Below are 72,089 nucleotides of genomic sequence, written 5' to 3' on the forward strand. Positions count from 1 at the left end.
AATAATTAAAAGTAATTTTCTTTGTACTTTGTCAGTTAAATAAAGGTTCAAGAGAATTAACAAATCACTTAACACATTTTTACTGCATTTCACAAAGTGTAACAGTTCTTTTTCAAAAAATAGGGTTTGTATACAAGTCAATGCCTTAAAATTATAATAAATATTAGGAATTATTTATTAAAAATCAATAAGGGGCTGGGTATCATGATAATAATATAATGACATAACGTAGTATAGGGGAACATACTGTATATATAGTCACTTAAGTAACAGTTGTGAAGGAAAAATAACAACTATTGCTTTTAGATTACCAAAAGTGCTGTTAGCATTATTTTGTAGACACTTTATATGATTCCTACAATACAAATAAATAATTGGTATGACATAATCATAACCTATAAGAATTGCCCCAGACAAATAATGGTATATGTAATTTTATATCATTTTAAATGCCTTTTAAATACCTTTTATTTTAAATGACTTTTTTTTGGCGTATCTCAGAAATACATTCAAATATATAAAATTTAAATACTCGGACAGTAGTAGCCTAGTTGAGCAAGGCCCTTAACCCTCTCTGCTCCAGGGGCGCTGTACGATGGCTGACACTGAGCTCTGCCCCCAGCTTCCAAAAACAAGCTGGGATATGTGAAGAAAAAACTTTGTTCTACTGTACGTCTGTATATGTTTATACAGTATGACAAATAAAGGCATTCTTCTTCTTCAACACCCGTGTTTTGATTTAGAAGTACTTTAAGTCCACTTGTTAAAAGCCAATTATTTTTTAAAAGATTAATAAATCCTGTATTCAAGAAGCCGGTGACAAAATGTGCATAAACTTAAATTGCTGTTAATGGTATAAGAAACTTTAAATGCGATGCATCTCATGATGTGCCAACAAGTTTGACACTATCATTATAATTTCAACATCACTCAAAGCTCTGGCTTTTAAGAATGCATTAGCAAGTTCTCTTACAAGACTAGATTTCCATAACCTTGACATGAAAATGCATTAAACTTAGAATATGATGCATCCTGACTTGAAGGTAATGGAGGTGGAAGGCAGTCGAGGCAATTAGGGAGACGTTGCGTCTGGGATTGTGAGTCCCTTCTTTGTCATCCACACCATCTTACACAAGCTGCCATTTGTGAAAGGTCATGACCAAGCATGTACGAAAGAGACTTATTAAGTGTTGGATAATTAATCCCTTGTTTCAGCAAACATCACACAAGCGCCCAGTGTCATATAGATTCTGACATTTAAATGTCTAATAAAGCAGTACTGTTACAGAGGTACAGAGTAACTCTTACTTATGATTCAATGTTGGTGTTTTTTTTAAGAAACAATGTCCAGCCGGCCAATCAGAATCATCTCAACTAACACAGGCCAGGAGGGAAACTGCAATGGTAAGCTAAAAATTTTAACCCTTGTATGCTAAGTACAATTATTATCCACGTACACCTACCACATACAGCTGCCAGAAAACTAATTTAAACTAGAGAGGTGCATTTCCTGAATAAAATGGGTGTGTGATTGCAGCTCAGCAGTGGTAGGTGTCCAAATACTTTTGGTCATGCAGTGGGGATGTCTAAATACTTTTGGTTATGCGTTCAGAAGTTTAGTAGATCAACCAGCCTTTCAAAAAATGAATGGAAGTGAATGGGACAAAAAAAAACGGGCGTGGTGGGTGTGCGTCTCCAAAAGCTGTATACAATCCGTGGTGTCATCAACGAGCTTGACGATTTAGAGTTGAAACTGCGTTGATATCTCAAAAATGTAAAAAATGAATGGAAGTGAATGAGGCAAAAAAATGGGCGTGGTGGGTGTGTGTATCCAAAAGCTGTATACAAGCAGCGATGTCATCAACGGGCCTGAAGATTTAGAGTTGGAACGACGTTGATATATCGTACTTTTAAAAAATGAATGGAAGTGAATAGGGCAAAAAAAACGGGCGTGGTGGGTGAGCAGGTGTGCATATCCAAAAGCTGTATACAAGCAGCGATGTCATCAACAAGGCTGAAGATTTAGAGTTGGAACGGCGTTGATATCCCAAAATTAAAAAAAATAAATGGAAGTGAATGGGGCAAAAAAAATGGGCATGGCGGGTAAGTGGGTTAGCGTATCCAAAAGCTGTATACAAGTCGCAGTGTCATCAATGAGCCTGAAGATTTAGAGTTGGAACTGTGTCAATATCTCGACAATTTAAAAAATGAATGGAAGTGAATGGGGGAAAAAAAACGGCCATGGCGGGTGAGTGGGTGTGCATATCCAAAAGCTTTATATAAGCTGCAATGTCATCAACAGGCCGGATGATTTAGAGTTGGAACGACGTTGATATCTAGAAAATTTTAAAAATGAATGAAAGTGAATGGGGCAAAAAAAACGGGCGTGGTGGGTGAGCGGGTGTGTGTATCCAAATGCTGTATACAAGCAGCAATGTCATCAATGAGTCTGAAGATTTAAAGTTGGAATGACGTTGATTTAGGCTGAAGATTTAGAGTTGGAACAGCGTCGATATCTTGAAAATTCAAAAAATGAATGGAAGTGAATAGGGCAAAAAATGGGTACAAAAATGGGTACAAAAATGGGTGTGGTGGGTGAGCGTATACAAAATTGTTGATATCTTGAAAATTGCAGACGAAAAAGCCGGACAAAAACAGGTGGAATAATAATAATAATAAAATGAAGAAGAATAAGACTAACGGATAACAATAGTGGGATTGCAGTATGCCTTCATTTATTACTCACTAATACACCGATCAGGCATAACATTAAAACCACCTCCATGTTTCTACACTCACTGTCCATTTTATCAGCTCCACTTACCATATAGAAGCACTTTGTAGCTCTACAAGTACTGACTGTAGTCCATCTGTTTCTCTGCATGCTTTGTTAGCCCCCTTTCATGCTGTTCTTCAATGGTCAGGACTCTCTCAGGACCACTACAGAGTAGGTATTACTTGTTACTTACAGTGACAATGACATGGTGGTGGTGTGTTAGTGTGTGTTGTGCTGGTATGAGTGGATCAGACACAGCAGCGCTGCTGGAGTTTTTAAACACACCACTGGCACTGCTGGACTGAGAATAGTCCACCAATCAAAAATATTCAGCCAACAGCCCTGTGGGCAGCGTTCTGTGACCACTGATGAAGGTCTAGAAGATGACCAACTCAAACAGCAGCAATAGATGAGCGATCGTCTCTGACTTTACATCTACAAGGTGGACCAACTAGGTAGAAGAAGAAGAAAGAAGAAGAATGCCTTTATTTGTCATATATACATACACACATGTACAGTACAATGAAATTCTTTCTTTGCGTATCCCAGCTTATTTGGAAGCTGGGGTCAGAGCGCAGGGTCAACCATCGTACAGCGCCCATGGAGCTGTGAGGGTTAAGGGCCTTGCTCAAGGGCCCAAAAGTGGCTGCATGGCAGAGCTGGGATTCGAACTCTCAACCTTTCAGTTGATAGCCCAAAGCCCTACCCACTAGGCTACCACTGTCCCACTAGGTAGGAGTGTCTAATAGAGTGGACAGTGAGTGGACACAGTATTTAAAAACTCCAGCAGGGCTGCTGTGTCTGATCCGCTCATACCAGCACAACACACACTAACACACCACCACCATGTCAGTGTCACTGCAGTGCTGAGAATGATCCACCACCTAAATAATACCTGCTCTGTGGTGGTCCTGTGGGGGTCCTGACAGCAGGCAAAAAAGTATGCAGAGAAATAAATGGACTACACTCAGTAATTGTAGAACTACAAAGTGCTCCCATATGGTAAGTGGAGATGATAAAATGGACAGTAAGTGTAAAAAAAAGCAGGTGGTTTTAATGTTATGGCTGATCAGTGTAGATAAACATCTTGAATATGATAAAGTTGTTACTTCACAAAAGTAGATGGTAGAGACTGTCCATCAAACTAAAAAAAATAAAAGAAGCATGTTTTTAAAGACATGTATAAGACAATATCAAAGGTACCAAACATGAGTTGGATTGTTTATCATGAGAGAGTAATACTGGACCAGAAGATAAATTCTGGACTCATGTCGATATTTAATATTTCCTATGTTTATCTGTATTTTCCAGTACAGTAGACTAGCAGACGGACTAGATTTTCACAGCATCTGATCACTTAGCTCATTTAGTACCAATGTTTGCTCTGCAGCTGCATTAAATGTCAGATTGAAAGCGGCAAACACATACACAAACAGCTCTGTTTCAGCCAAATCCAAAAATAGTAAAAGTGAAGAAAAGATAATTAAGTACCACGCTTTAGGGGTAAATGCTTTTTTTATTTAATAAAATTGGGCTTGTTTGAGCTGCATACTGTTTGTGTTTGTTTCTGAAGCATGGAATCTCAGGCAAAATAAATAAAAATAAATATGAACCTTGTTGGCTGTTTAATTATATGACTGCATTAATGTCTAGTTGCTTACATTCATTTCCATGACACTGTTTTTTCATATAAATTTAGATTTATTTTTTATTATTATCTCATTTTCCCCACTTTTTTCCCCCAATTTTTCTCCCCCAGTCTAGTCGTGTCCAATTACCCTGATTGCGTCCTCTATACTGGTTCGACCCTTCACCGCTGACTGAGGACGCCTCTCAACTGACTTGCGCCCTCTCCGGTACGCAATCAGTACAGACTGCATTTTTCACCTGCACGAGTCGAGTTTATACACTAATGGACGCTGTGTACGGAGGGTCACCCCCCCATCAGCATTATTCCTCAGCCCTGTGCAGGCACCATCAGTCAGCCAGCAGGGGCCGCAGTTGTACCAGTTATGAGGACCTATGATCCGACTCTCTACCCTCTAACCCTGAACAACAGCCAATCGTTGTTCATGATGCCGCCCAACCCAGTCGGAGAGGTAGAGTCGAGATTCGCTGCGATGCATTCAGAACCCCAACTCTGGTGCACTAGCGTACTTTACCGCTGCGCCACCTGAGCGGCATATATTTAGATATTTAGCTATTTTAATAAGCATTTGCTTATTAGATATTTTAGTAAGCTTTTGTTCTTCTATAGTAAGGTGTTACTGTCAGGTTCTACCAATAAAATAAAGAATAAAATAAAACAAATAAGTGTGGAGCCAACTACAGGATTTTGTCTCAGCTACTAAGGCAATTTCTACCTGGCTGATTTGTGTCTGTTTTGATGTTTTAAAGTGGTTTTGATAGCTGGTCAGGCTGTTTTTCATGAATTTATGCATATAGTATGTGAAAGTAAGTTTATGTATACTCTCACATGCTCTAACCAGGCATAACATTATGACCACTGACAGGTGAAGTGAATAACACTGACTATCTCTTCATCACGGCACCTGTGCACGTGTTAGTGGGTGGGATATATCAGGCAGCAAGTGAACATTTCATCCTCAAAGTTGATGTGTTAGAAGCAGGAAAAATGGGCAAGCGTGAGGATTCGAGCGAGTTTGACATGGACCAAATTGTGATGGCTAGATAACCGGGTCAGAGCATCTCCAAAACTGCAGCTCTTGTGGGGTGTTCCTGGTCTGCAGTAGTCAGTATCTGTCAAAAGTGGTCCAAGGAGGGAACAGTGGTAAATCGGCAACAGGGTCATGGACCAAGGCTCACTGATGCACGTGAGGAGTGAAGGCTGGCCCGTGTGGTCCGATCCAACAGATGAGCTACTGTAGCTCAAATTGCTGAAGAAGTTAATGCTGGTTCTGATAGAAAGGTGTCAGAATACACAGTGCATCACAGTTTGTTGTGTATGGGGCTGCATAGCCGCAGACCAGTCAGGGTGCCCATGCTGACCCCTGTCCACCATCGTCAGGGCTGTTTAGGCAGCAAAAGGTGGACCAACACAATATTAGGAAGGTGGTCATGAGCGTTTACATTAATTCAATACCAGATGTTATTTTTAATGTTTACTGGCTGACAATACTATGACTTTATTATTATTGTTAGGGACCTACTAAATTCACAGGATAATGTGCTTAATTTCACAGACCTAGTTTATCAAAAATCACAGATTTCACGTAGCATTTCATGGAAAGTGGCTCACTACATGGTTCGTGACGCAATTTTCACGGCCGTAAATTAGGTAGGGCTTTAATTATTGTGCATCCATATAAAGAAGTAGGTAAAATATGAAACTACAACCATTCTTCCTAAATCAAAACTAAACCACCCAGCTAAACTTAGTCAATGAACTTAAATGACACTTATTAGTAGGGATGTAATGATGCACCACAAGACAGTTAATAACCAATTCAAAAATTCCACAAGTCAAATGTAAAATGAATTGATATTCACTTTAAACAGCAGAGGGCACTGGCGCTATAAACCTTGCATGGTTGACGTCACTGGCGCTATATGCCTGGTTGCCAGATTCTGGGTTTTTCAGCCAAATTGGGCTTAATTCAAAATAGTTTGTACCTACTTCAGAAATAAAAGGAAATTCATTATTAAGATAAATAAAAGATAATCACAAATACAGTATTTTATTTACTAAAAATCGCACATGGACTTATTTTATGGACAATTTTTTTTACTTCAAGTCTGGCAGTGTACTGTACTATACATCCGTATTGCACACTTCATCGGATGCTATACTGTTGTTGTTGCTGTTATATATATTTTTTATTCTATGTTTATATATAGTACAACTTTCTATTATTTAATTAGATGTTGACACCAGCACCAAAAGATATTCCCCTAGTACTTGGCAAAAATAAAGATTCTAATTCAGATTTTTTAAGAGAAATAATAAAAGGAAACTTTGTCATAATTTGTCTTCAATTTCAGTTTTAAAAATTGCATCGTGGCCGCTCAGGTGGCGCAGCAATAAAGTACGCTAGTGCACCAGAGTTGGGGTTTCGAAGACATCGTATCGAATCTCAGCTCTGCCTTTCCGACTGGGCTGGGTGGCAGTATGAACAACGATTGGCTGTTGTTCAGGGTTAGAGGGTAAGAGCCAATAAAAAGTCGGCTCATAGGTCCTCATAACTGGTGCAACTGCGGCCCCTGCTGGCTGACTGATGGCGCCTGCACAGGGCTGAGGGATAATGCTGATGGGGGTGTGGCCCTCCATACACAGTGCCCGTCAAGTGTAAGAATTGACTCGTGCAGGTAAAAAAATGCAGTCTGTACTGACTGTACGTGCCAAACCTTCACTACCCTCTTACAGTATCTGCTGTAAATGAGAAAATGATCAGCAACATTTTTGCCACTCATTAGTATCCAAGCATTTGTGTTGATTTTAATAACCCATGATTTGTTTTCAGGGATGAACCTCCAAAGCTCAAATGCTTGTGATTGCATGGACTCTGACTCAGGTCTGTGCATGGATGCTGGCCTTGGCTCCACCGTGGATCTCATTAACAGCTGTAATCATGCACATTGCAGCAAAAAGCACTTCCCACCTTACAAATCCTGGCCTTCAAACATCCAAGGTGTCTGTTTCTAATTGTTTTTAATTTAATGTTTAAAATGTGTCTGTACATGATATGTTAACAAATGAATGCATGCTAATGATTTGCCAGAGTGTAAAAAGCAGGCAAGAGTTCTAATAGCTCTTATGAAAATATGAGTCTGAATTATATGTACATTTTGATTTTGTCATGAATTACAACTTGGCCTTACATAATGCAGGTACCGTTGAAGTTCCTGGAGCACAGTGGAAAAGAACCAAATCACTTTTTATGAATGTAATGAAGATTCCTTTCCTTTTCTTTCTCCTCTACTGCTTCGTCTGCTCCCTGGACACCTTAAGCTCTGCATTTCAACTGGCAGGAGGTGAGTATGACATTTTATTGGCCTTTAAAAAGAAAGTTTAAGATTTAAATCTACAAACCCAATGTTAACAGTTGAAACGTTAGGTAAAATTTAATTAAAACAGAAAACAGTGATTTGTAAACTGTCGTTTTAATTTGATGTTTGCCAAGCCTGCAGCAATTTTAAATGAAGTTGGGACAGGCACAGTGTAAGACTAGGTAGCTGATAATTATGAACATCACAACACAATGACTCAGTGGGTAGCACTATTGCCTCACAGCAAGAAGGTCCTGGGTTCGATCCCCAGGCGCCCCGCCAGGTCTGGGTCCTTTCTGTGTGGAGTTTGCATGTTCTCCCCGTGTCTGTGTGGGTTTCCTCCAGGAGCTCCGGTTTCCTGCCACAGTCCAAAAACATGCAGTCAAGTTAATTGGAGACACTGAATTGCCCTATAGGTGAATTGGTGTGTGTATGTCAAGTCAAGTCAAATTTATTTATATAGCACTATTTACAATGGACATTGTCTCAAAGCAACTTTACAGAATCCAGGACCAACAGACAAAAAACCCCTACTGAGCAAGCCGAAGGTGACAGGGGCAAGGAAAAACTCCCTTAAAATTACAGGAAGAAACCTTGAGAGGAACCAGACTCAGCAGGGACCTCCATCCTCTTTGGGTGGCCTGGAGGATACTTTAAATAAATAGGATTTACACAAATCATACAAACACAAAATTAAATTGAACTGAAAGTTGTAACTAGCAAAAAAATAATTGGAGTTCTTCAGTCCAGTCTGTGATAATAAGTCCGCTGTAAGTTCTGGACATTTTGGTGCAAACACACCAGGTTTCCATCCCATCTAGCAGGAGCAGCATTGTGTGTGTGTGTGTGTGTGTATGTGTGTCTGCCCTGTGATGGACTAGCACAGCGTCCAGGGTGTTACTGTGTGCCTTACACCCATTGAAAAGCTGGGATAGGCTCCAGCAACCCCCTGCAACCCTAATTAGATAAGCAGCTAATTGAGTGAGTGAGTGTTTCTAAACTTTCCCCAGGTGAACAGCAAAATAAATGATTGGTTGTTGATATTTCAACTTTTTGATATTTAGCTTAAACTGTTTTTTTGTACATGGACAGGTAAGGTGGCTGGAGACATTTTCAAAGATAACGCAATCCTGTCGAACCCTGTGGCTGGACTGGTGGTTGGTATTCTGGTTACAGTGCTAGTGCAAAGCTCCAGCACGTCTACGTCTATCATCGTCAGCCTCGTCTCATCTGGCCGTGAGTATTAGATGCTCATGATGTTTAAAAAAAACAATTAATAAAAGCTCTGTGTTTAATTAATTAGTTTGTTTTGAACTGTTATCCTGTTGCATTAGCCATCTTTTATTAAGCATCAGGTTATAGATGCTGTCTTGAATTCCTCTATATACAACTTATAGTCAAAAAATGGAGTTGTTGGAAAACTTAATCTACATCCAAGTACTTACAACTTCCCTTTTACCTCTGTAGTCTTTGCCAACTCCTCCACTTATGTTTCTCTGTGTAGCAGTATTCTATGGTTTACAGTTACACAATCCCATATTTATAATGACAACAGCAATCAACGTGTAAACACCTTTTTAAGTGATTTTATAATGGATGCATAAACAGAGATGTTATGAAGATCTTTTGCTTTTAGCCCTAATCATTTTCACACACAGTCGCAGTTTAACTTTTGTGTCATCAAACCAGAGATTTTTTTTACATGATGCAAACTTCAAGTGGACTGTTCTATGACTTTTACTCAGGTAGCTTTCATTTTGCAAAGGCTATAAAGGCCTGATTTATTGAGTGCTGCAGATTTGGTTGTGCATATTACTGAATCTTCCATCTCTGCAGCAGACTTTTGGAGCTTTTTCAGAGTGACTGTTTGGATCTTTTTAACCTTCCCTAAGAAGGCCCTTCTTACCTGGAAGCCAACTCTAGGAATGTTGTGCAAGCTTATGCTATTTCAAAATTATTAAGACAAATGTGGTATTGGGGACATTTCAAGCCTCAGATATTGTTTCATATCTTTGCCCAGACTAAGCCCTGTCACAGCTTTTTTATTTACAGACACTTTCCAGAACCTCATAGCTTGTTTTTTTTTCTGTTCTGACAAATCAGTGTAAACTGTGGGTATTTTTTAAACCCACATGTGTACCATTCCAAACAATGCACATTCATATCAAATTGAAACTGGTGGACTTTGATGAAGTTCTTCACACATCTTAAGAAAAGTTTAATCAAATAGGATGCATCTGATCACAATTTTCAAAAGAATATTATTGTTTCATTAATTTATTTCATTTTATACTGGTCACTGTCGGGTGGATCTGGGGATACACTGGACAGGGTGTCAATCTTTTGAAGGCCCAACCCCCCCCCCCCCAGACATAGCCAATCGTGTCTGTGCAGACGCCTAGTCAGCCAATAGCACAGTAAAGATCCATGCCTGGATATCAGCGGTGGTGGGTCAGCCTAATAGACCAATGTGCCACCACAGCACTGGATAGTTTTGTGAATAACAGATTTTAGTTTAATTTTTTTTAGTTTTTAAGAGATTAAACGGTTAATTGGTGACTATTGGTAAAATCCACAACCCAGTAAATGTGTGCGCTGTTAAATTAAAACATGTAAATTTTTTAAATGCTTATTGCATAAATAGCATTCATGCTTTATGAAAGGTAAAAGCTCATAAAACCTTGTTAACCTTCTGACAAACTTAAAAAACACACATTTTAATCTTAACTGTATTTGTGCTTTAGTAGTCATACATGATTGAAGTGCACTTATCTTTCATAATACTGTAAGATTGCTATTTACTCAAGAACATCATTTTATGTTTCTTAGTAAAGAAAATTGTTGTTAGTTTGTGTAGCTCTATTCATTAAAAAGAACAAGAAATAAAAGGAAAATAACTTCCTTTGACGTTGTTTGACATTTCTGCATTATCTAAAAATCATTAAATCTGTATTAAGCCTACATTTAAACTCTTGGGTGAGCTTGTTTTTTAAAGCAGATGGCTTTCTAGCATGAAAGTGGTTGTTATACAACAGGGGATAGAAGTTTAATACAATTTTGTAAGTCAGGCTTGACAGAAAGTTTCGTTTTAATGCACTAATTGTCAGAAAAACATTTAAGTCTACAAGCTGTCAGAGTTAAATATCACAATCAAAATTCATCGTTTAAGTAGAGTTACAGTTGAAGTGGCATGGGATTAGATTCTCAGAGTGTAATAATTTTTTCCTAAGTAAAGCCATAATTAGTTCAATTAAAAAGTATGTAATTTCCTCAACTTTTCTCCCTCTAGAGTCTAGTCATTGATTGTTTTCTAAGTACAACCCCAAATCAGAAAAAGTTGGGACACCATGGGAAATGCAAATAATAAAAACAAAGAGTTTCTTACATTTACTTTGACTTTTATTTCATTGCAGAAAGTATAAACCATGTTTTGTCTGCTCAACTTAATTTCATTTATTAATAAACATCCATTCCTGCAGTACAGGGTGGTCGTTGTCACATTTTTCGTTTCAAAATTCTCAACACATTCTCTATTGGGGACAGGTCAGTACTGCAGGCAGGCCAGTCCAGTACCCGTACCCTCTTCTTCCACAGCCATGCCTTTGTAATGTGTGCAGCATGTGGTTTTGCATTGTCTTGTTGAAAAATGCACGGACGTCCCTGGAAAAGATGACGTCTTGAAGGCAGCATATGTTGCTCTAAGATCTCAATGTACTTTTCTGCATTAATGCTGCCATCACAGAAGTGTAAATGACCTTTGCCAAGGGCACTGACACACCCCCATACCATGACAGACCCTGGCTTTTGGACTTGTTGCTGATACCATTCTGGATGGTCCTTTTTGTCTTTGGTCATTTTTTCCAAAAAAGACCTGGAATGCTGATTCATCTGACCACAATACATGTTTCCACTGTGTGATGGTCCATCCTAGATGCCTCCGAGCCCAGAGAAGTCGACGCCGCTTCTGGACATGGTTAACATAAGGCTTCTTTTTTGCACAGTAAAGTTTTAAGTGCAGTTTGTGCATGTAACTCTGTATTGTAGTGCTTGACAAAGGTTTGCCAAAGTAATTCCTCACCCATGTGGTTATATCAGCTATTGTTGAGTGGCGGTTCTTGATGCAGTGCCGTCGGAGGGAATGAAGATCACGGGTGTTCAGCTTAAGCTTGTGCCCTTGGCCTTTACGCACTAAAATTCCTCCAGATTCCTTGAATCGTTTAATGATATTATGCACTGTAGAGGGAGAAATATGAAAATCCCTTCCGATCTTTCATTGAGGTACATTGTTTTTAAACATTTCAATCATTTTCTCACACATTTGTTGACTAACTGGAGATACTCTGATCACCTTTGCTCATCAGAGACTCAGCCTTTCCTGGATGCTGCTTTTGTACCAAACCATGATTACAATAACCTGTTGACATCACCTGTTTGGAATCACATCAATATTTAGTTTTTTCACCTCATTACTAGCCCTAAATTGCCCCCGTCCCAACTTTTTTTGGAATGTGTTACAGGCCTGAAATGTAGGAATGGAGGTATATTAACAAATGAAATTAAGTTGAGCAGACAAAACATGAAATATCTTGCGTTCAAACTGCCTGCAGTGGCCCTGACCATTGAAGAACAGGGTGAAAGCAGGCTAAAAAAGTATGTAGAGAAATAGATGGACTTCAGTCATTAATTATGGAACTTCAAAATGCTTCTATATGGTAAGTAGAGCTGATAAAATGGACAGTGAGTGTAGAAACAAGGAGCTGGTTTTAATGTTATGGTTGATCAGTGTAGATTTTATAAGCCTGATGTAATTGGCCTTGTGAAATCTCCAGGTACATGCCACATGTTGTTTTACTCCAACAAATTACCAATATACAAATAATTTTATTTGTTGAATGTATATATTTTAACCAGCAGAAAAAACCCAACAAAACAAGCATTTAGTCACAGAAAAAATACATAAATTCAAAACCCAACACAAATAAAAGACACGCATGTCCTTTTACTCTTTACTGTAAAGTGATGCTAATGGTTGGCATGGTTAAGTCGCCAGCATATTCACACCACGTTAGATTTAAATACTAATGCTGTCAAATTACAGGCAATTACAGATGCTAAAGCTGTTATTGGCGGGTTTAGGGCAGGTAAGGCCTTGGAGGTGTAACAGCTCCAGGTCAGTTGTACAAAGCATCTGTCTAGGATGAAAATCATCAGCTTCCAATTTAATATCTAAGCCTCCCTTTGGATATAACAAAATAAGATTTACACTCTTTATGAATATTGTGAATTGCAGGGTTGCTGTTCAGTTCAGTAAGTAGGGTGTAATCACTCTGTCTGTCACATTCAATTATGTCTATTTTTTCAATTGGGTAAATGCACCCAGCTCATGAATACATTTATGTTTATATGTGTGTAACTGTGTGTGAATGTACATTTCTGTGTAAATGTGTGTGTGTGTGTGTGTGTGTGTGTGTGTGTGTGTGTTTTAGTACTGGAGGTGAAGTCTGCCGTCCCTGTAATCATGGGCTCAAACATTGGCACATCCGTCACCAACACCATTGTTGCTCTGATGCAGGCTGGGGAGAGGAACGAATTTAAACGGTACAAACATGAGACAGACAGCTAAGTATATCAAGTCATGAATCATAGTTGTCTATCTTCATCATCATAGTCATCATCATTATCTCCTACATCATCATCCTAACTGCTCTTGGGTGTTTACACTAGTAGAAAAATAAGCAGACCTAATCAAAAGTGTACTTTCTGAACATGACTCAGTTGTTAGCTGTTCCTGACTTTGTTTTTTTTTATTAGCAAAAAACTTACACACTTGTACTTTCAGACATTAACTCAATTCAATTTTATTGTGTTTATACAATACAGGGTTGTACAGTATAACAAAACACTGTCAGGTTACATCTCCAGTGCAGACAACGAAACACAATAGTGCAAGACAAAAAAAAGGTGCATAGATAAAGGTGCACAGACAAGGACAATGTGCATAGACAATGTGCATAAACAATGTGCATAAACAAGGCAAGGTGCATAGACAGGTCTGAGGTAGTGGATTTACAGCTTAGGTTTAAGTAAACCAAGTTCCAATAAAGTGCAGGTGCAATAAGAGGTATGCTTATGTTCTGGCTGGAATTGTAGGAGTTACCAGTTTAACCAGTTTATTTGGCTCCTGCCAAATCTCTCAGGGGGGGCTATTGTTGCGATGATGGCCAAGGTGACGCGTATAATGGGTAAATTAAAGCTTAAATAATTAACATTAAGTAAATCCTTCACCCTAACAATTTAATTCAGTCTTCATCAGATAGCATTTTATTTTAGGTGCAGCAGATCCAGAATAAAGATCGGGGGCATCGGGGCTGATGTGCAATGAATAAAGTCACAATTCACTATTTAAAAATTACATTACTTACTTGTAATTTACTTGTAACTTATATGATTTCCCCCCCTTCGTAGATACTTGCTTGATGTTTAAATTTGGTCTGGGTGGCCCTAATTCTTTAGCTGCTAATTTATCCTGATTACTACGACGACTGAATGGCATTTCCCTTAATGACACGATGGAGTTGCTCCGAACTGAGGTAAAGGTAGTCATGGTGACGAGATCGCGACACCAGGTTACTTGTGACGCAAGCACGTAAGTGCGAGCCCTCCTGGAACCCATTCAGATTGTATTGCAATGCCTGCAGTTTAAAAAAAAAGTGCCTTAACATGAGAGTCTATGAGAGCAATCCCCAAAAGGGGCGGTACTGTACGGAACACAACTTGATGCTGATTGGACGGTATTCAGAGGCAAGACAGACTGTCCAGAACAGTCACAGCTGTGATAGAAAAATTTCTTCCCTTTCACCCTTTGGTGGTGCGTCGCCTGATCGTTCTAAGGAACGAGCCGCCCCTGAGTTTAACTGCCCGTGAATAAAAACTGTTCTTAAATTCTGTTCTTAAAAACTGTTCTTCTTCTTCTTCTAAATCTGGTGGTTCTGGCTCGGATGGTCCGGTACCTCTTCCCAGATGGCAGTGGCTGGAACAGGAAGTGGCTGGGGTGTGTGGGGTCAGAGGAAATGTTCCTGGCTTTCCTCAGACATCTTTTACTGTAGATGTCCAGTATGGGTGGGAGTGCGGTTGCTGTGATGTGCTGGGCAGTTTTTACCACCCTCTGAAGGGCCTTGTGTTCAGCAGCAGTGGCACTGCTGTAGCAGACCGTGATGCAGCTTGTCAGGATGCTCTCTACAGTGGATCTGTAGAAGTTACAGAGGAGCTGCTGTGGCAGGTCGACTCTCCTCAGCCTTCTGAGAAAGTGGAGACCGCCGTTGTGCCTTTTTGACAATGTGTGATGTGTTGGTGAGATCCTCAGCTATGTGGACGCTCAGGAACTTGAAGTTGCTCACCCTTTTCACCGTTGTCCCCTCGATGCTCAGTGGTGTGTGTACTCTACTCCCCCGTCTGAAGTCAATGACCATCTCCTTGGTCTTGCTAACATTGAAGGAGAGGTTGTTAGCAGTGCTCCACTCTGTGAGCATCCTCACTTCCTCCCTGTAAGGCTTCTCATCATCGTTGGTAAAAACTCCAGCAGCGCTGCTGTGTCTGATCCACTCATACCAGTACAACACACACTAACACGCCACCACCATGTCATTGTCACTGCAGTGCTGAGAATGATCCACCACCTAAATATTACCTGCTCTGTGGTGGTCTTGTGGGGGTCCTGACCATTAAAGAACAGGGTGAAAGCAGGCTAAAACAGTATGTAGAGAAATAGATGGACTACAGTCAGTAATTGTAGAACTACAAAGTGCTTCTATATGGTAAGGAGCTGATAAAATGGACAGTGAGTGTAGAAACAAGGAGGTGGTTTTAATGTTATGGCTGATCAGTGTATGTGTAACCCTTTTTTTTCCAAACATGACAAGCTGAACTATGGTGAATTTTTGTTTTAACCAAACAGTGTTCTGGGTCCGTGTACGTTTGGTCATTCGTTTTTCACTTCAAATCTCAAAGTTGAAAAACAAGAAAACGGGTTGTTTATCGTTTCAAAAAACAATATTGAAAAAGAGGAAAACGAGGCGTTGTTTGGTTTTTGGTTCAAGATTAAAAATCGAATAACAAACAAGCAGAAATTGAAAAACGGCTTGTATTTTAATTTTCCAAAATCAATCTATCAGTTCAACTGGAAATAAACACAAGCTCGTGCACGCACTGACATGCACGTATTTACTTAATATATAGAGAGTGTAAATCAGGCAAGTGTTGAAAAAATAATAATAACGTAACAACGCGTCCCCTGTTGTTCTGACTTTTGTGTTTGTGTATTTGACGTGCATGTATTTGCTCTATCTGAAAAAAAAAAAACATTATGGGAAAGCGATTTCCGTACTGGACGTTGTACACCGCCGTGGTTAAGTTAGTTTTATACTGGATGATCGTCTGACATCCGAGAAATTATTTATTTATTTATCTTGTATTATAGAATTTCTTGTTCTCGGCCAATAAACATCCAAAAATTTATAAAATTGCACGAACTAACTCTGCAGTAAACAAGGAGCAACAACAATTAAATATATTTCAAAAAGTTATTTGGTTAGTTTTTAGTTAAAGCTATTTCTTATAAGTGCATGAAGCAGAACGCTGGTTAAAATGCACTAAATGTTGTAATAGTTACACAGTGACGTGTACGATTAGTTATGCCTGTATTACAGTATTAAAATTAATGTAAATGTTATTGTTGTGACGACGGTGATGTAAAATAATGTAAAATAATTCAAAGTCCAAACATTTGAGTGGGGAGTTTAACGAGTTTAACGAGAACGCTACTTTTAATGTCACACAAGCTCAGTGCAAAACAACGTAAGCACAGCCGGAGACAGTCATTTCCGATATCTTCCCTACACACTATCCCTATGCCCTAGCATAGTACACAACATTTTTAAAGGGCCAGACAATATATTTGTAATTCACATCACATGACAGGTGAGACGTTAGAAAACAACATTCCTTTTTCTTAGAATAGCGTGAAAAATAGTTCTTGTGTGAATTACAAGGGCTGGAAAAACTACAGCAGACACAAAAGTCAGAACAGGGGACGCTGCGTCACGTTATTATTACTTTTTGCTCCGTCTTCTCAACACTTGTGCTTGATTTACACTGTTACACGCATGCATGCGCTTGTGTTTATTTCCGGTTGAACTGATAAAAAATGTTGATTTCGGAAAATTAAAATACGAGCCGTTTTTCAATTTCTGCCTGTGTGTTATTTGATTTTTGATCTTGAAAGGAAAAACGAATAACGCCCCGTTTTCCTGTTTTTTAATATTGTTTTTTGAAACGAAAAACGACCCGTTTTCTTGTTTTTCAACTTTGGGATTTGAAGTGAAAAACGAATTACCAAATGTACATGGACCGTTCTGGTTTATTTAAAATGTTTGTGCACAAATGTTAGATGCACATCTCAGCTCTGAGCTTCTTGTTCGCTGTATGACTATCGTTCTTACTGTTTTTGGCTGCTGGCTTGTCTTATATCCTTCTATTTCTTATTATTAGTCCACACCTGTGAAGAGATATGACCTTGCAGCTTGTTTCACACAAGTGATGTTCAGTACATTTGTACCTAAGAGCCTCAATAAACTCATTATATTATTATTACTATTATTGCTTCTCATGTTATTGCATATTGCATAAACGATCATTTTAATGTAAAAATGTAAATACTTCTCTTACTGTGTTGTTTTTTTTGTTCTTTTGCTGTATGTTTAGAGCATTTGCTGGAGCTACGGTTCATGACTGTTTTAACTGGCTGTCAGTTCTGGTGTTGCTGCCACTGGAAGTAGCCACAGGTCTGCTTAGCTTTTTAGCTCAAGCCACCATCACTAGCTTTCAGCTGCATGGTGGAGAAGAAGCACCTGAGCTCCTGAAGGTCATCACTGATCCTGTCACTAAACTCATCATACAGGTATTGTTATATTTTTGTGTTTGGAAATAAAAGTGTGCTTAGAGTAAGCGTGGTGGTAAAGCAGAGATTGTAGGTTTTGTAAAACATGTATAGATGTACACCGATGAGGCATAACATTATGACCACCTTCCTAATATTGTATTGGTCCCCCTTTTGCTGCCAAAACAGCTCTGACCAGTTGAGGCATGGACTCCACTAGACCCTAATTTTGACTCTGTAGACTATTTTCAAAAGTTGTTCATATTTACAAACTACAATGACGCTGATCAGTGAAAACATTGGAAATCTGCCAGTTAAATAAAATAAAAATCTGTCAGTTAAATTAAGATTCAAGAGAATTAAACATTTTTTCTTCAGTTTTTTTTTTAGTTTCTTTATTGAATCTTACAAAATGTCCCAACTTTTCTGGAAATGGGGTTTGTACATTATTATGATACAATAGATACAATAGAGATACATAAATATTCAATCAAACCTGGATTTTGCAGTATGAATGTAGACATCAAAGAAAACTCAAGGGTTTCTATTTATCTGTCTGTCTGTCCATCCCTCAGGATAAATACAGTATCTATCTATCTATCTGTCTGTCTGTCTGTCTGTCTGTCTGTCTGCCTGCCTTCCTGTCCCTCAGGATAAATACAGTACCTATCTATCTATCTATCTATCTATCTATCTATCTATCTATCTATCTATCTATCTATCTATCTATCTATCTATCTATCTATCTATCTATCTATCTATCTATCTATCTATCTATCTATCTATCTATCTATCTGTCCCTAAAGCTAAATATAGTATCTATTTATCTGTCTGTCTGTCTGTCTGTCTGTCTGTCTGTCTGTCTGTCTGTCTGTCTGTCTGCCTTCCTGTCCCTTAGGCTAAATACAGTACCTATCTATCTGTCTGTCTGTCCCTAAAGCTAAATACAGTATCTATCTGTCTGTCTGTCCCTAAAGCTAAATACTGTATCTATCTATCTGTCTGTCTGTCTGTCTGTCTGTCCGTCCGTCCCTCAGGCTAAATACAGTACCTATCTATCTATCTGTCTGTCCCTCAGGCTAAATACAGTATCTATCTATATATCTGTCTGTCTGTCTGTCTGTCTGTCTGTCTGTCTGTCTGTCAGTCCCTCAGGCTAAATACAGTATCTATCTGTCTGTCTGTCTGTCCGTCCGTCCATCTGTCTTAATCTACCTACCTAAATATCTATCTAACTTAAATACAATAATGGTTACAGTGTTATAGCTGTATTTTATTTGAATGTATTTAAAAGTATTGCATGTCTTAAATACTGCTTGTTTAATTCTATTTTTACAACTACATTTAGCATCTAAAAGTTCATACAGGAAATAATATTACAGGTTTGTGTGTATGCATAAAGTAAAATGACTAAATTAGAAAGTAGAAAATAAAAGAAAAAAAACTAATAAAACATCTCTAAAAATAATAATACAAACAACACAAAAGTAATAGATCAAATTAAACTTGAATTATACTTAGTTACTAATTACTAGTTTTATTCAATGGTTGAGAACAAAACTCACCAGGCTGTATTAAATTAGGGCATTTCCTCTCATAACTTTTTTAAAGATACTTCTTTGCACAGTGAATGAGGAGATTTATCCACATAACCTTTAAATATTTATTCAAGTCACTGTGAAAGATTCCCCAGGTATGGGATGCTGATTTATGTGAACAACTGACTCATGAATCTATGAGAGTAAAAAATAGAGATTTACAGACACTATTTGGATTAGAAATTACGTTTTTGTCTGAATTCTTGCCTCAGTAATCATTTTCAGTAAAGGTTCTCAGTTTTCCTACACTTGGCTGAACTTAAAATATATTTAAAGCTGCAGTATGTTGCTACTTGGAGATTTTGGGGCCTTTCTGATAGAAATGTTTCATTGTAAGTGACTTGCAAAAGATCAATTGTTAGTCAGTCATGCTTTAAATTCAATTAATGACGTCACAACACATTAAATATACACTATATTGCCAAAAAGTATTAGCTCGTCTGCCTTCACACGCATATGAACTTGAGTGACTCCCATTCTTAATCCAAAGGGTTTAATATGATGTAGGCCCACCCTTTGCAGCTATAACAGCCTCAACTCCTCTGGAATGGCTTTCCACAAGGTTTAGGAGTGTGTTTATGGGAATTCTTGACCATTCTTCCAGAAGCGCATTTGTGAGGTCAGACACTGATGTTGGACAAGAAGGCCTGTCTCGCAGTCTCTGCTCTAATTCATCCCAAAGATGTTCTGTCGGGTTGAGGTCAGGACTCTGTGCAGGCCAGTCAAATTCTTCCACACTAAACTCGCTCATCCATGTCTTTATGGACCTTGCTTTGTGCACTGGTGAGCAGTCATGTTGGAACAGGCAAACTGTTCCCACAAAGTTGGGAGCATGAAATTGTCCAAAATATTTTGGTATGCTGAAGCATCAAGAGTTCCTTTCACTGGAACTAAGGGGCCGAGCCCAACTCCTGAAAAACACCCCCACACCATAATCCCCCCTCCACCAAACTTTACACTTGGCACAATGCAGTCAGACAAGTACCGTTCTCTTGGCAACCGCCAAACCCAGACTCGTCTATCAGATTGCCAGATGGAGAAGTGTGATTCGTCACAACAAAGAACACATCTCCACTGCTCTAGAGTAAAAAACGTACAAACTTACGTTAAGTTACTTACGTACTTAAGTTAAATTCTATTAAAAACTTTTAACAAATGAAAATTAAGAGAAAAAAAAAGTTGAATCTGTGATTTGTTAATTTTTTTTCTATTTTATTTATGCATTTTCTCCCAATTTAGCATAGTCAATTTGTCTTCCACTGCTGGGGAATCCCTGATTGCATTCAAGGAGGGTATATTGCTGCTCATGCCTCCTCCGACACGTGCGCAGTCCAAGCAGACCTCTTCTTTTTGCCCATGCATTCTGCACAGGAGCCTCTATCTGCTAACCAGGGTGCTTACACAGCGTTGGAAGACCCCACCCACATAGTCCGGTCATCCCCCCCAGCAGACACAGTGGCCGATTAGTGTCTGCCGCAGGCACTGCCAATTATGCCCACTAGATGGCGCCCAGCTGACCGGTGGCAACACCGAGTTTCGAACCGAGGGGTTCAGAATCTCAACGCTGGTGTGCTAGCGGAATATCCCGCTGTGCCACCTGGACGCTTTTGTTCATTCTTTTGAACCTTAACTGACAAAAGTATTTCCGGTGTTTTTAGTAACAAACTAGATTGTATTTTTAAATATAAACAAATTTAGAATGTGATGCCCACAATACCCTAACCATTTATTGCAGTTTTCCAGGTGGAATTCTTGTCCACTCCTGCTTGATATAAGACTTTAGCTGCTCATCAGTCACCATTGTCTGATTCTCCTCCATGTGATGTGCCATACATTTCAGTAGGAGACAGATCAGGGCTGCAGGCAAACAAGTCAAGCACACACTCTGGGCCTATGAAGCCATGCTGTTGTAGCACTTATAGAATTAGGCCTGGCTAGTGCTGGACAATAATTCGATATCAATGTATATCGCGATAGAAAATGTTTCAATAACGGTGATATGATTTAAAAAAAAATTCGATCGATATGCTTACGTCAGTGCGTGATGTACGCCACAGGCACGAAGCCAGTGCTCAGCGTTACCGCTCTGATTACACTACCTACAACACGGTGGATATTAGCGGCAAAATGAGTTCAACAGCTGTGAGTGAACGAGCATCCACAGTTTAAAAAGAAGCAGTAGAAATAGTTGATAAGAGAGGAAAGACTAGACTTTTTTTTCTGTAGTCTTCAAGCACAATACCTGATATAGCAAATTCTGCAGCAACTCTAAGCACTTTTGTTCGAAAATGTTTACATACAAATAATAATCAGTCCATGTTGTGGATTAAAGTTGGGACCAGAGGTGGAAAGTAACATTTACAGAGGTGGAATTACATTTACCCGCGTTACTGTAACGGAGTAGTTTTTTTGTGTACTTGTACTTTTTAAAGTAGATTTCACAGCCTGCAATTTTACTTTTACTTAGGTATGTTTTGTATTAGGAATTGTAATTCGCTACATTTTAAATAAGATCCGTTACTGAGTAAAATAAAAACGCTAAAGAAATCGCGTCTGGGAAACTGCTGCAGTGAATTCTGCGACGGGGAGTCGGATCTTTTGTCTCGGTTCCTTTAAAGAGCCGTATATATACATAACGACTCCCAGAAGCGGTTCCTTTATTTAAGTAGGGCCGTTCAATAGATTCGAATCATTCTACGACACATCACTAGTGGTTATACAGTTTGAAAAAGTTTTATGGGACTAAAATGACACATTACACATCCCTAAATGTTTTAAATGTTGTATCAACATGTTATATTGAATTAAAAACAACTATTGTGAGATTTATATCCACTTGTCATGTTTGTATTACACAGAAGAGACACGCCCTCCTGTTAAAAAAGTAACAAAGTGAAGTTTACTCTGAGTACATTTTAAATGAGTTACTTTTTACTTGAGTAGATTTTTAGACTAGTAATTTTACTTGTCCTTAAGTAAAAATTCATTAAAGTAAGAGTACTTTTACTTGAGTACAATATTTTAGTACTCTTTCCACCTCTGGTTAAGACATATGTTAATATATTATATTATATATTGTCAAAGCTTATGTTCATTTGAGAATGATGTCGTGTTTTTGTCTGTATACAAATGCTGAATAAAAGTAAAAGGTAACAGCTAATTTATTTGTATTATTATTAGGGTGAGATTTCATAGACTTTTGCAGGGTTCAGAGGTTCGCAGGTACAGCCTTTCAATGTTGGTGTTCCTGGCAGTTTTTCTGACATTTGTATTATTCATATCGATATCGGAATTATATCGTATCGACCGAAATTAGGAGTTATATCGAGATATAAATTTTAGCCATATCGTCCAGCCCTAGGCCTGGCATTGTTTTGCTGAAATAACTATAGACTTCCAGGGAAAAGACACCTCCCTAATGGCAGCTTATGTCTTCATAAATCCTAGTATATACAGTGTATCACAAAAGTGAGTACACCGCTCACATTTCTGCAGATATTTAAGTATATCTTTTCATGGGACAACACTGACAAAATGACACTTTGACACAATGAAAAGTAGTCTGTGTGCAGCTTATATAACAGTGTAAATTTATTCTTCCCTCAAAATAACTCAATATACAGCCATTAATGTCTAAACCACCGGCAACAAAAGTGAGTACACCCCTAAGAGACTACACCCCTAAATGTCCAAATTGAGCACTGCTTGTCATTTTCCCTCCAAAATGTCATGTGATTTGTTAGTGTTACTAGGTCTCAGGTGTGCATAGGGAGCAGGTGTGTTCAATTTAGTAGTACAGCTCTCACACTCTCTCATACTGGTCATTGAAAGTTCCAACATGGCACCTCATGGCAAAGAACTCTCTGAGGATCCTAAAAGACGAATTGTCGCGCTACATGAAGATGGCCAAGGCTACAAGAAGATTGCCAACACCCTGAAACTGGGCTGCAGCACAGTGGTTAAGATCATCCAGCGTTTTAAAAGAGCAGGGTCCACTCAGAACAGACCTCGAGTTGGTCGTCCAAAGAAGCTGAGTGCACGTGCTCAGCGTCACATCCAACTGCTGTCTTTGAAAGATAGGCGCAGGAGTGCTGTCAGCATTGCTGCAGAGATTGAAAAGGTGGGGGGTCAGCCTGTCAGTGCTCAGACCATACGCCGCACACTACATCAAATTGGTTTGCATGGCTGTCACCCCAGAAGGAAGCCTCTTCTGAAGTCTCTACACAAGAAAGCCCGCAAACAGTTTGCTGAAGACATGTCAACAAAGGACATGGATTACTGGAACCATGTCCTATGGTCTGATGAGACCAAGATTAATTTGTTTGGTTCAGATGGTCTCAAGCATGTGTGGCGGCAATCAGGTGAGGAGTACAAAGATAAGTGTGTCATGCCTACAGTCAAGCATGGTGGTGGGAATGCCATGGTCTGGGGCTGCATGAGTGCAGCAGGTGTTGGGGAGTTACATTTTATTGAGGGACACATGAACTCCAATATGTACTGTGAAATACTGAAGCAGAGCATGATCCCCTCCCTCCGGAAACTGGGTCGCAGGGCAGTGTTCCAGCATGATAATGACCCCAAACACACCTCTAAGACGACCACTGCTTTATTGAAGAGGCTGAGGGTAAAGGTGATGGACTGGCCAAGCATGTCTCCAAACCTAAACCCAATAGAACATCTTTGGGGCATCCTCAAGCGGAAGGTGGAGGAGCACAAAGTCTCGAATATCCGCCAGCTCCGTGATGTCGTCATGGAGGAGTGGAAAAGCATTCCAGTGGCAACCTGTGAAGCTCTGGTAAACTCCATGCCCAGGAGAGTTAAGGCAGTTCTGGGAAATAATGATGGCCACACAAAATATTGACACTTCAGGAACTTTCACTAAAGGGTGTACTCACTTTTGTTGCCGGTGGTTTAGACATTAATGGCTGTATATTGAGTTATTTTGAGGGAAGAATAAATTTACACTGTTATATAAGCTGCACACAGACTACTTTTCATTGTGTCAAAGTGTCATTTTGTCAGTGTTGTCCCATGAAAAGATATACTTAAATATCTGCAGAAATGTGAGGGGTGTACTCACTTTTGTGATACACTGTATATATTGGTGTCATTGGCACCTTCACAAATATGCAGACCACCCATGCCGTGAGCATTGGTGCACACACATCCATGACAGATGTTGGATTTTGCCTTTTGTGATAACAGTATAAGTGAACCTTTTTTGTCTTTGGCATGGTGAACTTAATGTCCATATTTCCTGAAACAAGCTAAAACGTGAGCGTAGCTACCAGTCTTTTGTTCCATTTAAGATGAGCCCGGGCCTGGAGAACGCAATAGTGTTAATTCATAGAATTAATGTTTGGCTTTGTAGTATCTTTACATACAAGTCAAGTCAAATTTATTTGTATAGAGCTTTCTACAATAGACATTGTATCAAAGCAACTTTACAGAATCCAGGACGACAGACCAAAAACCCCTGTTAAGCAAGTCGAGGGCGACAGTGGCAAGGAAAAACTCTCTTAAAATTACAGGAAGAAACCTTGAGAGGAACCAGACATAGTAGAGTATCAGGTCACATTTTTTGGTGCAGCAGTGGACTGTATTAAGTGACAGCGGTTTTCCAAAGTTCTCCTGAGCACATGTGTCTATATTTGTCACAGTAGCAAGAAGGTTTCTCATGCAGTGCTGTCTGAGAACTTGGAGGTCACTCACGATCAACAGTGGTTTCTGGCCTTACCCTAAAAAGACTATGATTTCTTTAAAATCCCTGAATCTTTTCACAATATTATGTACTGTGAATAGTGAGCCACAATTCATCTTCCAAAGAATGATCCTTTATTAGGTCCTTCTTTTATATTCGATCATGATACCCTCACCTGTTACCAATTCACCTGCTATACAAAGAATGTTTCAAAAATGATAAACATTTCACACATATCTTTCCACTGTCCCAACTATTTATGAGTGTTTGCAGGTATCAAAATCGAAATTTGTTTATATTTGAAAAATACAATTAAGTTACTCAGCCGGCACGGTGGCTCGATGGGTAGCACTGTCGTCTCACAGCAAGAAGGTCCTGGGTTCGGTCCTTTCTGTGCGGAGTTTGCATGTTCTCCCAGTGTCTGTGTGGGTTTCCTCCGGGAGCTCAGGTTTCCTCTCACAGTCCAAAAACATGCAGTCAGGAGACACTGAATGGCCCTGTAGGTGAATGGGTATGTGTATGTGTGTCTGCCCTGCGATGGACTGGTGCCCCATCCAGGGTGTTACTGTGTGCCTTGCACCCATTGAAAAGCTGGGATAGGCTCCAGCACCCCTGTGCGACCCTAATTGGATAAGCGGTTAAGAAAGTGAGTGAGTGAGTTACTCAGCCAAAATATTTTTAAGTCTTTTTTATTTTTAGTCAGTTAAATAAAGGTTTAATTGAAATCACTTAATCACCCATTCTTGTTTTTAATTGCATTTTACTAAATGTCCCAACTTTTCCAGAATTGGGGTTTGTATACATGTAGTTATTGTTAAAATTTAGATTTTAAACGTATTCCTGTTTATCTGTTTTATCTAGCTGAATAAATCAGTAATAACGGCCATTGCTTTGGGAGATGAGAGCATGAGGAACCACAGTCTTGTGAAAGTCTGGTGTGGAACTGCCCCTCTTACGGTAATGTCACTTTACATATTTACTTTTCATGATTTATTCACTATTTTCTTCAGTTTAGTAATTATTCAGTTATTTACTTTACCTGCTTCTCATCTAGGCCCAGTTCTTATGACAGTTCTGATTTAAACACTTAATTTAACTTATTAGTACATAAGCAGGTATGTTCAGTGGGTTAGAAAAAGTCTAACTAAGCTATACTTCATTATGTTTTAAGACTGACTGCTGTTTTTTAAAGATACTTCATCAGGCAGTAGATCAGAAGATCTATACCCAAAATCCTTCGTATATTTACTTTTCTCTGTGAATAATTCTCCTAGTGTGGCTAACAAGGTGAAATATAGACTCATATTGATTGAGTTTATGAAAGTGTAGAATAGAGATTTATTTTAAATACAGCGAGGATTAGTAGAAAGGACAGCTTTGTCTGAATTGTTGCCGTAGCGATTATTTTTAGAGAGGCGTTTAAGAATCAGACTGTAGAAAGTAATAAGATTTCTCTCGAGGTAAAGCTCTGTCAATCATAACACCTCTTGTTATCCAATTTAAAAAAAATGTTATTACCCTTCTGTGAGTCACTCTGACTGGCACTTTATAATACACCATAAATATACTGATTTTAGCTCCAACCCAGCAATTATTTTAGTCTGCCAAACCAAAATCTTATACATATGAAAGTGTGATTTTTGCTTTTCTGCTTATTTATGGTTTTATAAGCATTTAAACTAAAAGCTTCTAGAGCAACTACCAGTTACACCCTGCAGAGAAGCAATAATAAAAAAAAGGAAAAGTTAAAACCGAGCAGTTATATAAAAAGAAACCAACAGTTACACGGAATATAATAAGTAATTGACTGCTAAAAACAAGCACTTTGTCTCTGGTCAGACAAGTACCCCAAAGTGGTGGGAGCATCATAATAGGGGGATGCTTCCTCTCTTCAAACTTTCTTTCCAAACAGTGTATCAGGTCATGGTATAAGCGACTTTAATTTTTTTTTGCCAAGAATCTAAATATTAAGGTTTTAACTTGACACTGACACCAAAATACAGCCAAAGTAATGTTAAAATTAAAAATAAATAAATAAATAAATAAAAAGCTTGCAATCATGTTGAACATTTATAAAGGATTTTAAAATTGCAAACCTTATAATTAAATATTTTTGCAAAATAAAAAAATAAAGCTTTAGATGCCAACAATGACAAATTACTCATGTTACTCAGTTGTATTTACACCGGTCAACCATAACATTTAAACCACCTCCTTGTTTCTACACTCACTGTTCATTTTATCAGCTCCACTTACCATATAGAAGCACTTAGTAGTTCTACAATTACTGACTGTTGTCTATCTGTTTTTCTGCATGCTTTGTTAGCCCCCTTTCATGCTGTTCTTCAATGGTCAGGACCACTACAGAGCAGGTAGTATTTGGGTGTTGGATCATTCTCAGCACTGCAGTGACACTGACATGGTGGTGGTGTGTTAGTGTGTGTTGTGCTGGTATGAGAGGATCAGACACAGCAGCGCTGCTGGAGTTTTTAAACACCTCGCTGTCACTGCTGGACTGAGAATAGTCCACCAATCAAAAAAATCCAGCCAACAGCGCCCCGTGGGCAGCATCTTGTGACCACTGATGAAGGTCCAGAAGCAAACAGCAGCAATAGATGAGTTATCGTCTCTGACTTTACATCTACACGGTGCACCAACTAGGTAGGAGTGTCTAATAGAGTGGACAATGAGTGGACACAGAATTTAAAAACTCCAGCAGCGCAGCTGTGTCTAATCCACTAATACCAGCACAACACACACTAACACACCACCACCATGTTAGTGTCACTGTAGTGCTGAGAATCATCCACCACCACCTAGAGCAAGCTGTAACCTAGTGGTTAAGGTACTGGACTAGTAATCAGAAGGTCACTGGTTCAAGCCCCACAGCTGCCAGATTGCTGCTGTTGGGCCCTTGAGCAAGGCCCTTAACCCTCAATTGCTCAGACTGTATAATGTAACTGTAATGTAAGTCGCTTTGGATAAAGGCGTCTGCTAAATGCCGAAAATGTAAATGTAAATAATATTTGCTCTGTGGGGGTCGTGCCCATTAAATAACAGGGTGAAAGCAGGCTAAAATGGTATGCAGAGAAACAGATGGACTACAGTCAGTAATTGTAGACCTTCAAAGTGCTTCTATATGGTAAGTGGAGCTGATAAAATGGACAGTGAGTGTATAAACAAGGAGGTGGTTTTAATGTTATGGCTGATTAGTGTATTTCTTGCATAAAAAAAATATTTTAGTTCTATCAGGGTTTCAGCAGGTATATATTCTTGAACTGGTGTGTACTTAAACTAGAGTAATGTAATGTTTACTATGGAAGCACTTCTCTAAGTCGCTCTGGATAAGAGTGTCTGCTTAATGCTGAAAATGTAAATGTAAACATTTTTGCTGTTTTTCTTTTTTTTCTATCTGGTAGTTTCCATTCCCTAATAAGATTAAAGATCAGTATTGTTACTTTATCTTTATTTAGCAGTAAAAGAATCAGCTCACATTAATTAGTATGGCTGCAACAAGGGGTGATTTATCACTTCAAAAGTGGTCACATAACTAAAGTTGCTTTTTTATCCTGCATGATATAAACATTGTGCCATCATTTTTCTTTTTTCTGATATTCTTAAATGTGACGTTCCCCTTTGTGTGTGAATTTTCTGTGCTGAAGGCTACACTGCTTTGAAAAACATCTATTCATGACAGGGTAGAGTAGGAAGTCTAGTAATAGTGTTATTTGAGAATTGATGCAGTCGTTTGACGTGAAATTAGTCTATTAATGCTTCACAATCACTTCGTCTCTTTCTTGCTGTTTTTTCTACAGCCAGTAAATGTGACGGCAAATATTTCCGAGAACTGCTCATCTCTGCTGCATTGTGAGACTGGAGACTTAAAAACTCAGGTTAATCCAGAGAGATGTACGTGCACTGTGTGAGCTGAATAGATACTGTGCATTTACAGCTTCATTTATTTCATTCAATTTCATATTCGGTTCTGTGATTAGAGTATCAATTAACAAATGGACATGTTATTAATTCTGTATGATGGGATGATAAGCTTGTCTTTTTATAAATACATATTTGCCATTAGTTGTACTCTTCTAATGGCTAGGTTTCATTTTTGGAAGCATTTATCAATATTACCCTACATCTCATCATCTGAATCCATAATAGATTTAATAATCCGTAATAGATCTTTCTTTAATTTGATTATTCCAGTGCTGCTGCTGCAGTGTTAGCTATGCATTTGTATTTATTGACAGTAATTCAGTTTGCTAAGCTGTGTGTCTGACTTTTTTCTTTGTTAGGTTGGCATTTGTTTGCCAATACGGACTTGTCTGATTTATCTGTGGGTCTGATTCTGCTGGCAACCTCTCTAGTGGTGCTGTGCTCATGTCTGATTCTAATCGTCAAGGTCCTCAACTCAGTGCTCAAAGGTCAAGTGGCAAGGATCATTCAGATGGTCATTAACACAGGTAAGACTCTTAGGGCTTGATATAAAAAGAATCATTTGCTTTCTGAACCTATAAAAACACTTATTTAAATAATAGTCATTTGTTGGTTAACAACATTTAGAACATTGTTGAACAAAAAAGAACATTTGAACTTTTGCCCACAACTTTGGCAAATGTTAATCAATTTTCAAAAATCTTTCACTGCTGCAGTGAAACTTGACTTCCTAGTGTTGACTAATAGCTCTGAGGATTTTCCTCTTGGCTGAGCACCAGTTCTTGAACTTCTGCTATGCTGTCAAAGATATGTCAGCAAAAACTTTGTCCTTAGGGGTAAAAACTATTTTATCTTGTTTTACAAAATTTTTGTTTTTTTGTCATCCAATTGTGAATGACTGTGAAAGACATAGTATACATATACTGTATATATACGTATATATAGATAGATAGATAGATAGATAGATAGATAGATAGATAGATAGATAGATATAGATATAGATATATATCAGTTTTTATTTTATATATATATCGAGTTTACATATGTATATCAGTTTACATATGTATATCAGTTGGAATGAAAACATATATATATAATAAAACTCGATATTTATTTTATATGGAATGAAACCAGGGCCGGCACTAGGCAAAGGGGTTTGTGTACCTTTGGTCATTAGTTTTTTACTTCAAATCCCTAAATTGAAAAGATTTCAGTTTTCAGTTTAGTTTCAAATAACAAACACAAATTGAAAAACGGCTTGTATATTGCTCAAGTTTCATTTTATATATATATATTACTTTTCATTTTATATATATCAAGTTCCTTTTTATATATATCAGTTTTCATTCCATATATATCTAGTTTCATTTTATATATATATTGAGTTTCATTTTATATATATCAGTTTTCATTTCATATATATCAAGTTTCATATATATACAGTGTATCACAAAAGTGAGTACACCCCTCACATTTCTGCAGATATTTAAGTATATCTTTTCATGGGACAACACTGACAAAATGACACTTTGACACAATGAAAAGTAGTCTGTGTGCAGCTTATATAACAGTGTAAATTTATTCTTCCCTCAAAATAACTCAATATACAGCCATTAATGTCTAAACCACCGGCAACAAAAGTGAGTACACCCCTAAGAGACTACACCCCAAGGCTACAAGAAGATTGCCAACACCCTGAAACTGAGAATAAATTTACACTGTTATATAAGCTGCACACAGACTACTTTTCATTGTGTCAAAGTGTCATTTTGTCAGTGTTGTCCCATGAAAAGATATACTTAAATATCTGCAGAAATGTGAGGGGTGTACTCACTTTTGTGATACACTGTATATATATATATATATATATATATATATATATATATATATATATATATATATATATATATATATATACTGGTGCTGGTCCTAAAATTATGGAATCAAAAAAGGGTCATAAAGATTTTGAGTTTGTAAAACAAAAGTCACAAATGTACTGAAACTTGTAAATGCATTTAAACAACTACATGCACGAAAAATCCAAATCCACAAATGAACTGGAATGTGCAAACATGAAACAGAAATTAATATTAATAATAATTCAAATGTACAAATGTGAAAAAATATTTTAAATATATATAAATATATATTTTTCAATTTGTAAAAAATATTAGCATTTGTAAATCCGATCTTGTGAATGTGTGGAGTTAAAATCCTCTCATTCACCTTCTCTGCTGCAGTTGCGAAACTCTTGCTGCAGTTGCGAATTTTGACCCTGTTTTGACGCCTAATTGATGGACCAATAGGAAAGCTTTAAGCTGGACCAATCAGATTGCGAGGTTTGTTTAACTAATCAGAACACTGATTTGTTGCTGTCACTCAATTTCGGCACGCTGTTGGAACACGCCTCCCAATCTCAGTCATCTACCCAAAGCTAGCACAGGAGTCAAACTGACAATATAAATAAAAGCACTACACAGAGCCTGCCTGTTATATTTTTAAAACGAACTTTCTGCAAAAGAAACATGAGCTAGCATTGTTCCTTACCTGACTCTCCATTGTACCTCTGGCTGGAAGCTCCATGACTGAGATTGGGAGGCGTGTTCCAACAGCGTGCCGAAATTGAGTGACAGCAACAAATCAGTGTTCTGATTAGTTAAACAAACCTCGCAATCTGATTGGTCCAGCTTAAAGCTTTCCTATTGGTCCATCAATTAGGCGTCAAAACAGGGTCAAAATTCGCAACTGCAGCAAGAGTTTCGCAACTGCAGCAGAGAAGGTGAATGAGAGGATTTTAACTCCACACATTCACAAGATCGGATTTACAAATGCTAATATTTTTTACAAATTGAAAAATATATATTTATATATATTTAAAATATTTTTTCACATTTGTACATTTGAATTATTATTAATATTAATTTCTGTTTCATGTTTGCACATTCCAGTTCATTTGTGGATTTGGATTTTTCGTGCATGTAGTTGTTTAAATGCATTTACAAGTTTCAGTACATTTGTGACTTTTGTTTTACAAACTCAAAATCTTTATGACCCTTTTTTGATTCCATATAAGATTAGAATATCATGAAAAAGTTGATTTATTTCAGTAATTCCATTCAAAAAGTGAAACTTGTATATTATATTCATTCATTACACACAGACTGATATATTTCAAATGTTTATTTATTTTAATGTTGATGATTATAACTGACAACTAATGAAAACCCCAAATTCAGTATCTCAGAATCACCATTAGAATATTGTGACAAGGTACAATATTGAAGACACCTGGTGCCACACTCTAATCAGCTAATTAACTCAAAACACCTGCAAAGGCCTTTAAATGGTCTCTCAGTCTAGTTCTGTAGGCTCCACAATCATGGGGAAGACTACTGACTTGACAGTTGTCCAAAAGACGACCATTGACACCTTGCACAAGGAGGGCGAGACACAAAAGGTCATTGCTAAAGAGGCTCACAGAGCTCTGTGTCCAAGCACATTAATAGAGAGGTGAAGGGAAAGAAAAGATGTGGTAGAAAAAAGTGTACAAGTAATAGGGATAACCGCACCCTGGAGAGGATTGTGAAACAAAACCCATTCAAAAATGTGGGGGAGATTCACAAAGAGTGGACTGCAGCTGGAGTCAGTGCTTCAAGAACCACCACGCACAGACGTATGCAAGACATGGGTTTCAGCTGTCGCATTCCTTGTGTCAAGCCACTCTTGAACAAGAGACAGCATCAGAAGCGTCTCGCCTGGGCTAAAGACAAAAAGGACTGCTGAGTGGTCCAAAGTTATGTTCTCTGATGAAAGTAAATGTTGCATTACCTTTGGAAATCAAGGTCCCAGAGTCTGGAGGAAGAGAGGAGAGGCACAGAATCCACGTTGCTTGAGGTCCAGTGTAAAGTTTCCACAGTCAGTGATGGTTTGGAGTGCCATGTCATCTGCTGGTGTCGGTCCACTGTGTTTTCTGAGGTCCAAGGTCAACGCAGCCGTCTACCAGGAAGTTTTAGAGCACTTCATGCTTCCTGCTGCTGACCAACTTTATGGAGATGCAGATTTCATTTTCCAACAGGATTTGGCACCTGCACACAGTGCCAAAGCTACCAGTACCTGGTTTAAGGACCATGGTATCCCTGTTCTTAATTGGCCAGCAAACTCGCCTGACCTTAACCCCATAGAAAATCTATGAGGTATTGTGAAGATGAAGATGCGATACACCAGACCCAACAATTCAGAAGAGCTAAAGGCCACTATCAGAGCAACCTGGGCTCTCATAACACCTGAGCAGTGCCACAGACTCCATGCCACGCCGCATTGCTGCAGTAATCCAGGCAAAAGGAGCCCCAACTAAGTATTGAGTGCTGTACATGCTCATACTTTTCATGTTCATACTTTTCAGTTGGCCAACATCTCTAAAAATCCTTTTTTTGTATTGGTCTTAAGTAATATTCTAATTTTCTGAAATACTGAATTTGGGGTTTTCATTAGTTGTCAGTTATGATCATCAACATTAAAAGAAATAAACATTTGAAATATATCAGTCTGTGTGTAATGAATGAATATAATATACAAGTTTCACTGTTTGAATGGATTTACTGAAATAAATCAACTTTTTCATGATATTCTAATTTTAGGACCAGCACCAGTATACATTCATACACTGTATGTATATATATATATATGTATGTATATTTATATATATATATATATATATATATATATATATATATATATATATATATATATATATATATATATATATATATATATAATTTCCATTCCATATATATCAGTTTTTATTATATATATACAGTATATACGTATATACAGTATATATATATATATATATACAGTACAGGCCAAAAGTTTGGACACACCTTCTCATTCCTGTGGTTTTTCTTAATTTTTTTTTAATTTTCTACATTGTAGATTAATACTAAAGACATCCAAACTATGAAGGAACACATATGGAATTATGTAGTAAACAAAAAAGTGTTAAACAAACCAGAATATGTTTTATATTTTAGATTCTTCAAAGTAGCCATCTTTTGCTTTAATGACAGATTTGCACACTCTTTGAAATTTTCTCAACCAGCTTTATTAGGTTTCCACCTGGAATGCTTTTCAATGAATGTTTGTGCCTTGTCTAGAGTGAATTTTTGGAATTTGTTGCTTTTTTAATGTGTTTGAGACCATCAGTTGGGTTGTGCAGAGGTAGAGTTGGTAAAATATAAAACATATTCTGGTTTGTTCAACACTTTTTGGTTCACTACATAATTCTTCATAGTTTGGATGTCTTCAGTATTAATCTACAATGTAGAAAATAAAAATAATCAAGAAAAAACATTGAAGAGAAGGTGTGTCCAAACTTTTGACTGGTGTGTCCAAACTTTTGGCCTGTACTGTATATATATACAGTGTATCACAAAAGTAAGTACACCCCTCACATTTCGTCAAATATTTCATTATATCTTTTCATGGGACAACACTATAGAAATAAAACTTGGATATAACTTAGAGTAGTCAGTGTACAACTTGTATAGCAGTGTAGATTTACTGTCTTCTGAAAATAACTCAACACACAGCCATTAATGTCTAAATAGCTGGCAACATAAGTGAGTACACCCCACAGTGAACATGTCCAAATTGCCCAAATGTGTCGTTGTCCCTCCCTGGTGTCATGTGTCAAGGTCCCAGGTGTAAATGGGGAGCAGAGCTGTTAAATTTGGTGTTTTGGGTACAATTCTCTCATACTGGCCACTGGATATTCAACATGGCACCTCATGGCAAAGAACTCTCTGAGGATGTGAGAAATAGAATTGTTGCTCTCCACAAAGATGGCCTGGGCTATAAGAAAATTGCTATCACCCTGAAACTGAGCTACAGCATGGTGGCCAAGGTCATACAGCGGTTTTCCAGGACAGGTTCCACTCGGAACAGGCTTCGCCAGGGTCGACCAAAGAAGTCGAGTCCACGTGTTCGGCGTCATATCCAGAGGTTGGCTTTAAAAAATAGACACATGAGTGCTGCCAGCATTGCTGCAGAGGTTGAAGACGTGGGAGGTCAGCCTGTCAGTGCTCAGACCATACGCCGCACACTGCATCAACTCGGTCTGCATGGTCGTCATCCCAGAAGGAAGCTGACGCACAAGAAAGCCAGCAAACAGTTTGCTGAAGACAAGCAGTCCAAGAACATGGATTACTGGAATGCCCTGTGGTCTGACGAGACCAAGATAAACTTGTTTGGCTCAGATGGTGTCCAGCATGTGTTGCGGCGCCCTGGTGAGAAGTACCAAGACAACTGTATCTTGCCTACAGTCAAGCATGGTGGTGGTAGCATCATGGTCTTGGGCTGCATGAGTGTTGCTGGCACTGGGGAGCTGCAGTTCATTGAGGGAAACATGAATTCCAACATGCACTGTGACATTCTGAAACAGAGCATGATCCCCTCCCTTCAAAAACTGGGCCTCATGGCAGTTTTCCAACAGGATAACGACCCCAAACACAACCTCCAAGATGACAACTGCCTTGCTGAGGAAGCTGAAGGTAAAGGTGATGGACTAAACCCAATTGAGCACCTGTGGCGCATCCTCAAGTGGAAGGTGGAGGAGTTCAAGGTGTCTAACATCCACCAGCTCCGTGATGTCATCATGGAGGAGTGGAAGAGGATTCCAGTAGCAACCTGTGCAGCTCTGGTGAGTTCCATGCCCAGGAGGGTTAAGGCAGTGCTGGATAATAATGGTGGTCACACAAAATATTGACACTTTGGGCACAATTTGGACATGTTCACTGTGGGGTGTACTCACTTATGTTGCCAGTCATTTAGACATTAATGGCTGTGTGTTGAGTTATTTTCAGAAGACAGTAAATCTACACTGCTATACAAGCTGTACACTGACTACTCTAAGTTATATCCAAGTTTTATTTCTATAGTGTTGTCCCATGAAAAGATATAATAAAATATTTGCAGAAATGTGAGGGGTGTACTCACTTTTGTGATACACTGTATATACAGGGGTTGGACAAAATAACTGAAACACCTGTCATTTTAGTGTGGGAGGTTTCATGGCTAAATTGGACCAGTCTGGTGGCCAATCTTCATTAATTGCACATTGCACCAGTAAGAGCAGAGTGTGAAGGTTCAATTAGCAGGGTAAGAGCACAGTTTTGCTCAAAATATTGCAATGCACACAACATTATGGGTGACATACCAGAGTTCAAAAGAGGACAATTTGTTGGTGCACGTCTTGCTGGCGCATCTGTGACCAAGACAGCAAGTATTTGTGATGTATCAAGAGCCACGGTATCCAGGGTAATGTCAGCATACCACCAAGAAGGACAAACCACATCCAACAGGATTAACTGTGGACGCAAGAGGAAGCTGTCTGAAAGGGATGTTCGGGTGCTAACCCGGATTGTATCCAAAAAACATAAAACCACGGCTGCCCAAATCACGGCAGAATTAAATGTGCACCTCAACTCTCCTGTTTCCACCAGAACTGTCCGTCGGGAGCTCCACAGGGTCAATATACACGGCCGGGCTGCTATAGCCAAACCTTCGGTCACTCGTGCCAATGCCAAACGTCGGTTTCAATGGTGCAAGGAGCGCAAATCTTGGGCTGTGGACAATGTGAAACATGTATTGTTCTCTGATGAGTCCACCTTTACTGTTTTCCCCACATCCGGGAGAGTTACGGTGTGGAGAAGCCCCAAAGAAGCGTACCACCCAGACTGTTGCATGCCCAGAGTGAAGCATGGGGGTGGATCAGTGATGGTTTGGGCTGCCATATCATGGCATTCCCTTGGCCCAATACTTGTGCTAGATGGGCGCGTCACTGCCAAGGACTACCGAACCATTCTGGAGGACCATGTGCATCCAATGGCGGTGCCGTGTATCAGGATGACAATGCACCAATACACACAGCAACACTGGTGAAAGATTGGTTTGATGAACATGAAAGTGAAGTTGAACATCTCCCATGGCCTGCACAGTCACCAGATCTAAATATTATTGAGCCACTTTGGGGTGTTTTGGAGAAGCGAGTCAGGAAACGTTTTCCTCCACCAGCATCACGTAGTGACCTGGCCACTATCCTGCAAGAAGAATGGCTTAAAATCCCTCTGACCACTGTGCAGGACTTGTATATGTCATTTCCAAGACGAATTGACGCTGTATTGGCCGCAAAAGGAGGCCCTACACCATACTAATACATTATTGTGGTCTAAAACCAGGTGTTTCAGTTATTTTGTCCAACCCCTGTATATACAGTGGGGGAAATAAGTATTTGATCCCCTGCTGATTTTGTAAGTTTACCCCCTTACAAAGACTTGAATAGTCTATAATTTTTATGGAAGGTTTATTTTAACAGAGAGAGACAGAATATCAACAAAAAATCCAGAAAAAAACATTAAATAAAAGTTATAAATTAATTTGTATTTAATTAAGGGAAATAAGTATTTGATCCCCTACCAACCAGCAAGAATTCTGACCCCCACAGACCGGTTATGTGCCCATGAGGCACACAAATTAGTCCTGTCCCTGTATAAAAGACTCCTGTCACAGAATCAGTTTCTTCCGTTCAAATCTCTCGACCACCATGGGCAAGACCAAAGAGCTATCAAAGGACGTCAGGGACAAGATTGTAGACCTGCACAAGGCTGGAATGGGCTACAAGACCATCAGCAAGAAGCTTGGTGAGAAAGAGATCACTGTTGGTGCGATAATTCGAAAATGGAAGAAATACAAGATCACAGTCAATCACCCTCACTCTGGAGCTCCATGCAAGATCTCGCCTTGTGGGGTAAGAATGATTCTGAGAAAGGTGAGGTCAGTCCAGAATTACACGGGAGGAGCTTGTCAATGATCTCAAGGGAGCTGGGAGCACAGTCACCAAGAAAACCATAAGTTACACACTTCGCCGTAATGGATTGAGATCCTGCAGTGCCCGCAAAGTCCCTTTGCTCAAGAAGGCTCATGTACAGGCCCGTCTGAAGTTTGCCAATGAACACCTGAATGATTCAGAGAAAGCTTGGGAGAATGTGATATGGTCAGATGAGACCAAAATTGAGCTCTTTGGCATCAACTCCACTCGCCGTGTTTGGAGGCAAAGAAATGCCCGGTGGGGATGGTGTTCTTGGGGTCATATCCAGCATTTCTCTGCTCCCAGCTCCCTTGAGATCATTGACAAGCTCCTCCCATGTAATTCTGGACTGACCTCACCTTTCTCAGAATCATTCTTACCCCACCAGGTGAGATCTTGCATGGAGCTCCAGAGTGAGGGCGATTGACTGTGATCTTGTATTTCTTCCATTTTCGAATTATCGCACCAACAGTGGTCTCTTTCTCACCAAGCTTCTTGCTGATGGTCTTGTAGCCCATTCCAGCCTTGTGCAGGTCTACAATCTTGTCCCTGACGTCCTTTGATAGCTCTTTGGTCTTGCCCATGGTGGTCGAGAGATTTGAACGGAAGAAACTGATTCTGTGACAGGAGTCTTTTATACAGGGACAGGACTAATTTGTGTGCCTCATGGGCACATAACCGGTCTGTGGGGGTCAGAATTCTTGCTGGTTGGTAGGGGATCAAATACTTATTTCCCTTAATTAAATACAAATTAATTTATAACTTTTATTTAATGTTTTTTTTCTGGATTTTTTGTTGATATTCTGTCTCTCTGTTAAAAACCTTCCATAAAAATTATAGACTGTTCAAGTCTTTGTAAGGGGGTAAACTTACAAAATCAGCAGGGGATCAAATACTTATTTATATATATATATATCGAGTTATATTCCATATATATCAGTGTTTGCTATATATTTCCTGTTTGGCTTGCCATAATATATATATGTTATAAGTTAAGTTTGTTCTTTTCAATATATGTCATCAAAAACATCAGTTAATAAAAGTCAAATAGTGTCACCCTGCTTCAGTGGCAGTTGGGGTTTTCTTCTTGATTTTCCATGCACTTTTTTTGGATGAAGGTCACCTAGCCCTATTTACAGTCAAGTCAGAAAGTCTGCACACTCCTTTCACCTTCTCCATGTTTTATTACTGCACATTACAGACTCATTCTATAATAGATTGAGTTCTTTTTTTGCCTCAAACATCTACACACAATCACCAATAATTACAAAGTAAAAACTGAAAATATGCTATTTTATTTTACTGACAAAAATGGTTTATTTAGGGGTTACATATCTGTACACACCCTTATAGCCTAATACTTGGTTGATGCACCTTTGGCAGCAATTACAGCTTCAAGTCGTCTTGAGAAAGAAGCTACGAGCTTGGCACACTTGTTTCTGGACATATTTGCCCATTCCTCTTGGCATTTCCTTGCAAGCTTTATCAGGTTGAATGGGGAGCGTCGGTACACAGCCATTTTCAGCTCCTTTCACAGATGTTCAATTGGATTTAGGGCTGGGCTCTGGCTGGGCCATTCACCCTTTAGGCAAACTCCAAGCGGGCTGTCATGTGCCTTTTACTAAGGCGTGGCTTCCGTCTGGCCACTCTACCATAAAGGCGTGATTTGTGGAGTGCTGCCTAGATGTTTGATCTTCTCCACAAGGATAAGCTGGAGCTCTGTCATAGTGACCCTCGGGTTCCTGCTCACCTCCCTGGCCAAGGCCCGTCTTCCCCGATAGCTCAGTATGGCCGGGCGGCCAGGTCTAGGAAGATTTTTGATGGTTCCAAACTTCTTCCATTTACGAATGATGGAAAGTGGCCACTGTGCTGTTTGGGACCTGTAAAATTGCAGCAATTGACACAATTCTGTTTCTGAGGTCTGCAGATAATTCCTTTGACCCCATGGCTTGGAGTTGTCAACTGTGGGACCTTATATAGGCAGGTGTTGGCAATCCTTAATCATGTCTAATCAATTGAATTTACCACAGGTGGACTCCAATTAAATTGTAGAAACACCTGGAGCAGTATCAGTGAAAACAAAATGCACCTCAGCTCACTTTTGGGTGTCATATCAAAGGGTGTGCACACTTGTGTACATATGATATTTTACTTTTTGATTTTTAATAAATTAGCACAAATGTTTGCTTTCACTTTGTCATTGTGGGCTATTTTGTGTAGAATTTTGTGACAAAAAAAATAAACTCAATCTATTACAGAATGAGTCTGTAATGCTGTCTGTAAGGGTGTGCAGACTTTCCGGCTTGACTGTATATGCTATCAGCTATAGTCTATTGTATTTGCAAATAAAACACAGAAATAAAAACAAATAAATAAAAACATAAATAAATAAAATAATTAATCACATTACTATATTAATATTCTGATTTAATGCATATTTATTTTACCCAGCATACATTTTAGAAAATACACAAAAATCATGGAGAAATTTCAATTCGTAAAAGTTGTTTTGTTGGAAAGATTTTTGAGTTTTAACTATTTAGTTTCAGGAAAGGAACAGTTGCAATAATATTGAAATCTCTTTCTTTTACAAGTGTATTGAAACATTCAATTTTAAGTGTACATTTGCATGTCAGTATGTAGGTACTTATGTCTATATATTTATTTTTTTGGGCAGATTTCCCGTACCCATTTGGCTGGCTGGCAGGATACGTGGCCATGGTTGTTGGGGCAGGGATGACTTTCTTGGTGCAAAGTAGTTCAGTGTTCACCTCTGCCATGACCCCACTCATTGGTGAGTGTCAGAACTTTTACATAGGACTTTTAGTGTTAATATGTATAGTGTCATGTAGGGATTTCTTGATCCACTACTGAAAAGCATAGGGTGATAGTTAATTTCTTTATAATTTTTACCAATACTGTTGTATTTTTATACATATTGTTTTCATATAAACCTAATTCACTTCCAAAGCTGAGATGTTATCCAGCTATTTTTACTAATAATGTTAGCATAAACTCAAAGGGGAACAATCAAGGCCCTGTACCACCCAGAGAGCACTGAAGATATTCTAAAAATAGTATTTTAAAAATGAGCAGTTCTAATTTTATTTCATCTACTCATAATTTATTTAAACAAATACACATCTAAGCCAAAAAAACCTTTCATACCTGCCTATTAAATTAGTGTTAAAATATAAAGGGTTACATTAAAAGGGTCCCTTTGTCTTCCTATCAGAATTTTGCCACTGCTGCTGTTGCTGGAATGAATGTTGGTGATTGGTAGTCTATTACCATGCAAATGTGCAATTTCTGCTATTATGTACAATTCTGTGGAATTTATATACAATAATTAACCTTACCATATGAAGAACTCACTGCTTGATAGTCCACACAATAGGCAATTTACCAACTTTAATTAACTTTAAAGTGAAATTAACCCTGTAACCTAATCAGCATGATAAGACACCATACAGAATCACAGAACCCATTCAAACCTTAAGCAGAAATGGGCACAAATTCCACCTGCAAAACTGCAACAATTAGCAACATCAGTTTCTATGAGGAGGGATGTGAAATCATTCCTCTGTCCCATTTTTTTTTTAATGTGTTGCAGGCATCAAAGTAGGGCTGTGCGATATGACTAAAAAACTCATATCTCGATATACTTTTGAGAAGTGGCAGTATACGATATGATATAATGTAAACTTCAAGTACAATGGCAGGCCACTGCCTGTATTTTAGCTTATATTGTTATTATAAGTTAAGAAATAGAGTGAGCAAAACATATGAATCTTTTGTTTTCATTGCAAAATAAAAGTGCACGGTAAACAGCAGCACTGCGACCCAGATCAGCCACACAGCAGCATAAAATCATAACCGCAGCTTACCTGAGCCTCTCTTTTTCACACTGAGACCAAATCTACAGTATATCCGTGTGTTGTTCCATTAGGGATATAATCCATTTGTTTTTCTTCTTGGAGGCCATCTTGTATGTTTCCAGAATATATAAATCCATTTCCAACTGTGTTTGTCTACATAACTAATGAAAACCGTTTTAGATCATTTATTCTCTCGGCTTTCCTGGTAAAAAGCTCACTCACTCACTGTCTTAACCGGGTGTTGCTGGAGCCTATCCCAGCTTTTCAATGGGCACAAGGCACACAGTAACACCCTGGACGGGGTGCCAGTCCATCGCAGGCGGTAAAAAGCTGAAACTGGTAATTAGTTCACTAAACTGTCACTTATGCATCTACAACCAATAAAGAAAGAGATTGAAATTCCGCCCAAAATCTGATTGGTTTATACAGCTGTTTATCAAGGCCTGGACCATGACTGAATCTCTTTAACAAGTAAACTGATTTATGGAGTTGTTTACACATGACACCATAAAGAAATAGAGTGAGCATAACGAATAAATCTTTACCATAGATAAGAGCACAGCTCCCTGATTCGATTCCAATGAATAATTTGTTTGAAAAGAGTCGATTCTGACTTGTTTTAGTGATTCAGTTTGCATGTGTGTGCGTGCAAAGACAGCTGCTTTTGTGCTCTGTTTTAAATGTTTTCAAATGGTAACCTGTGTAACCTATAGGCATACTTGATATATCGAATATGGTCATTTTCAACATCGTGTGAAAAGTAATATCGAATATAACGATATTTGCGATATACCGCGCAGCCTTACATCAAAGTCTGATTTTGTCAGTAAACACAGTGGAAATTCAGTAGACCCTTGACATACGAATTTAATTGGTTCCGAAGGGCTGCTCTTAAGTCAAAATGTTTGTTAGTTAAACCTATTTTTCCCATAAGAAATCATGTAACTAGAATTAATCCGTGCCAGACCTCCCAAACCTCCCCCTTACCTAACCCTTCTAATGTCTTAAATGGTCTTTTTTTGTTATAAAAAAGTATTATAAAAGTATTTATAAATAAAAGTATATTTTCCCTTAAATCTTAAATTATAGAATAGACATTCCTGTAATAAACAATAATAAACAACAATACACAGTAGTACTGTACTGTACATAAAACACACATCACATTTCAGTACAGTACGTGTGCTGTACCATACACCATAATACATTTCCTTCTTTTTATATAAAATGTATCTACCAGAAACAACAATAACTCTCATATTTCTCTATTATTTCCTTCTTTATTTCAATAGTGTTGTATTTTGTAGGTGTAATTACACGAAAGAAAGAATACTTTAATCAGTCGACTTCCTTCTTCTCTCTCACTCACTGTCCCTTCTGTCTGATACACAGTGACAGCTACTGGCAGGAGTAATTATACAACAACAAATAGTAATAGATTTTTTTCATTTTCTTACCACTATGCTTTCTCTGCACATTCTTTGGGGCCATTTTGATACTGAATTTTTCAAAATATAAAGAAAACACCGTCCACTGTCCGAATGTTTGCTCACTGTATATACACTGATCAGCCATAACCTTTAAACCACCTCCTGGTTTCTACACACACTGTCCATTTTATCAGCTCCACTTACCATATAGAAGCACTTTGTAGCTCTACAATTACTGACTGTAGTCCATCTGTATATCTGCATACTTTTTAGCTTACTTTCACCCTGTTCTTCAATGGTCAGGACCTCCACAGGACCACCACAGAGCAGGTATTATGTAGGTGGTGGATGATTCTCAGCCCTGCAGCGACACTGACATGGTGGTGGTGTGTTAGTGTGTGTTGTGCTGGTATGAGTGGATCAGACACAGCAGCGCTGCTCAAGTTTTTAAAAACCGTGTCCACTTACTGTCCACTCTATTAGACACTCCTACCTAGTTGGTCCACCTTGTAGATGTAAAGTCAGAGATGATCGCTCATCTATTGCTGGTGTTTGAGTTCTAGTCATCTAGTCATCTAGTCATTAGTGGTCACGGGGCGCTGTTGGCTGGATGTTTTTGGTTGGTGGACTATTCTCAGTCCACCAGTGACAGTGAGGTGTTTAAAAACTCCATCAGCATTGCTGTGTCTTATCCACTTATACCTGCACAACACACACTAACACACCACCACCATGTGAGTGTCACTGCAGTGCTGAGAATGATCCACCACCCAAATAATACCTACTCTGTAGTGGTCCTGGGAGAGTCCTGACCATTGAAGAACAGCATGAAAGGGGACTAACAAAGCATGTAGAGAAACAGATGGACTACAGTTAGTTACATGTGTATATACAGTATATATATATATATATATATATATATATATATATATATATATATATATATATATATATAGAGAGAGAGAGAGAGAGAGAGAGAGAGACGGTCGGAGTCAACTCTTTCGTGGCGTCACATGTTTCGTTCGCGTGCGAATTTCAGTTTGTAATCCGAAATTTGTTCATACGTTAAGTTGAAAAAGATCGCTCGTAACCCAAAATGTTTGTATGGTAAACCGTTCATAACTCAAGAGTCTACTGTATTTTCTCTGCATCAAGAAAATTAACAAATCACAGATTCTTGTTATAATTACATTTTACAAAACCTCCCAACTTTACAGAAATGCAGTTTGTACGTAGAACTGAACTCTTGTAAGTACAAACATATTTAAACCTTGTCTAAGTCCAAAGAATAAAACTCTACTACAAATATTTCCCTGAAGCAGAGCAAAAGTTAAATATTTGATGACAATTTGATGAAAAAGCACAAATAAATAAACAGATCCATCACCTCAGTTAAACTTTAATTAAATGTTAACAAGATGATTTGCTGTGCTAGAACACTTGAACCCATCGACCTGCACTTCACAGCTTTGGATAAAATTATTGCAGAATGACTGGCACTGTGCCAGGCTCTGTTACAATAAGAGTAAAGAGAATGTTCTTGCCATTTGTTTTTTAATAAGGCTGCTAAATGGTTGCTGAGTGTGATTTAGATCAGTAAATTAGAAGCAATCTGAATGTTTTTAAGTGTAAGTGTTTTGCATTAAAAAAAGGACAGTTTATGAATAAGGCACTTTACATGCCAATTATTTTCTAAAACAGTTCTATGTCAAACTACATTATGTACCTTTTATTCTTTGACTATAGTTACTGAATAATGCCAACTACTAGGTAAATACGTTATATAAAGACAATAAATCATTAAAGATAATTACCAAATAAAAATCCAGTGTTATTAGAGGGTTAAAAATGCAACCATTTAAACTCCTCTTGGATGGGACAGCTGGGATATGCAAAGAAAGAATTTAATTGTACTGTATGTCTGTATATATATATATATATTTATATATATACAGTGCCTTGCAAAAGTATTCAGCCCCCTTGAACTTTTCAACCTTTTGCCACATTTCAGGCTTCAAACATAACGATATGAAATTGTAATTTTTTGTGAAGAATCAACAACAAGTGGGACACAATCGTGAAGTGGAACGAAATTTATTGGATATTTTACACTTTTTTTAGAAATAAAAAACTGAAAAGTGGGGCGTGCAATATTATTCAGCCCCCTTGCGTTAATACTTTGTAGCGCCACCTTTTGCTGCGATTACAGCTGCAAGTCGCTTGGGGTATGTCTCAGTTTTGCACATCGAGAGACAGAAATTTTTGCCCATTCTTTCTTGCAAAACAGCTCGAGCTCAGTGAGGTTGGATGGAGAGCGTTTGTGAACAGCAGTTTTCAGCTCTTTCCACAGATTCTCGATGGGATTCAGGTCTGGACTTTGACTTGGCCATTCTAACACCTGGATACGTTTATTTGTGAACCATTCCATTGTAGATTTTGCTTTATGTTTTGGATCATTGTCTTGTTGGAAGATAAATCTCCGTCCCAGTCTCAGGTCTTTTGCAGACTGCAACAGGTTTTCTTCCAGAATGGTCCTGTATTTGGCTCCATCCATCTTCCCATCAATTTTAACCATCTTCCCTGTCCCTGCTGAAGAAAAGCAGGCCCAAACCATGATGCTGCCACCACCATGTTTGACAGTGGGGATGGTGTGTTCAGGGTGATGAGCTGTGTTGCTTTTACGCCAAACATAACGTTTTGCATTGTGGCCAAAAAGTTCGATTTTGGTTTCATCTGACCAGAGCACCTTCTTCCACATGTTTGGTGTGTCTCCCAGGTGACTTTTTATAGATATCTTTGAGAAATGGCTTTCTTCTTGCCACTCTTCCATAAAGGCCAGATTTGTGCAGTGTACGACTGATTGTGTCCTATGGACAGAGTCTCCCACCTCAGCTGTAGATCTCTGCAGTTCATTCAGAGTGATCATGGGCCTCTTGGCTGCATCTCTGATCAGTCTTCTCCTTGTTTGAGCTGAAAGTTTAGAGGGACGGCCGGGTCTTGGTAGATTTGCAGTGGTCTGATACTCCTTCCATTTCAATATGATCGCTTGCACAGTGCTCCTTGAGATGTTTAAAGCTTGGGAAATCTTTTTGTATCCAAATCCGGCTTTAAACTTCTCCACAACAGTATCTCGGACCTGCCTGGTGTGTTCCTTGGTCTTCATGATGCTCTCTGCGCTTTAAACAGAACTCTGAGACTGTCACAGAGCAGGTGCATTTATACGGAGACTTGATTACACACAGGTGGATTCTATTTATCACCATCAGTCATTTAGGTCAACATTGGATCATTCAGAGATCCTCACTGAACTTCTGGAGTGAGTTTGCTGCACTGAAAGTAAAGGGGCTGAATAATATTGCACGCCCCACTTTTTAGTTTTTTATTTCTAAAAAAAGTTTAAAATATCCAATAAATTTCGTTCCACTTCACGATTGTGTCCCACTTGTTGTTGATTCTTCACAAAAAATTACAATTTCATATCGTTATGTTTGAAGCCTGAAATGTGGCAAAAGGTTGAAAAGTTCAAGGGGGCTGAATACTTTTGCAAGGCACTGTATATATATATATATATACGTATATATATATATATATATATATATATATATATATATATATATATATATATATACATACACTGGTGCTGGTCATAAAATTAGAATATCATGAAAAAGTTGATTTATTTCAGTAATTCCATTCAAAAAGTGAAACTTGTATATTATATTAATTCATTACACACAGACTGATATAGAGGCTGGCTGTTCACAGATCTCTGTGTCCAAGCACATTAATAGAGAGGCAAAGGGAAGGAAAAGATGTGGTAGAAAAAAGTGTACAAGCAATAGGGATAACCGCACCCTGGAGAGGATTGTGAAACTGCAGCTGGAGTCAGTGGACTGCAGCTGGAGTCAGTGCTTCAAGAACCACCACGCACAGACGTATGCAAGACATGGGTTTCAGCTGTCGCATTCCTTGTGTCAAGCCACTCTTGAACAAGAGACAGCATCAGAAGCGTCTCGCCTGGGCTAAAGACAAAAAGGACTGCTGAGTGGTCCAAAGTTATGTTCTCTGATGAAAGTAATTTTTGCATTACCTTTGGAAATCAAGGTCCCAGAGTCTGGAGGAAGAGAGGAGAGGCACAGAATCCACGTTGCTTGAGGTCCAGTGTAAAGTTTCCACAGTCAGTGATGGTTTGGAGTGCCATGTCATCTGCTGGTGTTTTCTGAGGTCCAAGGTCAACGCAGCCGTCTACCAGGAAGTTTAAGAGCACTTCATGCTTCCTGCTGCTGACCAACTTTATGGAGATGCAGATTTCATTTTCCAGCAGGACTTGGCACCTGCACACAGTGCCAAAGCTACCAGTACCTGGTTTAAGGACCATGGTATCCCTGTTCTTAATTGGCCAGCAAACTCGCCTGACCTTAACCCCATAGAAAATCTATGGGGTATTGTGAAGAGGAAGATGCGATACGCCAGACCCAACAATTCAGAAGAGCTGAAGGCCACTATCAGAGCAACCTGGGCTCTCATAACACCTGAGCAGTGCCACAGACTGATCGACTCCATGCCATGCCGCATTGCTGCAGTAATCCAGGCAAAAGGAGCCCCAACTAAGTATTGAGTGCTGTACATGCTCATACTTTTCATGTTCATACTTTTCAGTTGACCAACATTTCTAAAAATCCTTTTTTTGTATTGGTCTTAAGTAATATTCTAATTTTCTGAAATACTGAATTTGAGGTTTTCATTAGTTGTCAGTTATAATCATCAATATTAAAAGAAATAAACATTTGAAATATATCTGTGTGTAATGAATGAATATAATATACATATATTATATATACGTATATATATACTGTGTATATACAGTGTATCACAAAAGTGAGTACACCCCTCACATTTCTGCAGATATTTAAGTATATCTTTTCATGGGACAACACTGACAAAATGACACTTTGACACAATGAAAAGTAGTCTGTGTGCAGCTTATATAACAGTGTAAATTTATTCTTCCCTCAAAATAACTCAATATACAGCCATTAATGTCTAAACCACCGGCAACAAAAGTGAGTACACCCCTTAGTGAAAGTTCCTGAAGTGTCAATATTTTGTGTGGCCACCATTATTTCCCAGAACTGCCTTAACTCTCCTGGGCATGGAGTTTACCAGAGCTTCACAGGTTGCCACTGGAATGCTTTTCCACTCCTCCATGACGACATCACTGAGCTGGCGGATATTCGAGACTTTGCGCTCCTCCACCTTCCACTTGAGGATGCCCCAAAGATGTTCTATTGGGTTTAGGTCTGGAGACATGCTTGGCCAGTCCATCACCTTTACCCTCAGCCTCTTCAATAAAGCAGTGGTCATCTTAGAGGTGTGTTTGGGGTCATTATCATGCTGGAACACTGCCCTGCGACCCAGTTTCCGGAGGGAGGGGATCATGCTCTGCTTCAGTATTTCACAGTACATATTGGAGTTCATGTGTCCCTCAATGAAATGTAACTCCCCAACACCTGCTGCACTCATGCAGCCCCAGACGATGGCATTCCCACCACCATGCTTGACTGTAGGCATGACACACTTATCTTTGTACTCCTCACCTGATTGCCGCCACACATGCTTGAGACCATCTGAACCAAACAAATTAATCTTGGTCTCATCAGACCATAGGACATGGTTCCAGTAATCCATGTCCTTTGTTGACATGTCTTCAGCAAACTGTTTGCGGGCTTTCATGTGTAGAGACTTCAGAAGAGGCTTCCTTCTGGGGTGACAGCCATGCAGACCAATTTGATGTAGTGTGCGGCGTATGGTCTGAGCACTGACAGGCTGACCCCCCACCTTTTCAATCTCTGCAGCAATGCTGACAGCACTCCTGCGCCTATCTTTCAAAGACAGCAGTTGGATGTGACGCTGAGCACGTGCACTCAGCTTCTTTGGACGACCAACGCGAGGTCTGTTCTGAGTGGACCCTGCTCTTTTAAAACGCTGGATGATCTTGGCCACTGTGCTGCAGCTCAGTTTCAGGGTGTTGGCAATCTTCTTGTAGCCTTGGCCACCTTCATGTAGCACAACAATTCGTCTTTTAAGATCCTCAGAGAGTTCTTTGCCATGAGGTGCCATGTTGGAACTTTTAGTGACCAGTATGAGAGAGTGTGAGAGCTGTACTACTAAATTGAACACACCTGCTCCCTATGCACACCTGAGATGTAGTAACACTAATGAGTCACATGACATTTTGGAGGGAAAATGACAAGCAGTGCTCAATTTGGACATTTAGGGGTGTAGTCTCTTAGGGGTGTACTCACTTTTGTTGCCGGTGGTTTAGACATTAATGGCTGTATATTGAGTTATTTTGAGGGAAGAATAAATTTACACTGTTATATAAGCTGCACACAGACTACTTTTCATTGTGTCAAAGTGTCATTTTGTCAGTGTTGTCCCATGAAAAGATATACTTAAATATCTGCAGAAATGTGAGGGGTGTACTCACTTTTGTGATACACTGTATATATATATACTGTATATATATATATATATAATCACTGAAATATATTAAAACATTAAACCCACCACCTGGTTTCTACACACACTGTCCATTTTATCAGCTCCACTTACCATGTAGAAGCACTTTGTAGTTCTACAATTACTGACTGTAGTCCATCTGTTTCTCTGCATGCTTTGTCAGCCAGGTATTATTTAGGTGTTAGATCATTCTTAGTACTGCAGTGACACTGACATGGTGGTGGTGTGTTAGAGTGTGTTGTGCTGGTATGAGTGGATAAGACACAGCAATGCTGCTGGAGTGTTTAAACACCTCACTGTCACTGCTGGACTGAGAATAGTCCACCAATCAAAAATATCCAGCCAACAGCGCCCCGTGGGCAGCGCCCTGTGACCACTGATGAAGGTCTAGAAGATGACCAACTCAAACAGCAGCAGTAAATGAGTGATCGTCTCTGAGTGGACAGAGTGGACAGCAGCGCTGCTGTGTCTGATCCACTCATACCAGCACAACACACACTAACACACCACCACCATGTCAGTTTCACTGCAGGGCTGAGAATCATCCACCACCTAAATAATACCTGCTCTGTGGTGATCCTGTGGGGGTCCTGACCATTGAAGAACAGGGTGAAAGCAGGATAAAAAAGCATGCAGAGAAACAGATGGACTACAGTCAGCAATTGTAGAACTACAAAGTGCTTCTATATGTTAAGTGGAGCTGATAAAATTGACAGTGACTGTAGAAACAAGGAGGTGGTTTTAATGTTATGGGTATTCTACTCCAGGCATTCTATTCTATTCTATAACCTATTCCCATTTTATACAGTATTCAGAATTACAGTTTTCCATTGTTACCTACTTTAATATCTTATCTAAAATATCATGATGCAAATTAAGCCTCAACATACAAGAAATATTGTCTACCTTTGACAAATAGTTTATGCATCTTGTTAGCTACATGTTAGGAATTAATGTAAATATTCTAAAATATGTTTAAAAAAAACCTACAATGCATTTTTGTCATTTTTATCAGTTTATATATTTTGGGCCAGTATTAGCTGGTTTTTGGTTTAAATTGGTTCCTCCTTCCAAAGTGTGGTCTGCCCTGTGATTTTTGGAAGCAGTGTTAGTATTTACCTTCACCATGATTACAACATAAGGCACATACTATTGGTGTTCAAGCTAAAGAATAACCTTTTTTTTTATTATTTGTAACCCATCATGACATGTTCTCTAATTTTGTCAGGGCTTGGTATGATTAGTCTGGAGAGGGCATACCCTTTGACTTTGGGCTCCAACATCGGAACGACTACAACTGCCATACTTGCTGCACTGGCAAGCCCTGGAGATAAGCTGCCTGCTGCTTGTCAGGTATTAAAAAAACAATTGTCAATATTTATATAAGGGTTCTTCAAAAAGTTTTTATACTTTTTTAAACTCTAATTATTAAGAATTTCAAAAACAAATGACATGACTTTTGTACATAGTCACCTTCCTGTATTTTTCCCAGCGACGTACCATTTTTTAAAGCTATCAGCAGAAAATGTTTTTGGTTAAGTGTGTAGCCACTGATGCACCACTGCTTTCACATCATCATCACATGAAAATCTTCCTCCCCTTAAAGCTTCTTTGAGCGTCCAAAAAGGTTGAAATCAGATGGAGCTAAATCCGGACTATAAGCTCTCTCAGTCTCTCAGACACAACCAATTACTACTCCTCCCACCCTCACCCTCAAAATATAAAAATGGTGAAACTTTTTTTAATGCATTTTCTCCCCATTTTCCTCCCGATTTAGCACACTCAATTTTGTCTTCCGCTGCTGAGAGATACCAGATTGCATCCAAGAGTGCACGTCACTGTACACGCCTCTTCCGACACATGTACAGCCCTCCTCTTCTCGCCCCTGCATTCTGCACAGGCGTTTCATCCGCCAATCAGGGTCCTTACACAGCATATGAAGACCCACCCACTCACACATAGTCCAATTAGTATCTGCTGCAGGCACCGCCAATTATGCCCGCCAGATGGCGCTCAGCCGACTGGTGGCATTACCGAGTTTCGAACTGAGGAGTTCAGAAACTCGATGCTGGTGTGCTAGCAGAATATCCCGCTACGCCACCTGGGCACCCAAAGTGGGGAACTTTTTGAAGATCCCTCGTATTTAGTAATTTTTTTTCAGTGAAGTGTGTAGTGTACTGATACCAGAGTGTGCATAATTCTTAAAAATAAAAAAAAATCTTTTTTTAAATGTTAGGACAATAGGTGAAATGCACATTAAAACAGAAAGCACAGTAAAACATCATATACAAGTATTTAATTAAAACAACATAAAAATAGATTATGTTAGATTAGATATTAGATAGATTAGATAGATTTTTGATATAGAATGTTTTAACCTTTATTTTTTGTCAATAAATTGCCTGCAATGCATTTCAAAAAGGAAATGTGTGTTGGAATGATCATCTGTTTTTGGAACTATTCAGGGGTAATTGTGTTGAACAGGTGAAAGAAAAACTGCATCACAACGGCATAAGGTTTTTCAGTGCATGACTGCAAAGCAAAAAATTTGAAGATTTTACCATCTGCAGTCCATAATATTATTAGAGGATTTAGAAAAATCCAGAAAAAAAGCTTTGTGTAAAAGGCAAACCTGAAGAGGTTTATAAAAAGATTCAGAACAACAACAAAAAACATTCTTTAACACATCCTCAATATCATTATCTACAGTGGAATTTTTTACTTAAATTTCTAGAAATTTAAGTAAAAATAGAATAGAATAGAAAAAAAAAATAATTCACAAGGCAATTAGAAAGTTTTCATTATATCAATTAATTTTGCCGATAGTGGTGTGCGATACTGCAAAATTTGGTATCAATCCGATACCAAGTAAATTCAGGGCCAGTATCGCCGATATTGATACCGATACTTTTTAATAATTAAGGTAGATGCATCTTCAAATTGCTAAATCTGAATGAATTTTCATGAAATTTTGGTGTATTATTGTAATACATACATTTTTGTAAGTAGCTGCTCTCAGTAGGGTTGTAGATAACTTCAGTTGTTGAAAGCGGTCCGCTTTCTTGTTTCTGGTGCTTTACTTTCTCACAAATTTACCATCAGGGCATATCACCACAAAGTGGCTAACGCATAGTTGTTTTTGCTGGGTGAATACATTTGTACATTTTTAATAGTGACCGAATACATGTGTCCTTGTTAATTTAAAATAAAAAATCGATGCTATTCTGTTTACATTTATAAGCAAAAGTCAAAAGAAAAGAGCTCTCATTCACCAAAACCTACCAATGTACTGATGTGATGTCTGTTAGGATTATAACAGTGTGACGGTACCACAACAAAACCCAGCAGAGCAGGAGGGGAGGAGCAGGGTAAGCATGTAAGATGTGAGAGGAGCGGTGTCCGTACACAGACATGGTCTTTACTTTCTGGCGAAACAGGAGAAACGTACTGAATGTAGCGAAGAACAAGTAAAACTAAAGTATCGATCCCATCACACTAGTATCGATCCGATACCAATACCAACATTGGTATCGATAATATCGATATTTGGATTGATCCGCCCACCACTAATTGCCTAATTGTATTCGTTCATTGTCTGTTTTACCATTGCTTTACCCTAGTCAGGGTTGTGGTGGGGACAATTCACCCGGCAAAAGGTAGGCCACACCCTGGAGAGGTCACCAATTCATTACAGGCCACACACACACACATCTCCAATTAACCTGACCATGTCTTTGGACTGTGGGAGGAAACCAGAGCTCCCGAAAAAACCCACGCAGACACTGGGAGAACATGCAAACTCCAAACAGAAAGGACCCAGACAGCTCCACCTTAAAATCAAACCCAGGCCCGTTTTGCTGTGAGCTGATAGTGCTACCCACCAAACCAACTTGCCTCCCTATTACAAAATGTATAATAAATAAATTATTGCAGCTGCAGATCAAACAGTAAAATAGTTTTAAAAGTTCAGAAAATTGAAAAGAATAATAAAAAAAGTTGACATACAAAAAGACAAGAAGTTTTATAGTGGTACGTTGAATGGTGAACCAGAGATGCGGTTGTGTTTAGGACACTGTGGCATGGTGGATAATCTGCATACTTATTATAGCTGAAGCATGTTTATTCCAGAGATAAGGGAGAGTGGGCCAAAATACAAAGTGAGTCATCAAGTTTTGTGCCTTTCTGTTTCTCAGAAAAACAACGTGGTGTAAATTGCCTGCTTGTATCCTGAATGCTAAAATTACTACAGCTTATCAAGTATGCCGGATGTTTTCATGCATCATCCCTTTCTCAGTGGGTGGCAGAATTAAGGAAAAATATATTAAAGGCATGTGGCTTTCTTAAAATAGCCTTCTTTTTTTGTCTCTAGATTGCAATGTGCCACTTTTACTTCAACATTTTCGGGATCTTGCTGTGGTACCCGCTGCCGGTCAGCCGTTTACCCATCCGCATGGCAATGGCGTTGGGAGAGCGCACGGCTAAATACCGCTGGTTCGCCGTGCTCTACCTGATACTCTGCTTCCTCCTCCTGCCGTCGCTCGTCTTCGGCCTTTCCATGGCGGGCTGGCATGCCATGGTGGGCGTGGGTGCTCCTTTCGCTGGCATCGCCATCTTCATTCTCCTGGTGAACCTGCTGCAATCACACAGCCCTGCTCACCTGCCCCGCTGCCTCAGAAACTGGGACTTTCTTCCTGTTTGGATGCGCTCGTTGAAACCGTTAGACAAACTAATCTCCAAAGGTACAGATCTCTGCTGTCAGTCTGACAAATCCAGTGCTACCACGCTCGACCCAGAGGCCTGTACCAGCTCAGATCCAGTTCACATCAAACAGGAATCAGTGGCATCTCACAGAAGAGTTCAGCCAGCCTACGTCAATCCTGCGTTGTCCTATCAGGACGAGTCGACTCCCCAGCCACGGATGTTTAAGCTAAAGGGACTGGAACGATGCAACAGCACACCACTATAGACATTAACCAATTATAGAAAATTGACCAATCAGAGCCAGTTTGTGTGTTTTAGGGTTCAAAGTGACGAAATTAAAACATCATAGATAGGACTGATGTGTGCTGCTTTCAGCCTAAAGCCCATTATATAATACACGGGGTTGATGATATCCATGTTTATTTAATCTTGAGATGTATAAGGATGTCAAGAGTACACTATTGGCATGCTACACCACCAGATAGAGATTTGTCCTTCATAAACAATGTGGGTGAGAATTTTTTTCAAGTGTGTATTGGCATGATGGAGAGCCATAATCTATCCAGGACTTAATTCCTTGATAAACAGAGATAAATTCTTGTTTGCCTATAGGTTTAGTCTATACAACGGCGGATTAGGGCCACTGTAAAAAATGTATGTTTAAGCTTTGATTTCGAGAATAAAGGAGAAATATTATGGCTAAAGTGTGTGCAGCCCTCGTAGGCCTGTCATTTCAGAGAAGCACGGGTCTCAGTACCTGGATTGGCACGCAAGCTCTGAGGGCAGCCTCCAATACATGTTACTGTGGCTATCCAATAACCCGTGATTAATTTTGGGTCATTCTTTGTACTGTACGCTTCCATCCACATGACATGACGACTAAACCTGTTAATGCAACCATTTATAGCGATGCCATATGGCTTTAGTTTATCATACGAGTCCAAAAGGCTTGGTTGAAATACTGGTGACGACACAGACGCCGAGCGCACCGGTAGCGTACATTCTTCTAAATAAACACAGTTTATTGCAAAGCCGTTTCAGCGTCCTTACGCTAATAACAAACTGGTGCTGATGTCTTTGGGGATTTCTTTATTTGTGAAACCGATACAAAAGTATTCTCAGAATCAAAACTTTAAAAAAAACAATTTCTTTAAATTAAAGTTACCCTAATATGCCATCGTAAGTCTAAGGTTTACTCGAGATGATTTTTTACATCACAGTGCTACGCATTAATACTGTGCAAATTCAGTTCTTTGCAGTGCTACTTCAAGTGATAAGCTTACTAATGGTGTATGGATGGTGTATCCCTGTCCTACACAAGCAGCCCTTATTTATATTTTCACCTATAAACCACTATTTTACTACCACCAATTGAATTAATAAAGGCAAATAATGCAAGTAATAACCAGAACTGCTGTTTATGCCACCTACACTATATAGCCAAAGGTTTGTGGACATCTGATCATGAGGTTGTTAAACATCCCATACCAAGTGAGTCCCCTTTCCATTGCAACTACAGTATAACTTCATACCCTGCCGTAAGAGAATTTCCATAAGTTTTTGTTGGATTGGTAAGCCAGGCTTGTCTACATTCCAATTGATCCCAAAGATCTTTATTGTGGTTAAATGAAGGCCTGTAGAGTTCCTCCACATCAAATTCGACAAACTGTTCTCTTTTTTTACTGGGCAAACAAACAAAGGCATGTGACCGATTTTATTATCTTATTTATACACCTGTTTGCGATGCGAATGCGTTAACTCATTTATTCAATGTCTGTTTTACCACTGCTTTATCCAATTCAGGGTTCATCACAGGGCAAACACACTCACACACACACACATTTACACCAGGGCCCATTTTTTTAATCTCCAATTACCGTGACTGCATGTCTTTGGACTGTGGGAGGAAACTGGAACTCTCAGAGAAAACCCTTGCAGAGAACATGCAAACTCCGCACAGAAAGAACCTGGATTGCTCCACCTAGGAATGGAACCCAGGATCTTCTTGCTGTGAGGCGACAGTGCTACCCACTGAAATTCAGTTGACTTGATAATTATCATAGTATGTATGATACTAGCCTAGACATTAGAACTGACATGTCAGTTCATAGCCTAGACTGAGACAGTATCTGGATCTTAACACTTAATAAGAGCAAGTAATAACAAGTTCAACCTCCGGCTGTAGATTAGATCACTGAAAAAAGATTAGGACCTGCCCCTTTTGATCACAGCAGACTTAGGTACTGTGAGGCAAGAAGGGCTTTAAAGGTTAGTTCTTAGCTTATTGCATCAGGCAGTGTCATGCTCTCTCTGTATTAACTTGAGTTCTGCTTCCTTCTAACCTCCTCAAAACATGCAGATGGCAAACTGCTTAAAATTGTCTTAAAGTGTGTGAAGTAAACTGCACCCTGTTCAGGGTGTATTCCCACCTTGTGTTTTTGAGTAGTGCCTGACCCACCAACACTTGACAGGAAAAAATAGACCTATGATTAGGACCCTACCTAATTCACAGTCGTGAAAATCATGTCACAGACCGTGAAATGAGCCGTTTCCCGTGTAATATGCAATTTGCTGTGAGATTGTGTCTAGCGATTTATCATTTTTCATTCATGTAGCATACGAAATATGAGGTGCAATATGAGGAGGCCCTAGCAATCACACGGCAATTAAGTTAGTAACAGACTTTTCTGCTGCGTGCTGACAATGTTTGATGTATGTGTTTATGTATTGAGTGCATTTTGTCCCTTTGGGGATTCCATAATCAATGGAAAAGTGTGCTTCTCTATACACGTGATCTTCTCTCTGTAGTCTTTGCTGCAACTCAAAAGAACAAGCCAGTAAAGTATTATGCTCTCGATAGTTTGTCTATGTACAGTTTATGTCTTACTTTATAAACTCAGCAAACTCGGTTACACTAGCAATCGGTTAGACAAAATGTCCAAGACAAAATGTCGAAGTCTAAAGCAGCTAAAAACACGACTCGGGTGACTGGGTTTGAAAAACTCCCAACTGATTATGTGGACACAGAGAGGTGATGTGTCAAAATACGGACATCATTCAATTTATGAGTGTAAATTAATGACTCCCACAAAATGTGGCATTTTACTTAAAAAATCCGTGAAATGTGCGATTTTTGAAAAACGGGGCCTGTCAAATTAAGCGCATTTCCCCGTGAATTCAGTAGGGCCCTAGTTATGATAGTTACTCATCATCATCATCATCATCATCATCTGTTCTGCTTATCCATTCAGGGTCGGGTTGGCAACAGTGCAAGCAAAGAGTCCCAGGCATCTCTCTCCCCTGCCGCTTCTACCAGCTCCTTTGGTGGAATCCCCAGGCGTTCCCATACCAGCATGGAGATGTAATCCCTAAGTCGACCCCGGGGCCCCTTCCCAGTTGGCCGTGCCTGGTATACCTCCAAAGGGAGGCATCCAGAAAGCATCCTTATCAGATGCCCGAACCACCTCAACTGGCTCCTCTCCACACGAAGGAGCAGCAATTCTACTCCGAGCTCCTCCTGTATTGCTGAGCTACTCACCCAATCACGAGAGTATGCCCAGAAGCCCGCCGGAGAAAGCTCATTTCGACCGCTTTACCAAAAGTCATTACCCAAAGCTCGTGACCATAGGTGAGGATAGGGACATAGATCGACCGATAAATTGAGAGCTTTGCGGCATGATAGTTACTGATGAACGAATTAATGACTTAATAATGTGTGAAACATTGTGTTCTGTGTAAATAGGCCTTAAGTGTGCTTATAATTACTGAAGAATTCAATGCCTGGTGTTATAATCAGACATGATTAAAAATCTGGATCAGAGTCTGTGCAACTGGGAGGCCAATTTATGACAATCAAACATTAACAATGAAGTCCACCCAAGAAAGTAGGACAGAGCCAGGTGGGTGTATTCACTGTTGCTTGGCTCATGTCAGTCATTCTTTCAGGGTTTAAATTAATCAAAGTTAAACCAGTGATAGTGATAGCTCAGTGGTTAAGGTACTGGACTAGTAAACAGAAGGTTGCCGGTTCAAGCCCCGCCGCCACCAAGTTGCCACTGTTGGGTCCCTGAGCAAGGCCCTTAACCCTCAATTGCTCATTGTGTAAGTCGCTTTGGATAAAAGCGTCTGCTAAATGCTGAAAATAAAAATGAAATGAAATAAAACATCCTTGATAGAACTGATGTGTCTTATTGTCTAAACATAAAGCCTTAAAGGAACACTACAGATGGAACTGGGTTAGTGTAGGTATACAGTATTTATCACCTTCCAATCAGATCATTAAAACCTTTAATGTGTTAATTTTGTATGACATGGGAACATGTGGAAGGCCATGAGCAGTGTAGTGTGTGATCAGTGTAATAAAGTGAAATTTAGACTTTACATGGTTTTCTGTGACATTTGTAATATTGACCGTTTAGCCATCAGTTTAAATGTCAAATGTTATTATCATGACTTTATAAAGGGTGCATTTGTGAATGTGGTTCCTTTTTTTCCCTTTTTTTTCTTTTTAACCATGTTTGTTTTTCAGGAGTGCTGGAGAATTCATTTCTGTTTCTAACATTAATTAACTTATTTTGTTCAATTACATAAATGAAGGTTAAAAAACACTTCAAAACACTTGCTCTCTTTCCCCATTTATCTGTTTACACATTATACACCGATCAGCCATAACATTAAAACCACCTCCTTGTTTCTACACTCACTGTACATTTTATCAGCTCCACTTACCATATAGAAGCACTTTGTAGTTCTACAATTACTGACTGTAGTCCACCTGTTTCTCTGCATGCTTTGTCAGCCCCCTTTCATGCTGTTCTTCAATGTTCAGGACCCCCACAGGACCAACACAGACTCACATTCTCTGGATCAGACTGGATCATTCTCGGCACTGCAGTGATAATGACATGGTGGTGGTGTGTTAGTGTGTGTTGTGCTGGTATGAGTGGATAAGACACATCAGTGCTGATGGAGTTTTTAAACACCTCACTGTCACTGCTGGACTGAGAAGAGTCCACAAACCAAAAATATATCCAGCCAATAGCACCACATGGGCAGCGTCCTGTGACCACTGATGAAGGTCTAGAAGATGACCAACTCAAACAGCAGCAATAGATGAGCGATCGTCTCTGACTTTGCATCTACAAGGTGGAGCAACTAGGTAGAAGTGTCTAATAGAGTGGACAGTGAGTGGACATGGTATTTAAAAACTCCAGCAGCGCTGCTCTGTCTGATCCACTCATACCAGCACAACACACACTAACACACCACCACCATGTCAGTGTCACTGCAGTGCTGAGAATCATCCACCACCACCTAGGGCAAGCTGTAGCCTAGTGGTTAAGGTACTGGACTAGTAATCAGAAGGTCACTGGTTCAAGCCTCACAGCTGCCAGGTTGCTGCTGTTGGGCCCTTGAGCCCTCAATTGCTCAGATTGTATACTGTAACTGTAATGCAATCGCTTTGGATAAAGGCGTCTGCTAAACACACACTAACACACCTAACACACCACCACCATGTCAGTGTCACTGCAGTGCTGAGAATCATCCACCACCTAAATAATTCCTGCTCTGTAGTTGTCCTGTGGGGGTCCTGACCATTGAAAAACAGGGTGAAAGCAGGTTAAAAAAGGTTTGTAGAGAAACAGGTGGACTACAGTCAGTAATTGTAGCATTGAGTTTGAGTAAAATAACTGTCAAATCCACTCTGAAAGAATCCAAATGTATCTGTGTTTAGCTGAATGTTCTTCTGTTTCACTTTTTAAACTTGTGTTATAGCTCGGGGTTCTGAGAGGGGTTCTTTTTTTTTGAGAGTCTAAAACGCTTATTGTAAAAAAAGCTTAACGTGACTTAATGTATTAAAATTATGACATAGAAACACTAGTTCTCTCTTAATTATACAGTAACTGCTCATAAATTCTCTCGACTAATGAAATTCCTTACTCGTTTTAGTACAATAAGTCACATTAGGCTTTGTGCAACAGTTATTTATTTTGAACTGTTTTCAATTGTATTTCAGTGTTTTTATATTATAATTGTGTTATTTTCAAAAACAACCCCATTATTTTACATTAGCCATGCATATACGCAGTTCCACGGGACCAAGGAGTGCATTAACAGGTTTCCCATCCATCCTTATTGGAAAAAAATACCTTGAAACTCAATGTCTCAAGGTGTTTCAAGGTACCACTGTATTTTTTTGATTCCATGTATCAATGTACTGTTAACCTGTAAATTTCATACTGTCAAAAAAACAGCTTAAAAATACATTTGTGTTCTTTCACACGTTCACTGTGGCTTTTTTAAACTCGACTGCAGAATATTTATATGAATAAAAGTCAAAAACATGCATGCAACAACATGGAAAATGACATCCCCTATTTCAGTAAACAATTTAAAAGTCCTTATGAGATGTGCCTGACCCTAGAGAAATCAGTGGATGTTGTTTCTGGATGCTGGTTTTTTGCATCCATTTGGCATTTATCAGACACTTATTCAAAGCGACTTATAGTTGTAAATAAATACAATGCAAGTGGTTGAGGGCTCAGTTGAGGACCCAACAGTGGTAACCAGCAACCTTTTGATCACAAGTTCAGTATCTTAACCACTGAGATACCACTGCCATATACACAGATAAAGCATAACATTATGACCACTGACCGGTGAAGGGAATAACACTGATTATCTCTTCATCACTGCACCCGTTAGTGGGTGGGATACATTAGGCAGCAAGTGAACATTTTATCCTCAAAGTTGATGTGTTAGAAGCAGGAAAAATGGGCAAGCGTAAGGATTTGAGCGAGTTTGACAAGGGTCAAATTGTGATGGCTAGATGGTTCAGAGCATCTCCAAAACTGCAGCTCTTGTGGGGTGTTCCCGGTCTGCAGTGGTCAGTATCTATCAAAAGTGGTCCATGGAAGGAACAGTGGTAAACCGATGACAGGGTCATGGGCGGCTAAGGCTCATGCATGTGGGGAGCGTGCCAACAGACAGACAGATCCAACAGACGAGCTACTGTAGCTCAAATTGCTGAAGAAGTTAATGCTGGTTCTGATAGAAAGGTGTCAGAATACACAGTGCATCACAATTTGTTGTGTATGTGGCTGCACAGCCACAGACCAGTCAGGGTGCCCATGCTGACCCCTGTCCACTGCCGAAAGTGCCAACAATGGGCACGTGAGCATCAGAACTGGACCACGAAGCAATGGAAGAAGGTGGCCTGGACTAATGAGTTTTCTTTTACATCACGTGGATGGCCGTGTGAGTCATTTACCTGGGGAACACATGGCACCAGGATGCACTATGGGAAAAAGGCAAGCCGGCTGAGGCAGTGTGATGCTTTGGGAAATGTTCTGCTGGGAAACCTGCCATCCATGTGGATGTTACTCTGACACGTACCACCTAAGCATTGTTGCAGACCATGTACACCCTTTCATGGAAACGGTATTCCCTGATGGCTGTGGCCTCTTTTAGCAGGATAATGCACCCTGCCACAAAGCAAAAATGCTTCAGGAATGGTTTGAGGAGCACAACAATGAGTTAGAGGTGTTGACTTGGCCTCCAAATTCCCCAGATCTCAATCCAGTCGATCATCTGTGGGATGTGCTGGACAAACAAGTCTGATCCATGGAGGCCCACCTCACAACTTACAGGAGTTAAAGGATCTGCTGCTAACATCTTGGTGCCAGATACCACAGCACACCTTCAGGGGTCTAGTGGAGTCCATGCCACGATGGGTCAGGGCTGTTTTGGCAGCAAAAGCGGGACCAACACAATATTAGGAAGGTGCCTGATTGGTGTATTATATTGCTTTTGAATGATCTGTTAGAGTCTTGCATTTGTAGTGTTTGCTGTTCAGGGTTTTTCTGAAATATTCATGGACCATGTATTCAATAAATATGCAGTGCAGATCAAGGACATTCAATATTTGCTTTTTGGGTTTGTAAATGGATTAAAGTGTGTTGATGAAGACTATTACTACCAAAGGGCCTGTGATCCATTTACCAGACTGAATTCATTTCAAAACAGTATGAAAAGTACAGACTAGCTAGAGACCATTAGGTATTAACAAATAAATGCCAGTAGAGTGCTATGAAGTGTCAGAGGAGCAGAACAGAATTCTAAGCACTGCTACTGGGCTGATGTGCATTGGAGCTGAACGGCTTTGGTAATCAGAATTTCCCTTATCATATGGGCACCAGGCTAAAGGTATTAAATACATTTTAGCATAGATCATGGTTTCATGTACAGTTGTAGCCTAGCAGTTAAGGTACCGGAGTAGTAATTGAAAGATCATTGGTTCAAGCCCCACCACTGCCAGGTTGCCTTGGCCCTTGAGCAAGGCCCTTAACCTTCAATTGCTTAGACAATATATACTGTCAGTACTGTGTCACTTTGGATAAAAGCGTCTGCTAAATGCCAAAAATCTAAATGTAAATGTACAGTATATGGCCACAAGTATTTGGACTCCTGACCATAAGTTTGTGTTGGACATCCTGGTTCAAAAACCAATGGTATTAAATTAGAGTGACCTCCATGTGATCATTTCAGCTATTACAACAGCCGCTCTTTTGGTAAGGCTTCTCACAAGATTTCAGGTATGTCTAATAATAATAATAATAATAATAGAATAATAATAGAATTTTATTCATAAGCGCCTTTCAGGTCACCCAAGGACACTGTACAATTCAAATATGAGCAAAAACAAAACAAATGACAACCAATAAGGTACATTATAACAGATTAATACAGGGAACACAGAACAGCACAACAAGCCAGAGAATCAGTATAAAAGGAATAAAATAAAATAATAACTTTAAAAAATAAGAAAATAAAAAGATTAAGAGACCAGGAATAAAAAGAGTACAGAGGTTAAGATAAAAACTATAAACTATGGAACGCAGTCCTATAAAGATGAGTTTTTAAGTGCTTCTTAAAAACAGATAGTGATGAGCTCGTGCGGAGGGAAAGTGGCAAAGAGTTCCATAATTTAGGACCTGCCACACTAAACGCTCTTTCACCAAATGAGCGAAGTCTGGTTGATGGAACAGACAGTAAATGGGCATTAGCAGACCGGAGTGAACGTGCAGGACAGTATGGAGTGAGCAGGGCAGAAAGATAACTGGGGGCCAGACCGTGCAGAGATTCATAAACCAAGAGTAGAATTTTGTATTGTACTCGGTAATGAACAGGGAGCCAGTGAAGGTTTTGCAGTATAGGGGTTATGTGTTCCCAGGGTTTAGTGTGAGTAAGAAGTCTAGCTGCTGAATTCTGGACATACTGGAGTTTTTTTAAGCTGCTGGAAGGAAGCCCAACCAGCACAGAGTTGCAGTAATCCAGTCGAGAGGTAATAAATGCATGAATAAGGGTTTCAGCCACAGGGTCAGTGAGAGAAGGACGCAACCTGGCAATGTTCTTTAGGTGAAAAAAAGCTATTTTTGTGATGTTATTGATGTGAGCCTCCAGGGAAAGTGTAGAGTCCAGAATCACACCAAGGTTGCGAACCTGAGTCACTGAGGATGTGATAAAACCTGGGATAGATAGCGTGGGGTGAGCAATTTTCTTCAGAATGGAAGGAGAAGCAATGAGAATGGCTTCAGATTTACTGCTGTTTAGTTTAAGAAAATTTTTGGTCATCCAGCTGTTGATATCGGCCAGACAACTGACCAACGAGTCAGGGGGCAGAGAGTCAGAGGGCTTAGTGCAGATGTAAATCTGAGTGTCATCTGCATAGCAGTGAAACTGTAGTCCATGCTGTCGAATGATGTCACCAAGTGGGAGTAGATAAATGATAAAAAGAAGGGGGCCAAGAACCGAGCCCTGGGGGACACCAGAAGAGAGAGAGAGGACATCAGACCTAAAACCGCCTATCGAGACAAACTGTTGCCTACAGGTGAGATAGGATCGAAGCCATGCTATTGCCATATCAGTTATACCAGTCCAGGTCTCCAACCTATGCAGCAGAGTTTCATGGCAGACTGTGTCGAAAGCAGCAGTAAGATCAAGGAGAATGAGTAAGTTCACTAGACCAGAGTTGACTGCCAGAAGTAAGTCGTTCATGACCCTTGTCAGTGCCGTTTCCGTACTATGATTTGCCCTGAAGCCTGACTGAAATTGCTCAAAAAGGTTATTGGAAGTTAGGTGTTCTTTAAGTTGAGCAGAGACTACACGTTCAAGAATCTTACTAAGGAAAGGAAGATTAGATATGGGCCGGTAGCTGTTAAGATCGTCCGGGGCGAGACCAGGCTTCTTTAGGACTGGAGTTATAGCGGCCAGTTTTAAGCTAGGAGGCACAACACCAGAGCTGAGGGAAGAATTTATAATGTTGGTGATTAGTGGACAAAGTGATGCAAAGCATGCTTTTACCAAGGGTGTAGGCAAGGGATCAAGAATGCAAGTAGTAGATTTGGAGCCCTTAATAATTCTGCTAACTGTATCTTCATTTATAGGGTTGAATGTGGGCAAGCAGTTAATAGCCGGGGGACCGGCTAATGTAAGAGAAGTAGAACAGATAATAGCCTCGAGCTCAGAGTAAATGTTGTCAATCTTCCTTTGGAAGAATGCCAGGAACTCAGTACAGAGGGTTGATGAAGGGGTTAATGGAAAACTACTAGCAGGCTGCAGTAGTTTATTAATGGTGGCAAAAAGAGCTCTTGGGTTCCCCTGACATTTGATAATGGTAGACGAGCGAAAGTCAGCCTTTGCCTTAGTTAGAGCATTTCTATACTGCAGGATATGATCTTTGTAAGCAACTGCATGAACTGTCAAGTTAGTTTTTTTACTAAGTCGCTCCAACTGACGACCTCTTGCCTTCATGGACCTAAGCTCTTGTGTAAACCAGGGGGCAGAGTGGCGGAATGTCACAACCCGAGTTTGTAGCGGGGCATGCTGGTTGAGTGTAGCTGACAGGATATTGTTATAATGTTGAAACAAGCCTTCAGAAGAAGTTAAGGTCAGTGGAAATAAAAACTGGTCAAGGGTATTTGAAAGGTCAGTTGGACTGACTGTTCTAGTATTCCTGAAAGTGATAGTGCGAGGATTGTGTGTTATTTTACAATGAAAGGCTAACGATAGTTCAAAGTGAACAGCACTGTGGTCAGAAATATGATAATCAGTAACATGCACATTGGAGGGAGATACACAGGGAGTGGTGCACAGAAGGTCAAGGATATGACCCTTATTATGAGTGGGAGTGGCTACATGTTGGGTGAGATTATAACAATGCAGCAGGTCAAGGAAGTCCCTGGCATGTACACACTTATTAGAGTCAACATGAATATTGAAATCACCTAGCACTATTATTGAGGGAAACAGAGGAGAAAGCAAAGCGAGCAATTCGGACATTTCAGACAGAAAATCAGAAACAGAGTTAGATTTAGGTGGACGATAAACCAACAAAATCAACAGTGGTAAAGACCCTGCTATTTTTAGAGCAAGGCATTCAAATGAGTTTGTGGGATGGACAGACACTATTTTGACCCTGTACAAAGAGCGGTAAAGTACTGCTAGTCCTCCTCCTCGACCAGAGGTGCGAGGCTTATCAATGTATTTATAACCCGATGGTGTAGCATCATTCAGAGCTAGAAATTCACTTGGTTGCTGCCAAGTTTCAGTTAACAACATGAAGTCAATTTTCTTGTCCAGAATGACTTCAGATATACAAGCTAATTTATTGTTGAGAGAGCGCACATTAAGTAATGAAAATTTAGTACATAATGGCAGGTCATTCATAGGAGAGCAAATCAAGGCTTTAGGGAGTTGAAGCAGCAGTGAATGATTGATGGAGCGCTGTGGTCTTGGGTGACGACGGTACTGACTCCACATACTGGGGATGGATCCAGCTGCCCCAGAAAGAAACTTTAGTGAAGATGCTGAGCTCTATCCGCGGTGTAAATAACGCCGACGGCGAGCAATCCCCAAAGCTAGACATGTATTAAAAACTGCAGGGGGAAGCCTGCAGTTTTTGTAGTTTAGTCGGAGGAGTTCACCGGCAGTATATGAAACTAACATGGTTAAGGATACAAGCACGTCGCCATGTGCAGAATCGCAAGCAAGGAGTTGAGCAGTAAGCAGCAGGACACAAACTGCACAAACAGTGGTTAAGAGCTGCCTAGTAAAGCTCATCCCACACACAACACTGAACACAGCCAGGTTATAAATACACCACGTTAGCCTACCGATCACAACCATGTTATGTCATGATAAAGCAGTTAGATCTACTCACCAAGACACGCAAAGGAACGTAACACCACAACATTCAAGAAGGAGGAAACTTACTCGATGAAGCAGGTTCGCACCAAACAGGATAATGAACAGGGAAAGCTCGTGTTAGACCGGATCAGTGAACAGTGAACAGGCAGAGCAACACAGCAAACAGGCAGGTGGAGGAGAATCAGTGGTAGTCCATGGAGGGAAAAAGTTCCGATATTAGAGATGTACTGCCGCAGATCCAAAAACAGTTCTGATATAAGAGATGTACTGCCGCAGATCCGAAAAAAACTGAAATAATACCGGCAACACCGGTGATCCGATAGCAGAGATGTACTGCCGCTGTTCCAAAGTGAATAATATTGCAGAGTTGATCCCAGGAACAAGCTCAGCGTTTCGCGTTAGAGAAAAAAAAAAAAAAAAAAACTACTAGACTACTAAAATATAGCTAAAAAACAAACAGTCAAACTAACAAACTAACACCGGAGCAAAGCGGCAACTAACCGTGCACAGCGTACTCGCAACCGGAACCGGTTGTAGTTCTACAATTACTGACTGACTGTAGCCCATATTTTGTCAACATTTTTGTCTACACAGACCAGGCATAACATTATGACCACTATCAGGTGAAGTGAATAACACTGATTATCTCATCATGGCACCTGTTAGTGGGTGGGATATGTTAGGCCGCAAGTGAACATTTTATCCTTAAAGGATAGGTGTTAGAAGCAGGAAAAAACGGGCAACTGTTGTTTACTATGGAAGCACTTCTGTAAGTCGCTCTGGATAAGAGCGTCTGCTAAATGCAGAAAATGTAAATGTAAATGTAAGGATTTCAGTGAGTTTGACCAGGGCCAAATTGTGATGGCTAGACGACTGAGTCAGCTCTTGTGGGGTGTTCCCGGTCTGCAGTGGTCTGTATTTATCAAAAGTAGTCCAAGGAAGGAACAGTGGTAAACCGGCGACAGGATCATGGGCAGCCAAGGCTCACTGATGCACGTGGGGAGTGAAGGCTGGCCCATGTGGTCCAATCCAACAGACGAGCTACTGTAGCTCAGACTGCTGAAGAAGTTAATGCTGGTTCTGATAGAAAGGTGTCAGAATACACAGTGCATCACAGTTTGTTGCTTGTGGGACAGCAAAAGGAGGACCAACACAATATTAGGAAGGTGGTCATAATGTTATGCCTGATCAGTGTAATTTTCGAGGTCATTCCAAAGCTGTTCAGTGCGGCTGAGGTCAGGGCTCTGTGCAGATCACTGGAGTTTCTTTAAACCAAGCTTTTCTTCATGTCTTTACTGACCTTGTTTTGTACCTTTCCTAAACTGCTGCTGCTTATTTGAGATTATATGATTTCCTTTATATAATGGATTTCTCACACGTTATCAATAGTGGTGGCTGAAATACATGAATTCAAAAAAATAGGAGTGTCTTAATACTTTTGTCCATATGGTGAATTACAGCAAAACTATGGAAAAGCAAGCCTTATACGGAGGTTATACTGAGGTTATACCGAGGTTAATCGTATTGCTGAACCATAATTCATTTCTAGGAGTGCTGGGATGTATCAAACCTCTTATGACTTAAATATGCAAATGGTTTTGTGAAACTTATAACCTGTCATTCTTTGGGTCAGCAGTTGGGTCATCAGCTGGGGACCTTACTGAATTTTTTAAAACAAAGAATTATTTGTATATCACTAAGCAACACCAAATCAGAAAAAGTTGGGACATTAAGGAAAATGCAAATAATAATAAACACACAGAGTTCTTTACATTTACTTTGACTTTTATTTGATTGCAGACAGGATGAACCTGAGATATTTCATGTTTTATCTGCTCAACTTCATTTCATTTATTAATAAACATCCATTCCTGCATTTCAGGCCTGCAACACATTCTAAAAATGTTGGGACAGTAAAGCATTTACCACTTTGTAATGTTGTCATTCCTTTTCACCACACTTAAAAGACGTTTTGGCACCGAGGATACCAAGTGATTTAGTGTTTTAGCTTAAATTTTGTCCCATTCTTCCTGCAAACACGTCTTAAGATGTGCAACAGTACGGGGTCGCTGTTGTTGCACTTTTTGTTTCAAAATTCTCCACACATTCTCTATTGGGGACAGGTCAGGACTGCAGGCAGGCCAGTCCAGTACCCGTACCCTCTTCTTCCGCAACCATGCCTTTGTAATGTGTGCAGCATGTGGTTTTGCATTGTCTTGTTGAAAAATGCATGGACGTCCCTGGAAAAGATGACGTCTTGAAGGCAGCATATGTTGCTCTAATATCTCAATGTACTTTTCTGCATTAATGCTGCCATAACAGAAGTGTAAATGACCTTTGCCAAGGGCACTGACACACCCTCATACCATGACAGACCCTAGCTTTTGGACATGTTGCTGATAATAGTCTGGATGGTGCTTTTCGAAAGTCTGACCACAATACACATTTCCACTGTGTGATGGTCCATCCTAGATGCCTCCGAGCCCAGAGAAGTCGAAGCCGCTTCTGGACATGGTAAACATAAGGCTTCTTTTTTGTACAGTAAAGTTTTAAGTGGCATTTGTGCATGTAACTCTGCATCAAGAACTGATATAACCACATGGGTGAGGAATTACTTTGGCAAACCTTTGTCAAGCACTAAAATACAGTGTCGTCTGAGGGATAGAAGATCACAGGTGTTCAGCTTAAGCTTGCACCCTTGGCCTTTACGCACTGAAATTCCTCCCAATTTCTTTGAATCGTTTGATGATAGTATGCACCGTAGAGGGAGAAATATGCATCACTTCCAATCTTACTTGGAGGTACATTGTTTTTAAACATTTTAATAATTTTCTCACACATTTGTTAACAAACTGGAGATCCTCTGACCATCTTTGCTCATCAAAGACTCAGCCTTTCCTAGATGCTGCTTATGTACCAAACCATGATTACAATCACCTTTTGACATCACCTGTTTGGAATCACATCATTATTTAGTTTTTTCTCCTGATTACTAGCCCTAAATTGCCCCCGTCCCAACTTTTTGAAATGTGTTGCAGGCCTAAAATGCAGGACTCGAGGTATCTGCAATCAAGTTTGGGGTTGTATTATTTTTAGCTCTTTATCCAGACCTGACCATAAGGAGAAGTGTTCTGTCTTCTGGCTGGAAAAGGCTATTTTTTTATTTTTGCCCATTTTTATTGAGACCTGGTCATGTGACCATCTGCCGCAGTGACTGCAATTTGCCACAATTTGGGAATACTGCAGAGAAGGCACTTGTCTTATGACAAGCTACCGGTGTTCGTTTCTGGGATAGGACAAGGAGTCTAGAGTATTCTAATGAGCTGATTTAACTGTGGATAGTGAACTACCAGGTTGTTCAGCTTCCATGGCAGCCCTGTGCCACTGCTTTGATCTTAAAATTCAGTTTCTCCATTTCTCTTTCTCCGTCAGTACAATTTCTCTGTCTTACAGTGGCTTTTGAGCAGAACTTCTCCACAGCCAAATCCTGCATATCCAAACCTAAATCTTCTGCAAACTGTTGATAGCCTTGTGTACATTATGTTAAGCTTTCTATTTTTGGAAGGCCCTGACATGGGTGTCTGCACTCTGTACCAATAGAGCACTGGATGTTCTTAGTTCGAGGACCAATCAGAGTTTCTGCTGTGAATTTATTTAAATAACAGCTGCAGAGCATTTCTCTGAAAAAGTCATTAGTCAGAGAGGCATCAGGGAAGACTGTGTTGTTTCCAAATGCAGGAGTTAGCTATATTGGCCTTCCTATTTTCTGTTAATAGGACAGTGGTAGCCTAGTGGGTAGAGCCAGAGATGTTCACAAGTCACAAAATATGAGTCAGAGTCAAGTCACGAGTCTTTAGGCTAGAGTCCAAGTCAAGTCACAAGTCAATATTATATACACAAAACAAATAATAAACATTTTAGAAATAAACAAATAATATGTAAGTTCAGATAAAAACAACAGATTAGCAACTGTATTTTGATGTTTTACTTAGTGCACTTACTTTTCTAGTCATTGTGCAAATTATAGTAATTTCCGTAACAAGAAGGTACCAGTTAAAAGCTTAAACTGATACGTTTTGTTTTCATTGCAAAACAAAAGCACGCAATAAATCACGGCACAGCGGCCAAAATTCAAAACCCAGCAAAATAACCACTGCTTACTTTAGCTTATGTTCTTCCAGATGCTATTAAATTTATAAGCATTTGTTGTCCCTGTAGGAATATAATTTGTTATTTTGTAAATGTGTGCTTATAATTTAAAATCTTGTGAAGCAAAACACTAACTCGTTAGAAAGCCAATCAAGCGTTTCATTGACAATCATCTGTGTGACGCAATGAATAAATGAATAAATGCAAATAACAGCATTTCTTACTAAAAATTAAAATCAGAAGCTCTGATTGGTTCAGAAAGCGGTCTTTTAACCATTAGCGCCAATTCTGTAGGAGCGTTCCATTCACCCCAGTTGTTTCTGTGAAGTGCACTAGGTAGGGTATTCCACCATTTTAAGTGAGATTCCAATCCAAAGGTAACGAAAATGTTCAAATGAAGTGAACTTGTCACACATAACTAATGTCAACACATGCTGACGCTAGTGACTCATTTCTTTGCGAGTCATGAGTGGAGTCTGAGTCATTTGAAACGAGACTTGGACTCAAGTTGCAGACTCAAGTCCCCATCTCTGGGTAGAGCTTTGGGCTATCAACTGAAAGGTTGAAAGTTCGAATCTGCCATGCAGCCACTGTTGGACCCTTGAGCAAGGCCCTCAACTCTCTCTGCTTCAGGGGCGCCATACCATGGCTGACCCTGCGCTCTGACCCCAGCTTCCAAACAAGCTAGTATATGCGGAGAGAATTTTGTTGTACTGTACACCTGTATATGTACAGTGTATCACAAAAGTGAGTACACCCCTCACATTTCTGCAAATATTTCATTATATCTTTTCATGGGACAACACTATAGACATGAAACTTGGATATAACTTAGAGTAGTCAGTGTACAACTTGTATAGCAGTGTAGATTTACTGTCTTCTGAAAATAACTCAACACACAGCCATTAATGTCTAAATAGCTGGCAACATAAGTGAGTACACCCCACAGTGAACATGTCCAAATTGTGCCCAAATGTGTCGTTGTCCCTCCCTGGTGTCATGTGTCAAGGTCCCAGGTGTAAATGGGGAGCAGGGCTGTTAAATTTGGTGTTTTGGGTACAATTCTCTCATACTGGCCACTGGATATTCAACATGGCACCTCATGGCAAAGAACTCTCTGAGGATGTGAGAAATAGAATTGTTGCTCTCCACAAAGATGGCCTGGGCTATAAGAAGATTGCTAACACCCTGAAACTGAGCTACAGCATGGTGGCCAAGGTCATACAGCGGTTTTCCAGGACAGGTTCCACTCGGAACAGGCTTCGCCAGGGTCGACCAAAGAAGTTGAGTCCATGTGTTCGGCGTCATATCCAGAGGTTGGCTTTAAAAAATAGACACATGAGTGCTGCCAGCATTGCTGCAGAGGTTGAAGACGTGGGAGGTC

The 72,089-nt window shown here is 39.6% G+C and overlaps 1 protein-coding gene across 1 annotated transcript; it reads left to right on the forward strand.

The window, feature by feature from the left end:
* Positions 1–1,343: 1,343 nt before the first annotated feature.
* On the forward strand, positions 1,344–54,614 carry slc34a1a (solute carrier family 34 member 1a). Its single transcript, XM_063000765.1, has 12 exons — positions 1,344–1,404; positions 7,258–7,425; positions 7,637–7,768; positions 8,876–9,019; positions 13,270–13,381; positions 17,543–17,738; positions 25,878–25,973; positions 28,832–28,925; positions 29,315–29,482; positions 40,496–40,612; positions 50,877–51,001; positions 54,018–54,614. Exons 1-12 carry the CDS (start codon positions 1,344–1,346, stop codon positions 54,612–54,614), a joined length of 2,010 nt encoding a protein of 669 aa, XP_062856835.1.
* Positions 54,615–72,089: the final 17,475 nt, after the last annotated feature.

This window comes from Trichomycterus rosablanca, chromosome 1, assembly GCF_030014385.1.
Source record: "Trichomycterus rosablanca isolate fTriRos1 chromosome 1, fTriRos1.hap1, whole genome shotgun sequence".
Lineage (NCBI taxonomy): Eukaryota > Metazoa > Chordata > Actinopteri > Siluriformes > Trichomycteridae > Trichomycterus > Trichomycterus rosablanca.

Excerpts from the sequence above, each read along its gene's own strand:
- slc34a1a (XM_063000765.1), top strand. The coding sequence starts at position 1,344 with ATGTCCAGCCGGCCAATCAGAATCATCTCAACTAACACAGGCCAGGAG. Across the intron at positions 9,020-13,269 it reads CAGCCTCGTCTCATCTGGCC|TACTGGAGGTGAAGTCTGCC; the intron begins GTGAGTATTAGA and ends TGTGTGTTTTAG. Across the intron at positions 28,926-29,314 it reads TCAGGTTAATCCAGAGAGAT|GTTGGCATTTGTTTGCCAAT; the intron begins GTACGTGCACTG and ends TTTCTTTGTTAG.